Source organism: Rhinoderma darwinii, chromosome 8 (genome assembly GCF_050947455.1).
Source record: "Rhinoderma darwinii isolate aRhiDar2 chromosome 8, aRhiDar2.hap1, whole genome shotgun sequence".
NCBI classification, from domain to species: Eukaryota; Metazoa; Chordata; class Amphibia; order Anura; family Rhinodermatidae; genus Rhinoderma; species Rhinoderma darwinii.
This window is the reverse complement of record NC_134694.1, coordinates 110,667,460-110,739,548: the sequence shown is the minus strand read 5'-3', so window position 1 is coordinate 110,739,548 and position 72,089 is coordinate 110,667,460. Positions and strand designations below refer to the sequence as shown.

General features: G+C 41.0%; 7 protein-coding genes across 7 annotated transcripts in view; 2 read left to right on the top strand and 5 right to left on the bottom strand.

Moving 5' to 3' along the window:
* The window catches only part of LOC142660040 (olfactory receptor 6C74-like), a 3,946-nt gene extending 654 nt beyond the window's left edge, over nt 1-3,292 (top strand). The window contains exons 2-3 of the mRNA XM_075836691.1: nt 902-994; nt 2,314-3,292. Of these exons, the coding sequence (XP_075692806.1) occupies nt 969-994; nt 2,314-3,292 (1,005 nt within the window). The 5' untranslated portion in view covers nt 902-968. The remainder of the gene's footprint in view (nt 1-901; nt 995-2,313) is intronic.
* Nucleotides 3,293-16,046: 12,754 nt separating this feature from the next.
* LOC142660039 (olfactory receptor 5B12-like) lies at nt 16,047-16,985 on the top strand. The gene has a single exon (XM_075836690.1). It carries the CDS (start codon nt 16,047-16,049, stop codon nt 16,983-16,985), a length of 939 nt encoding a protein of 312 aa, XP_075692805.1.
* An 8,021-nt stretch (nt 16,986-25,006) lies between these two features.
* LOC142660038 (olfactory receptor 1M1-like) lies at nt 25,007-26,411 on the bottom strand. The gene is made up of 2 exons (XM_075836689.1): nt 25,796-26,411; nt 25,007-25,350 (listed from the first exon to the last, which is right to left on the bottom strand). Exons 1-2 carry the CDS (start codon nt 26,409-26,411, stop codon nt 25,007-25,009), a joined length of 960 nt encoding a protein of 319 aa, XP_075692804.1.
* A 5,795-nt stretch (nt 26,412-32,206) lies between these two features.
* LOC142660037 (olfactory receptor 1M1-like) lies at nt 32,207-33,175 on the bottom strand. Its single transcript, XM_075836688.1, has one exon. The coding sequence runs from the start codon at nt 33,173-33,175 to the stop codon at nt 32,207-32,209; it is 969 nt and encodes a 322-aa protein (XP_075692803.1).
* Nucleotides 33,176-49,482: 16,307 nt separating this feature from the next.
* Nucleotides 49,483-50,490, bottom strand: LOC142660036 (olfactory receptor 5B12-like). The gene has a single exon (XM_075836686.1). The coding sequence runs from the start codon at nt 50,488-50,490 to the stop codon at nt 49,483-49,485; it is 1,008 nt and encodes a 335-aa protein (XP_075692801.1).
* Nucleotides 50,491-63,274: 12,784 nt separating this feature from the next.
* LOC142660035 (olfactory receptor 8D1-like) lies at nt 63,275-64,225 on the bottom strand. Its single transcript, XM_075836685.1, has one exon. The coding sequence runs from the start codon at nt 64,223-64,225 to the stop codon at nt 63,275-63,277; it is 951 nt and encodes a 316-aa protein (XP_075692800.1).
* Nucleotides 64,226-70,515: 6,290 nt separating this feature from the next.
* Nucleotides 70,516-71,457, bottom strand: LOC142660034 (olfactory receptor 8D1-like). Its single transcript, XM_075836684.1, has one exon. It carries the CDS (start codon nt 71,455-71,457, stop codon nt 70,516-70,518), a length of 942 nt encoding a protein of 313 aa, XP_075692799.1.
* Nucleotides 71,458-72,089: the final 632 nt, after the last annotated feature.

Here is a 72,089-nt window from a genome sequence, read left to right as displayed (position 1 = left end):
ATCTACTATGTACGACGTAATGTAATATTACAATGCAATTTTCTTGTCTCAGACACATTAACTCTAGAAGTAGTTTAGCAAAGAGAGGGTTGGATCCAGCGTGATTTAAGGTTAAAATGGAACTTGGTTCCAAGTTTAATTAGTCTAGTTAAAACAGGATCAAAAATAGGAGAGTGAGGTCCTGGAGTATAAGGAGAGGTATTGTAGGTATGTGGAGCCTACGCGTTTCAGACGCTTCCACACATCGTGTGCCGACACGAGGATCCGTGCAGGATCTTTCATGCAAGTCTTCATCTAAGGTGAGCTGGGGGTTTCCCTCTAACTATTATCCTCTAGAAGTAGTTTAATAGGAAGGCAATTAATCTGTAAGTATGTTTTTGGAGTGTGGGAGGAAATCTACGCAAACACATGGAGAAAATACAAACACCAAGGGAAAGGTTGCTCTCAGTCTAAATCAAACCAAATACCCCAGTGCTGTCAGGCAAAAGTGATAACCACTGAACCACCATGCTGCCCCCAAATATTAAGTCAATTTACAAATTTAAACAAACCCAGACAGGACACAGGAGAGGATGATGGTCCTACTTACTCATCTAGTACCTGGAAGAGACAAGTAGATGCTAGATACTTAAAGTAGTGTAGAGGTGGTTTATGGAAAATATATCTTCACATATGTATCTGTTAGAAGTGAAATATAAGATATTGACTGAAGATCTTCCATAGCTGTGGCTTGGTTGCGGTCCCTCAGAAGAACACCACTGTCAAACCAATGTACTCCCTCAAATATGCATCGAGTTGTGTTTGGTTTCTGGCATATTGTACTTCTATATATTTAGGGGTAAATGTAACTTCTTATTTCACCATAAGGTAGTGAGATCATCTCAAATCTGTCTTTTTCTAGACTTGCGTGTAAGGTTAAGAAAGACAAGAAAAAGGATTAAAGCAAGGTGGACTGGACCTTCTAATTGATGGACCTTCTAATTATGGAACTGCTGTGAGTACCGTGTTTTTGAAGACATTGAAACAAATCCCTGAGGCCTAGAACTACTAACGCAATAACCTATTAAGTTGGTAATTTGTACTACTGTATATAGAATTTTGCTCCTGTATCTTTTTGTAGACATATGGTAAGGTTATGTGTCAATTAAATAGTAACACTACTCAATTTCATTATGTAACACATGTGTAGATCGTCACTTACGTTAGACCCTAAAAGGCTACAGGATAAAAGACAAATGAAAATTGTATTGTGGACTGAAATTTTGGACATTATGGAGTATTTTTATGTTGATCATTCAGTGATCCTTTCCATATCAATCGATCACTGAATAAAGCTGAACTGGTCTATCACGTCTTATGAAACAATGCTTGGCCTGCTAGTGACTTGTCTTGATTTAATTGTATTACCGATTGTGTTCAGTCGTAATAGAGCAAAGGGAGTTTTACACTGGGCAATTATCGGACAAACGCTCATTCGTCTGCTGATCGTATCATTCTAAAAATGTAAAATATTATCGTTGTCGGCAGCACATCTCCCTGTGTAAACAGGGAGACGCACTGCTGACATGATAATAATGTGTGAAGACGAGCCATCAGAGTAACGACCACTCCTCCCCATTCATAGCTCCTTGTGACAGGAGCAAACGAGTGCCGATCAATGAGCTGTCTCGTAGATCGGTGCTCGCTGCACCGGCCAAAATCAGCCGTTGTAATAGGGCCTTAAGGCTGGACATGCACATTAGAAGTATGTTGGCCGAACCTGCCGATTTCGGCGGAACCCACAAACCATTTGATGTGTATGGCAGCGTCCTGACTCTCGTCTGATGGCAAATGTCGGAGGAGAGACAGGTCAGGCATGTTGAATTTCGAGTCGAGCGTGCATGTGTATGGAGGTGTCGAGAGGAATAGCTGTCAACCTAAATCACGTTCGGCCGTACAGCTATCTAAAATGTATGGGCAGTTTAAGTCCTCATGCACGTGGTCGTATCACATAGTCTGTCATGGGGCCATATTTTACCTTTGTGTAACTCCAATTTTACATAGAGTTTTTTTCTATCGGATTTATTAAGAAACAGTGAGAAAGAAAAGGTCCGTGATCTGTGGTCTCTTGGACATATGACAAGTATTTCATAGCTTGGATATTAACGTTATTTATACAAAAAGTTCTTCTAAGATCCTAAAACCCATTGATTATTTTACCAAAGTATGACTTATGGTATATGAACTCATTGACCTGTAAATAGATCTATATGAGAAGTCATTCTAACCTAATCTTTCTGTATGAACAACCTATTTGTATGGTCTCTTTTGCAGGTTTTTGAATATGACCATACACGTGAACTCAAGTCATACGACCATCAACTATTTCATTGTAAAAGGTATATCAGACGTACCTGAGATGCAGGTTCCAATCTTCTTACTGGTATTTGTTATGTATCTCACCACTCTTGTTGGTAACTTGACCATACTTCTATTAATCTGCCTGGACCATCATCTCCAGACTCCCATGTACTTCTTTCTGGGTAACTTGTCAATAGTGGATATATCCTGCTGTACTATCACTCTACATAAGATTCTTATAAGCTTCCTAACAGGAGATAAAACCATTTCCGTCACTGAGTGTATGATACAGACGTATATGTTTGGATCTTTAGCAGGTCATGAGTTATTTATATTGACAGTCATGAGTTATGACCGCTATGTAGCAGTGTGCAACCCTTTGAACTACCACATGGTCATGAACCGCAGGACGTGTGGTCTATTGGCTTCTCTTTGCTGGTTATTGGGTTTTGTACAAACAATTCCACTTGTCGGGATACTCTCCAGTTATTTGTGTTACACTTCCATTGAAATCGATCATTTCTTCTGTGACATCGTCCCTATGATGAAAATGGCATGTAGTGACACCTCTGTTTTGGAAAGGTTGTTCTTCTTCCAAGGTCTCTTCCTCCTTACTATTGCTCCATTTGTTCTCACCTTCATGCCTTATGTTTTCATCATTGTGGCCATAGTCAAGATTCACACCAGCTCTGGCCGACGTAAAGCCTTCTACACGTGTTCCTCACATCTGACAGTGGTCGTGTTGCTGTACGCTACGCTAGCAAGTCAATATCTTGCACCAAACTCAAAAGGTAGCTTGAGCTCCAAGAAACTTTTTGCTTTGTTTAACACAGCTGTTGTCCCTATGCTCAATCCACTGATCTACAGCTTAAAGAACAAAGAGGTCAAAGACGCTATGAGAAGGAAGCTTAGTAGCTGCAATGTCATCATCAGCTCCAAATGCTCTGAATAGACATAGAGTAAAATTGCAAAATTCTGGCTACACACGCCACCACTAGGGGGAGCTTAGACGCTTACTGCATGTGACTAATACATTGAACTCAATAATAACGCAGTATATAGTTAGCTCCTGAGCTCCACCCAATGGTAACTGCAAGTAGCCACATTTTTTCATTAACTCTATGCCTATGCAGGGGATTTGGTGCACTATGTCAGAAAAATAGAGCGACAATCACTCTAAAATATATTGGGAAATTAATCAGCACCAAATGTTGGACCTAAAAGCAGCATGATGTTACAAGCAGGAAATTCACTTTAAGTACAAAGTTTGTAGGACAGTAGCTAATATACTTAGAATTTTTTTGTGGCCCTTTTTGGCAATAATACTATTGGAGAACGTTACAGTCAGTCTATTTCCAAAGTAAAATGGCAGTACTACGGAATTTACTTTTTTTTAATCTACATTTTTTTCTTTAAGATTTACTTTAAAGGGGCTTTAAGCTGTGGTATATGTGCCTTGGTTTATTTCGCCATGTTATACTGTGTCTTAAATGCCATATGTGATATGTATAAATTGCTTTTTTTCCCCAGAAGCTGAAGAAGACGTGTTCTTCATGTACATGGAGATATTGTCTCTTTTGCATTGTTGATAATTAATAATAGATAGTGTGGTTAAGTCACCAGCTTACTAATAAATATGTGATGTTCTATGATACAAATATGCCATGTGAAAATCAAAAATTAATATTCTCGGTAAAAATTATTTGCATTGTTGAATTGCTGTACAGTAAGTAGTTGTAAGAGCGATTTCACAGTACAACATAAATGTTGCAGTTCAATAGATTTCTTTATTAACAAGTAGCACGACCAAGTAGAGCAGTCTATAAACCATGGTCGGGAATATCGACTCTGCTGGTGGTCCCATCAAGCCGTGTGTGCCAAAGTGACTGTCGGCTCCACAGCCCGTCCTACCGTGCCACTACAGGTCTTTGAGAGGCTACTCTGTACCACAGTCTACCCCGCCAATACACCTATCGTGGGGTTGCACCAGGCACTAAGTGAAGGAATCCCTCTGCACCTCCATGGGCCACAACCCCACTATCGTTCACGGATCCTGACTTCCCTTGGCCGCAAATGTGCACAGCCACAGTAAGTCCCTGTTACAGACCCACTACTGCACTAGACAGGGTCTACTGGAGTGAAACTTTATGACTGCCAAACGTGTACACAGCTCTCTCTGAGACCCGTAAACTTCAGGCACAATATTAGCAACCAGCTGCTCTGGCCTCATCCCATACTTAGTGCCTCTGTCACTCTGTCGTCGAACCAACAAGCATCGGCTGGTATGATCACCTGACTCCCGACTTCTCCACACTTCTCTCTCGCCAATGGAACCCTATTCCCTAGCGAACACACAACAATGTCTACTGGTTTAGCCTTCATACAGTGGTGTCCATTGATAAATTTGCAGTTCAACAAGAAAATACAAGAATTCTAAATGGTTTGTAGTATTTCATGTCCATGTGTCTGGTCCTTTGAAGGGGGAGATTCCTATTTGTTGCCGTTCTCCCCTTTGGTTTATGTATGAGGGGCCTAAACTGAGTGCTCCCTATTAGAGGAGTTTTCCATTCCTTAAAAATTGTGTTCAGATGGTATAACTGCAGTAAGATTAGTCACTTACCAATATTCTGTCTGTAGCTGAAATGCCTCTGTTAGCCAGTATCACATGCGGTCAAATGACCATGCTCCTGGTGCAAATCACCTTCTTGTGTGACCTCTCGTACACTGAACACATGGTTATCTCCCCTCTCCCCCATCCCTGTAGTACGGGACCTCACACATCACCTCTTATCTCCTTTGCTCCTTGCTCTCCCTCTGTCTCTGTAGGGATTGTGTTTCACATGCTGGGCAGCAGATAGTGCAGAGTCTAGCAGTAGAACAACAGAGCTGTGTCTCAGTAGCAGACAGTGAATAATTACAGCACTATCTTACACCTTGGGGGGCATGCAGGCAGCTGTAAATAGAGGTCTTTGAGTGGAGAGAGGAATCATGGGAACTATAATCCTATACATGGTAATCCTACCCACAGAATGCCATGCCAGCATCAAAGCAACAAGCAAAATAATTACTTCTGACCTATGGAGGCATCATCTGGTGAGCAATCAGAAACATATAGGTACTTTTCTATGTTGATTTTAAACTTGGACATCACCTTTTATTCAGAATTCCCTAATAGGGTGTTTGAAAATAAACAGAGAAATCATTTAAGATTGCTCAGATGCTTTTTCTAATTTTGGGAAGCCCTTTAAATAGAATAAATATACTAATAATATATGAATATTGTTTTATAGGTTTTAGCATAACTGTACAAATAAACAGAAATCAAACAATCATCACATATTTTATCATAAAGGGAATATCAGATGTTCCTGAGCTCCAGGCTCCTATTTTCACTATTGTCTTACTCATTTATATCATTGTTCTTGTCGGGAATATGAGTCTTCTTCTCCTGGTCTGCCTGGACTCCCATCTCCACACTCCTATGTATTTCTTCCCTACTAACTTGTCCATAGTGGACATGACTTCTTCCACTGTCACCCTACACAAGATCCTTCTAACGTTCATTACTGGAGATAACAGGGTTCTCTACCTGGCCTGTATGGTACAATTATACATGTTTGGATCCTTATCAGGCAATGGACTTTTTATATTGATGGCCATGAGCTATGACCGATATGTAGCTATTTGTAGGCCCCTGAATTATTACATTATTATGAACCTCAAAATATGTCTTCTGCTGGCCTCATTTGTTGTATATTTGGTTTGATACAAGTCGCTCCTTATGTTTGGATAATATCCAAGATCTCTTGTTATTCCCCCACTTCTGCTGTGACGTTGTCCCCTTTCATGGACATTTCTAATTTTTGTTTCTTATGGTTTTATAATTACAATCATAATGAAGATACGTTTCAGTATTGGTAGAAGCCTTCTACACATGTTCTACACATGTTCCTCACACCTCACAGTTATCACATTACTCTTCACAACTCTGAGCTTACAATATGCCATACATAGTAAGGGGTTGGGTTCCCAAAAACTTTTTTATTTGTTTAACACAGCAATGGTCTCCATCCTCAGTCCACTAATTCATAGCCTAAAGAACAAATACGTGAAAACTGTTTTTATCAGGAGGGTCGGAAAGTGTAAAGTGGGGACCTTCTTTAAACTTGGAGAGAAGAAAAATGTTACTTGACATATGAAAACCACTATTGATTTCCAATTTACTATTTAGTAACTTTTTGAACATGAGTCTAATAAAAAATTGGTGGTGAAAAGTTCAGAAAAAGTGGAAATGAAGAACTTAATGTTTAAGGCATTTATCTAGTTACATTGAACATGGTCTTGAGGTCAAATTTAGAGTAGACCGAAGTGAATCTCTTTGAGGTTGTAGGACCTACACATAATAATTGTTGCTTTCCCAATAACCTACCTATTGATTTAGATTTCCCTAAGATACAACATAATACAGTTTTCTATTCCACCTCAGATCCAAAATATAAATCACTAGAAGATTTAACGCAACAAACAACATGAGACATCTATAAAAATGTTGTATGCACAAACTTCAAAAACACCAATAGCAACATAAAAAACTCAAGTCAACATGCCTGATGCTTTGTTCCTCTGAAAGAAAAAAGGCGTCTATGACCGCTATGTCACCCTTTCCCCATTGTAATATACATACATGCTCAGCTGACAAGGGCAGACAGATGACATGACTTAAAAATGCAGAGTACAATATAGGATAGGTTAGTATTGGTACAAGAAAAGCCTTTGACACATGTTCCTCAAAACTCACAGTTAGGCCTTATTCACACAAACGTATTTCACATCTGTGTGCTGTACGTTTATGCAAGTCAAAGGGGCTATTCCCACATCCGTGTTTTTTCACAGAGCATGTGTGAAACTCACCGCATGTCCTATTCTGGTCCTTTTTGCGAATCAGACTCGCCCATTGGCGTCCATGGGTGCATGAAAAAAACAGACAGCACATGAATGGCATCCATGTGCTGTCCGTTTTTCAAGCATCTGTTGCTAAAGAAATGCAGAGAAAAAAAGAATGGTAAGACTCAGAAGTGCTTGCAGAGGAAAAACACAGACGAGAAAAACGGATGACACACGGAAACCACACTGGCGCAAAATGAGCAGTCATATGTATGAAAAACATTATTTATTTATTTTTTTCAATAACTTTTTATTGAAGTTTTTCAGAAAGGTAATAATGCAATTACAATATGTGTAAGAGCGACAGTGTACACAATATACAAATAATTGTTAGGCCTCATTCACACGGCAGGGTTTCCCGGCCGAGTGCCGGCCGTTCATAAATCGGCCGGCACCCGGCTGCATTAGGAATAATAGACCCCTAATGGGGCTATTCACACGACCGATTTTCTGACGGCCGGAAAATCCGGCCGTCAAAAAATAGGACATGCTCTATCTTTGCCCGGGCACCCGGCCGCCCGGCTCCAATACAAGTCTATGGGGCCGGGTATTACACGGCCATCACCGGAATGTGTTCCGAGTGATGGCCGGGTTTCCCGGCGCTTGCGCTCTATCTCCTCCGCCTCACAGCGCAGAGTGCATGTGAGGAGGAGGAGTTGATGCCATTCTGACGAATGGCATCGCTGTACACTGTGTTGCAGGGCCGGGGTGTACAGCAGGTGGAAGGGAGCGCTGCGCTGGCTCCCTTCCCCTGCTTGTTAAAAGCACCCTGGCTCGGCGACACCTTCGATGGCGCCGCTAGTAGTAGTAGCAGCAGCTGCTGCTGCTGCGGCTGCTACTACTGTAGCGACGCCACTATAGCAGAGCGGGGAGGTATCTCCCCGCTCTGCTATGTGCTAGCCGCACTTTAGCTCCTTGAAGGAGCGGAATCCCCGTGTTTTCGGGGATTCCGCTCCTGGACAGAGCGCTTGATGTCTCTGTCCATATCTGGGCAGTGACATCAGGGGAAACTCCTGAAGCGGAATCCCCGAACACATGGGGATTCCCCTTCAGGAGCTGCCGCTGATGTCACTGTCCGGATCTGCCCGGCCCGGCACGGATGCATAACTTTATGCAAACCGGCCGGGCAAAATGGCCGATTTTACCGGCCGACACTCGGGCTCGGGAACGACCCGGTCGTGTGAATCCCGCCTTAGGATTCACAATTAGAAGACTTGTGTGTACAAAGCGTAATCTCTACAATAAAACAGTATTTTTTTTGTGGATGCAAATCGTACACACTCGTTGTAAATAAGGCCTTATCACATTGCTATACACAACATTGATCTTTCAATATGCAGCGTCTAGTTTTGGTTTAGGGTCTTTTTTTAAATGTAATATAGCAATAGTCCCTGTGATAAATTCATTTAAGTTCGTCTTTAATCACCATGTTTATATCGGTCCAACATGCTGTACTTATTTATTTATTAATATATTTGTATAGTGGTTGAAGCTCCGTTTTTAAATGATTTGACTCTGGCTCCCTTCAGCCACCATTAGGGGGAGCTTAGGAGCTTACTGCATACTGTTTTATTATTGAGTTCAATGTATACACAGTATGCAGTATAGCTCCTTAGCTGCCTCTAGTGGCGTCTGCAGACAGCCATAACTGTTTACTTTCTTTAATTCCATGTCTGTGTAGGGGATATGTAAAGAAAGCTTTTAAAAGGAGGATTGGGAAGTGTTAAGTGGAGGCTGTCAATTTGTAGGTGCATTCAGGGTTAAAAGGAACTGTAAGGGCAGGTTCACACCTGTATTGGTCTTTCCGTTGTTCTGCTCCATCAGAGGAGCAGAAAAACAAAAAAAAAAACGGTAGTGCCGATTCCATTGCATGACAGACACCACCAGCACCCAACAGGGCTTGTTGACTTTAATGGGTTTCGTCTGCTTTCCATCAGGGTTTCCTTGGTTTTACTAGAAACAATGTATGCTGCGCTATTGTTTCCAGTTTTTTTGGCCGTATCTTTGACGGAGGACCCTTAGTGTTGACGTAGCCATGGCCAAAATTTATTAGACTGAAGTTTTAGACTAGTGTATCAACCAACACTCACTCAGGAAACGTATTCAGATCCAAATCCATTAGTTATATCGATATATCGGAGTGAAGTAAGAGACACATACACTGCTTGTATGCTCAAAAATACTCCCCTATGGTTTATTGCCAAAAACAATTACAATAATATCTTTCAAAAGGGGAATAGGCTTGAGGTTATCCAATTACAGACAAGAATCGCTTTTTAAATGTAATACCATAATTTTCATGAGATGCTTATGTCAGGCTTAACACCTGCACCATTTCCCAGGCAAGAATACAATGTTATCTTTCTTTGTTTCACTTGCAATGAAAGAGCCTTCTTAATTACAAGGCCATTATATATTGTACTCAGATAAGAACCAGAGAGTTTCATACAATGTCAGCATAAATCTACTTTTCTTAAAGGAACAATGACTTCTTAAACATAAAATGGATTCTTTAAAATATAAAATGGATCTCATCCAAGATGGAGTCACATGGCCATACTTACAAAAATGGAATCAAACACATTTTAACCACTTTCACACTGAGGAAGCCTCCAACGCAGATGTCAACAGGCCCTTACTTGTTATATAGAAACACCTTTTCATGCCCTCTTAACGACTTATTTATTTTTGGAGAAATGTTGTAGCACGTGAACTAGCAGATAAGAGAAACTGAGACATGAGTCACACAAACAACATGAAGACCGTGTGGTGAAGGGTTTATAAATGTGTTACATGAACGATCTAAAGAAAGAAATTAGAATTAGAGAAGCAGAAGTGAATATATTTGAGGTTGCATTACGAACTGGTAGTAGGTTGTGGGGGGAGGGGGTAAAGGTGACAGTATAAAGGAAACTTCTGGGTTTGGGATCTCAGCCATCTTTTCGAGAAAATCAAAAAGATGTGCTTACTGGATCCAAACCGAGTTCAAATATTCATGGTTGGCATGGATCCCTTGTTGGCTACTGTTTCCAGTAAAATCATGGACACTCTGACAGAATACTGATGGAACTCATTAAAGTCAAAGGGTTCCGTCGGCCGCTTCCCATTACAGTCAATTAAATGTATATGCACACTAATTTCATACATGTATTTAACCTCTTAATGAAAAGGCCTTAAAGAGGCTCTGTCACCAGATTTTGCAACCCCTATCTGCTATTGCAGCAGATCGGAGCTGCAATGTAGATTACAGTAACGTTTTTATTTTTAAAAAACGAGCATTTTTGGCCAAGTTATGACCATTTTTGTATTTATGCAAATGAGGCTTGCAAACGTCCAACTGGGCGTGTTTACAGTAAAAGTCCAACTGGGCGTGTATTATGTGTGTTACATCGGGGCGTTTTTACTTCTTTTACTAGCTGGGCGTTATGACGAGAAGTATCATTCACTTCTCTTCAGAACGCCCAGCTTCTGGCAGTGCAGACACAGCGTGTTCTCGAGAGATCACGCTGTGACATCACTCACTTCCTGCCCGAGGTCCTGCATCGTGTCGGCCACACCGGCACCAGAGGCTACAGTTGATTCTGCAGCAGCATCAGCGTTTGCAGGTAAGTAGCTACATCGATTTACCTGGAAACGCCAATGCTGCTGCAGAATCAACTGTAGCCTCTGGTGCCGATGTGTCCTCGCTCGTCCGACACGATGCAGGACCTGTGAGTGACATCACAGCGTGATCTCTCGAGAACACGGCTGTGTCTGGACTGCCAGAAGCTGGGCGTTCTGAAGAGAAGTGGATGATACTTCTCGTCAGAACGCCCAGCTAGTAAAAGAAGTAAACACGCCCCGATGTAACACACATAATACACGCCCAGTTGGACTTTTACTGTAAACACGCCCAGTTGGACTTTTGCAAGCCTCATTTGCATAAATACAAAAATGGTCATAACTTGGCCAAAAATGCTCGTTTTTTAAAAATAAAAACGTTACTGTAATCTACATTGCAGCGCCGATCTGCTGCAATAGCAGATAGGGGTTGCAAAATCTGGTGACAGAGCCTCTTTAATGACCGGCTAAATTTTGTTGTTTTTGTCTCCCTGCCTTCCAGCAGCCGTAACTTTTTTATTTTTTCATTGATGTGGCTGTATGAGGTCTTGTTTTATGCGGGAGAAATTTTGTTTTTGTTTCTGCACAGTTTGGGGGGGGGGTGGGGGGTAGAAAAAATCTCCTGCGTAAGTTATATAATTTATTTTTGCGGCGTGACTATAAGAAAAAGCGATTTTCAGCATTGTTTTTTTGTTTATTTTTCACACTAAATAACCTGTTAAATTAATTCTTCAGGTTATTACGGTCATGTAGATATCTAATATGTGTAGGTTTTTTTTATGTACTGTATGTACTAAATAATGACTTTATTTGGACCTTTTTGTTTATTTATTTTTTCATTATATATTTTTTTTAAACCCATGAAGGGATAACTTTGTTCACCACTTTATTTTTTTACTTATAATGTAATACTCTAGTATACTAATACATTATGCTGGGTTACTATGACATAGTGTGCCCTAACAGCAGGCATACAGAACAGACAGTCCTGGGGTCCTTTCTAGGTCCCCAGGGCTGACTGCAGAGGGTTTCCCAGTCTCTGATTTCATCACCAGGTTTGATCATGCTGCGGTGATCTAAGGGTTAAACAGCTGTGGTCGGAGCTTTTTCCGACCCCTGCAGTATTCAGCAGGCTGCTCTGAGTTCAGGAGAGCTCATCAGCCTTTTCTACAGCGACGCCAAAAGACGTCGCTGTAGACTAGGGACCTGCACTGCCTGCCGTCAAAAGACAGTGGGTGGTCGGGAAGGGGTTAAAGCAAACACACTACATACGTGCACAGACACACAAATACTGTATACACGCATTCACTAAATACGTACTAACTACATATAAAATATATGCCAAAAAATAGCACAATGTCTCCTGGTTGATGATCTCTGAACCCCCACTACTATTATGCTGCTGACACTAGAATTGGCGCTGCCCACATACCTAGTCCAACAGTACTTGAACCTCACTGTATAAGCTGGTTGGAGTACTGGCACCATCCACCAATTAAGCGCTTTCCGTAATTTCCATATTTAAGCTGCTCCCTATGCACTTGAAGTATACAATAGCCCTCATTTTGTGCAACTTATGACATCATAGACAGAGTTCCTATTCCTCAATGCAAAATCTCTAACAGGGTCCCCACCTACCACTGCCATTTATAATACTGGTGTCTTATATTAGGCCCTGTCAGGCCAAATGCACACGATGCGTATTATGTGCGAATTTTCTGCACTTATTTTTCTGCGGCACCTATTTCCGCATCAAAATGTAAAAAAATGTGCATAAAAAATTATAAAAAATGCACTGCTAGGGATTGTCCACACGTAACGGAATTGCCGCGTTAACTTTTCACTACATTCCTGTCTTTTCTGCACTTGAGCACTTGTTAGACAGTTTTGGGTGCTTCTTTGGTTCCCTCCTGCACCTCACATTCAGTCTGAAACCACTCTTTGTGGTACTTATTTGCCTATGTGAGTAACTTTGGAAAAGTTAAATCTGGGCAGAACTTTGCTCTTCTCAAAAACTGTTTTAAGGGAATGCACTTCAGTCCCAACATAAAAATTGGTCACACAGAAGTCTATCAACAGGCCCAAGTCTGCAATAACTCCTGCAGTGCCAGTACAAATTGAAGCAATGTTTCCCCTTCTTGTTGACACCCCCTCATTGAGGGGGGAGATGAGGTGTCTCCATACAAACAGTCTAAATATTCCACAACCTCAGACAAACTTTTTCGGATTGTTTCAGGAGGTAGCAGCACTGCTGTCCTAGCCTCTCCTTCCAGAAGTAATATTGCCGGATCCACTTCATTAGCCTTTGGGACCCCATGTAAGCGAGCTGCACATTTTAGTATCTCTGCCCGCTCTGTCACTGGCATATTAGTGCCATTGTATTTAGGCACACTGCCTGTACCTGCCATCATAGGGAATAACATTGCAGATAAGCATGGGTTTGCCACCATATTTGTATGTAATTGTCTATATCCTGCCGACTACGCCAAAATGTGCTCACATTGTGAATCGCCGACACAGCAGTAGGGACGATTCACAGTATTACAACCTTCTGCCATTGAAGTGAATACGGGAACGATGCAATACCGGTGAATCGCCGCTAAATGCATGTCAACGACTCACAGTGAGCAATAAGAAATGAAGCGGAAGCAGCACTTGTACGAGTGCTGCGGCCCCTTCAAAACAGCTGATCGGCGGGTGTCCCGAAAGTCGGACCCCGACTCATCAGCTATCGATGGCCTATCATGAAGATAGTCCATCAATTTTAGTGGCTGGAAAACCCCTTTAACTTTAAGGTGCCAACTGGCACAGGTTTGGTTCCACTGTTTTGGATTCCCCTTTATCAACCAGAGCGGAGAGCCACTGCAAAGATCAGCTCTCCCTCTAGAGAACCCATCTTGTCCATGTATTTTTCGGACAGCACATTGATTTCAGTGGGCATTGGAGTAATGAGGCTCACTGGCACCCTTTCCCCAGCCAGAGATGGATGGATAGGATTGGCCCATCCTCCGGTGGGCCAAGCTCTTATATCATAATGCACCTGTAATTCAACAGGTCCCCAAAGTTTTAGCAGGAGACAACCACGTGTAGAGCCAATCACTTGCCACTAGGGTCTATTTCTTATGGGATGATTCACAAATAACCTATTAGATCTAATTAATGAGATGTCTGTATACAATGATCATAACAAAGTAAATCATTAGAGATGAGTGAATTTCCCAAAATTTGTTTTAGATTCAATTCTGTCAAATTGGCCGGCTGATTCGATTCAGTCCAAATAAATTAGTCTCAAATTGTAAGTGCCCCGATTGCCCTGAAAACTTATGTCTGATATTTTGAGGTCTTCTAGGCCTGTATCCAAACCCTTTCAAGCTCTTCAGCACTAAGCCAGCATTAGTAATGTCAATGAGACAGCAACATACATGGGAAGATGGAGGGATAATCGCAATGCAATTTGGGAAGATTGCTTCAGTCCATTATGGGGAAGCCCTCCTGAGGTCAAGTGAACCTTTCTCTAATCTGTAAAATAACAGCCAACGCTCACCGACAGTCACCATTTTGCCACGATTTGTGCTCCATAAATCCTAAAAGTTTTGAAATTCCCAGAATCTGAAACTTTTGGAAAATTATGACCACATTAATTTCTTGAAGAATCGATTCGCTCATCTTTATTTATGATGCAATTAACAGTAGACGTGCACATGTTCAGTATGGGTGGAGGATGGGCCTCCAGAATCATCTCCTCTGATGGGCTCAAGGAATCCTACAAAGTTAGCTCATCCTCAGGACTTGTAATATGGTAAGGCTCGTTTATACTAAAAAAAACTCTTAAACTACTTACTAACCCCTCTTATATGGGATAATGAGAGGGCGATCCACTTTTATTTCAGCTATTACCAGCAAAAGATAATCTGGGAGGCAAGCAAACTGGGTAAAGAATAAAAAGTACAATACAGTAATATACAAATTACAATACAGTACAATAATCCACCATGCTTTGGACCTTTTAGGTGACAAATAATCTAGATTTACCATCTTTTTATTTAGTCACTTTTAAAGTGATCCTACACCTAAATCCAGGTTTGTGACATTGAATTAATACTTATAATAAACTTATACTGGAAACCCTGATTTACGCAGAATTTAAAAAAAACAAAAAACTTTCTAAGTTACTATCACATGTATTTGTTGTCTTCATGTAGCCTTAATGAGGATATTATTAGTAAGTCTATTAGGCCTAGTGAGGTTTGGAAATCTCTGAGGATATTTTCTGGGCTTGTCAGGCACGGATATAAAGTAACATGTTGTAGAATACAAGATATGAAGGATCCTACAGTATGATGCATGTACATAGCAAGGTCTGTATGTATACTTTCTATATGTACATGAATATATAATAGTATGAGGCACAGAATGCTTGTGTGGGATGGGAAACCAAAGAGGTGATACTTAAAACATGTCCTAGGATTTTTCTCATTCACTAAAGTAAGGGACAATTCCTTTAAATGTTATCCCATTTCATTGTTCATCATGTTGTCTAAATTACACAACCCATGACTACAGGGTCAGACTACACACACAGTTTTTGACTGTAGTCTGTAACCAAGGAGACACAATATTCTGCATAGCAGCTGTAAACATAAAACAGTACTGTATGCACAGGACTATTTGGAAAGTTGCCTCATTTCCTAGTTTAGCTACATTGGAGCCATGAACGAACATGCCATAGAGGCAACCCATGTAGCTACTATGAGGACTTTGGGGAGAGGGGGTCCAGCCCAGGTTTGTTCTATCCCCTTTTTAATGGATGGGAGAATCTGTGCTGAACCCTTCTCCAGATGAACTGCATTGTTAGCAAACAAGGGGGTGAAGAGTAGACACATGGTCATGGAAAGTGTGTGGAGGAGGAAACAAACACCAGACTCTTCTATCCCGTCTGCCAAAACCCGGCACCATAAAGTGGGTGGGGGATAAATAATGAATAAAATGTCTATTGTCGTTTGTCTGCAGCACATTTCATTTCCATTTGCTACTGGGTCTAGCATCACTAGCATTGAATTTCTCTGTTTTCCAAGTCTTCGCAGCATATCTGAGTTCTCCAAGGTTTCTATAACTAAAAAAGTTATATAATAAACCATCATGTTGCCCTATAAATTTTCATTATGAATCCAATAAACATTGTTAATGTCACTTATTTTATCATTGTGGGAGTTTCCGATGTTCCAGAACTACAGCTTCCAATCTTCCTTCTGGCTCTTCTCATCTATCTCATCACCCTTGGTGGCAACATGATCATTCTTCTACTGGTCTGTCAGGATTGTCGCCTTCACACACCCATGTACTTCTTCTTGGCCAATTTGTCCATCTTAGACATGTCTTCTTCTACAATCACCTTATATATGTCCTTTACCGGCTTCATGTCTGGAAGCAAAATAGTATTGTATGGTGGCTGTATACTACAGATGTACATCTGGGCATCATTAATAGGACTTGAGCTCCTTATATTGTCGGCCATGAGTTATGATAGATATGTTGCCATATGCAAGCCATTGAAATATAACATGATCATGAATTATAAGGTATGCGGTATCTTGGCTTTAGTCTGCTGGGTCTCAGCATTTCTTCAAAGTCTACCTCACACCATCATCATAATCAAGTTTTCCTGCTATGAGTCAATTAAAATCAACCACTTCTTCTGTGATATTTTGCCTTTGAAATATATCACCTGTAGCGACACATCACTTTTGGATTATTTGATTCTTTCGAGTGTACTTTTTCATTTATTCTTCTCTTTTCCTTTGACTTTTACGCCTTACATTTTCATTATTGCCACCATAATGAGAATACCTTCTACTATAGGTAGACGTAAAGCCTTCCACTCGTGCTCCTCACACCTAACAGTGGTCATCCTTCTCTACATGGTTCTTCTCTGTCAGTACCTGAAGCCTGGAAAGAAGAATAACTTGGACTCTAATAAACTTTTTTCATTGTTTAACACCGCTGCTGTGCCTATGCTTAACCCATTAATTTACAGTTTGAAAAATAGAGATGTAAAGCGGGCTCTTAGACGGGAACTAAAAAAAATTAAAAGTGTATGTTGATGGGGGTAGTCCATCTTTATGGTTAACAAAACAAGCATTTTACATAGAAATCCTAGATCCTGAAGCCCTGCAGAAAGGTGTCTTGAATATATCAGGGGGCAAAATATTCATTTAAAAGGGTTGTCCCTTTAGGCCATCATAGAGGAGAGCAAAAATTTGCAGACTCACCATTTTCGACTTGAAGGGTTTCACATTCCTTAGATTGGGTGCTGTGTAATACTACATTTATCTGTATGTGCACCCACAGTAAGAGAAGCTGGACCCACAGTCACCGCTACTTGAAACTCCTGAGCTCCAGTGCAAATCTGTAATAGGGCCACCATTGTACATGCCCTTTATGTATCTGCTGTTTCCCTACAAAACAGATCAGCCGTCTCGCCCCTGCTCTTGGTGATCAGCTTCATACGAACAAGACAAGGGGTTGTCTAGTTGCCTGAGAGGGCAGTTTAATTATTAATATGTAGTTATTTAATGTTTCTGTAACATTTTCACTCTTTATTCATCTTCCTTTATATAACTCTGGGTAAATTTTGTAAAAATTTGCTGATTGTAATTTTTTTTTAACTATGTATTTTTTATGAGATTATGGGGGGCAATCATCTTGCCTAAGCTGCTGCTCTGAACTGTGAACATCAGTTAAGAGATTTGCTTTACAGAAGTCATATGGACAAATGAAAGCTCAGTCAGAAAGCGTCCTATTGACATCTATGGGAGAGTGTTGTGGGCATGCTCTGTGACATGTGCAGAGGTCACTGTGCAGGAAGGGGTGGAGGTCAGCTGTTACCATTATTCACAGATGTGTCCTTCCTTACCTTTCCTCTTGACTCAACATATCTCGAGATGAATAGCGCGAGATCACCAGCTTTGAAAAGAAACAACATGATTTAGCGATACTCCGTCAGGAATTGTTTCTGCTATATGTGGCTACCCAGTGCTTGTGATATGAATTACAGCCTGTCAAAGGATTTTCTAGCAAGTCAGAACAATAAGTGTCAGCTTAATGTGAGAGCTCAGTGACTAGTGTGAAGCTGACCCTTTACATATATAATTGGGGGCACATGGAGGTACGGTACATATCCATAGTAGGCACGTTGCACCGTATTACAGTACAAAATGGATCAGTAATATGGCCAGGGTCGGACTAACCCACCAGAGTACCAGAGGATCCTTCGGTGGGCGCAGGCTCTTACCCAATTATGGGTCCCAAAAGCTCCAGCGGAAGACAACCCCATGTGGAGCTGACTTGGGAGCCAAGCACTCGCCACTATGGTCTATTTCTTATGGGTGATTCACAAATAACCTATTAGATCTTATTGACAATATGTCCTGTGTGTACAGTGATAACAACATGGATGTGCACATCATCTTTAGAGATGGTGGGTGGGCCCTCAGAATCATTCCCTTTTGTCGGCCCAAGGGACCCCAGTCCAAAACTGAATCTGGTTGTGTACATAAGACCGTAGGCCAGCGTCATGGAGCTCTAAATGTTTGCCAAGTTTTTCCTAGGCTCTGTTCACATCCCGTGAACAGCGGCGATCTGAGAAATATTTTAATCTCTGTTGTTAACCCCTTAAATGCCATGATCAAAGATGATGTTCGGTATATTTTGTAAAAAAAAATAAAAAAACTCCAGCTGAACTGCTTTTCTTCAGCATCCTTGCAAAATAAACATTTTGACAAATTAAATTATAATTTAAATGTACCAGAAAATGGCACCTACATAAAGTACAAAATCAGTCAGCAAAAAACAAAGTCTCATACAGCTACGTCAAACAAAAATAAAAAAGTTATGAGCGCCAGAATGAAAGAGAAAAAAAACAAACAAAAAATTGTTCTTTCCTCAAGGCCAAAATTGGCCGTGTCCTTAAAGGGTTAAGGAATAAGTCACCAATTCAGAGGGAGGATAATATGTTTATATTGTATGCTGAATTCCAACCAAAACCTAATTGGAAAAATGGATCTCATGGGAGCATAGCCTTAGCTTTATAATACAATGTGCAATGCTATGAAATATAATAAAATGTTGATCGTCATTGTCAATCATGTGTAAGCTGTGATCATCTCACTGGTATATGTGAGCCATGCCAACAAACAATCAGCATCTATTACTGAGGAAATCTATCCCATCTGCCCCATTCATATACAGTGAAGGAAATAAGTATTTGATCCCTTGCTGATTTTGTAACTTTGCCCACTGTCAAAGACATGAACAGTCTAGAATTTTTAGGCTAGGTTAATTTTACCAGTGAGAGATAGATTATATAAAAAAAAAAAAACAGAAAATCACATTGTCAAAATTATATATATTTATTTGCATTGTGCACAGAGAAATAAGTATTTGATCCCTTTGGCAAACAAGACTTAATACTTGGTGGCAAAACCCTTGTTGGCAAGCACACCAGTCAGACGTGTTTTGTAGTTGATGATGAGGTTTGCACACATGTTAGATGGAATTTTGGCCCACCCCATGTTGTAGGGGTTAGAGTCAGACTGATTAATTGAGTCTGTGGACAGGAGTCTTTTATACAGGTGACCAGGTAAGACAGCTGTCTTTAATGCAGGCACCAAGTTGATTTGGAGCGTGTAACTGGTCTGGAGGAGGCTGAACTCTTAATGGTTGGTAGGGGATCAAATACTTATTTCTCTGTGCACAATGCAAATAAATATATATCATTTTGACTATGTGATTTTCTTTTTTCTTAATATAATCTATCTCTCACTGGTAAAATTAACCTAGCCTAAAAATTCTAGACTGTTCATGACTTTGACAGTGGGCAAACGTACAAAATCAGCAAGGGATCAAATACTTATTTCCTTCACTGTATATATATATATATATATATATATATATATATATATATATATATATATATATGTGTGTGTTAGAAGTCAGATAATTCATCAGGTGAATCTATCAGTTGGTCATTTTCAGTCTTTTCTTAGGCTCCATTGACAGCTGACGTTGTAAGTAATATAAAATATCATGTAGTGCAGGTCATCTGCACAATGGTCATACCAAAAGCTAGTCATAGTGACGTTACGGCTATGGAAGTGTAATGCCAATGCTTATATTCCCTGCAGTAGCTGTACGAGCAAACTTAAGCATGACAAGTTGCCAGTCAAAGGAACTTCTATGTTCTTCAGGATTACATTCGGTTTTTCGATGCTGGGAGCCATGCTTGTTGAAGCAACATCTAACTTGGACTTATCAGGTGGTGATGCCCTCTGGGACCAATGCTGCCCGCTGCCTTTAGTTTGTCTTTTGCCTTACTTTACATAGTGGTGCTCCCAAAAATGAAGGCAGGTCCATAATTTTGTATAGCAACATAATAAATTACCACCAATGGATTATCGGGAGGGCAAATAGGCAACTGCCCGTCACTACCTGTGGTCCTGTGTGGACCTCTATCAGCCCCCAATTTAAAAAAAACTTCAAACAACTGAAAGTTAACAGTGAAAAAAGTGTAATAATATTTTATTTCATTTTAATAATTTTTATTTTATTCAAATTACTAGCCAAGGCCCACAGGCAGCACCAAGAGTTTATCCTCGGTTTGGTCTGGCCACTCTCTGCTACCCACACTTGTACCAACCTTGCACTGTGATTGAGTATAGAAGGTCAGTGATATCATAACTCAATGTGTATGGCAAGAGGTAAAATACACATTTATCATATTCTTTCTTCCAAAACAAAGTGAAAAGTCCCCACCCAATACTTTGCTTAGGGGTCTCGGGCAACTTTGACTTTGTTCTGAAAATTTAATTTGCCAAAGCCACCATCAGAATTGCATCTGAACAGCTGACATATTCTTTTAACAAGTTAAAGCTCTCAGAGCCTGAAACATAGTCCAACCACCTGAGCCCCTATTCAGCAATTTTAGCTTGGGCCCTTAGTAAAGTTACTTGTTGTACTGGGTAGGAATCAAAGCTGAAACACATTTATTGTTGTAATGTAATTTGTACATTATATTTTATGTTTGTGTACATTTTGTAAGGTTGTCCTCTAGTAGTCAGTAGTCATCACTGATAATTTTCATCATTTTATATAGCAAAACTGGAAGTGCAGAAGCTCCTGGGCCCCAATACAAAATCTGTAACCAGTCCCCCCACCTACCATGTGCCATTTATAATTACTGTGTCTTATTGACAGCGGAGCCTTTGAGCACCGCCTGTAGCTAGGGCCCTGGTGGAATGAGACCCTGCTCCATTACGACATGAAAGGCATATGATTATGTGGTCTCCACTCTTTATCCTGTGTCCTCCTTTTCTTGGTCTCGCAGTGATCTACATTAATTTTCCCACTCTCGTTTATGATCACCCACAGTTTTCCCACTCTGGTTTCTGATCACCCACAGTTATCACGAACCTCCCTTCACTTCTGAGTGGAGATGGGCCCCCTTATTTGCTGAGCCCCAAAGCAACTGCTTTACCTGCTACCCTGGTTGTTATGCCTGTGATTCTATATATGTTGACACATGAAAATGGGTGCAGCACCTATACATATTCGATGAACGTTAGATGATTATGTCACGATGGGTGCGTGGACCCACTGGGCCGCACTGCCGAGCGGGATAGCAGCTGGCCAGCAGGATAGTCAAAGTCTATAGTTCTGATAAGGGTACCTGTGGTAACTTCAGACAGTATCGATGATAGGCTTGGATGGGACCTTGTCAGCAGGCAGACACCAGGCGTGGTGTAAGACGGAAGGCATAATTTACAGCACAACACGACTCCAACTCTTAACGGCACAGGAACAAGGTAGAATTGGATACGGGATACAGGCAGCAGGAATGGGAACACTGGGAACTGGAAAACACTAAGGGACCATTTGCAAAGACTAACATAGGTAACACAACATCTCTCAGGCAATGAAGGAAGGGGGGCAGGGCCCTTCTTATAGTCCAGGATGATCATGGGATAATTTGGTATATAATTATATCCATCTTGAGACCTTGTAGATTATGTAGCCCAGGAAGGGTAGAGAACTCTTCTCAAACATGCACTTCTCCAGCTTGGCATACAGGCGATTCTCCCTCAATCGTAGCAGAACTTGATGGACATGTCTCTGATGAGTCAACGGGTCTGGGAAAAAAATTAAGATATCATCGAGATAGACCACAACACAAACATAGTTGAGATCCCGGAAGATGTAATTGACGAATTCTTGGAAGACCGCGGGAGCATTACACATGCCGTACACATGCCGAAGTGCATCACCAGATATTCATAGTGCCCGTTCATTTGCAAGTGCCAGACCATTTTCAAAGACTAACATAGGTAACACAACAAAGTTCAGGCAATGAAGTAAGGGGCAGGGCCCTTCTTATAGTCCAGGGTGAACATGTGCTAATTTAGTATATAATTCAGGTGCGCGGGCTGGCCCTTTAAGGCCAGGCACGAGCGTGCGCGCGCACCCTACGGGACACAGCAGAGTGAAGCGGAAGTGAGCGCTGGCGTCTCCTGAGGAGGAGTTGCGGGCCAGCGCTCACTGATCCATGGTTGCGGCCGTCAGGGGTGAGTAATCCCGACTGTCTGCGGCCATGTGTGTTACAGATTACTGGTATAGGGTCATTGTCATGTTGTAAGGTCCACTTTTGCCTAAGCATCAATCTGGTCTTATATTATCCTTAAGGACCCTGTGGTACAATGAACAATTCATAGTGGATTCTATAATGGTGAGCATCCCAGACCTAGATTCAGCAAAACAGCCCCAAACCATATCATTTTCACCCCACTCTTCAAAGCTGGTATGAGGTTCTTCTTGGGGAAATGCTGTCTTTGTGAACTGGTTTAGCATACATAGTCAGAGAATAAAATGCTGCATGTGAAACTTTACTGTCTGAAGCAGGGAGACATCCGACATTACAACTGATGCATCGAGAGCCAAAACTTTTTTCATATAAAAGTATGAGATCAGTTCTTGCATCAGTTTCCATCCGGTGTTTCTGCACCACGCTAGCGGGAAAATAAAACAGATCGACAGATGTATGTGAAGGGGACCTTAGAGGTTTCTTTCAGCATCTTGAATTCTGCTGTCAAGGCTGAACTTGCAGGGGCATAAGTTCACATATATAAAAAAATAAAAAAATGTTACATTGGGTGACCTTGTAGAGAGTGCCTCCCCGTAAATTCCACCACACAGCCCCCCTGCGCCATACACAGCCCCCAGTATATAGCACCATACAGCCCCCCTGTAGATAGCACCATACAGCCCCCTCCCTGTATAAAGCGCCATACAGCCCCCCTGTTGATAGCGCCATACAGCCCCCTGTAGATAGCATCATACAGCCCCCTCCCTGTATATAGCATCATACAGCCCCCTTGTAGATAGCGCCATACAGCCCCCTCCCTGTATATAACACCATACAGCCCCCTCCCTGTATATAGCACCATAGAGCCCCCCTGTAGATAGCGCCATACAGCCCCCTCCCTGTATATAGTGCCATACCGTCTCCCTGTATATAGCACCATACAGCCCCCCTGTATATAGCACCATACAGCCCCCTGTATATAGTATCATACAGCCCCCTGTATATAGCACCATACAGCCCCCCTGTATATAGCACCATACATCCCCCTATATATAGCACCATACAGCCCCCTGTATATAGCACTATACAGCCCCCCCTGTAGATAATGCCATACAGCCCCAACCCCCCCAAAAAACGCCCTGTATCCTATGTTTGTCCCACAAAAGACATGTATCGATACATGTGTGATCGCTGGGAAACCCAGCGATAAGGAGAACGGGGGACCGAAAGTCCCCCGACATTTTCCATGAGAAACCTCAGACTACCGTGGTCTGCATCCGGCAGCTCAATAAAAATTACAGGAGCGCTGGTCACGCATGCGCACAAGCACGACCGGCGTTCCATTAATTTCTACGGAGCTTCCAACACAGGCCCCGGAAGTCTGAGGTTTCTCATGGAGAACTTCGTTGGACTTTTGCTCCCCCGTTCTCCTTATAGCTGGGGCTCCCAGGGATCACACATGTATCGACTATCCTGTGGATAGGGGATACCTGTGTTTTGTAGGAACAACCCCTTTAATGGCAGAGCGGGGAGATACCTCCCTGCTCTGCCGTAGTGTTCAGTGGCATCGCGCTGTAGCAGCCATAGCGGCTGCTAGCGGAGCCTCCAGCCATTGGGGGGTGGCCCATGGGCCCGTGCCGGCAAGCGGCACAGGCCCCCCTCATGCCACGGGCCCCATAGCAGCCGCTATGGCTGCTACAGTGGTAGTTATGCCACTGTGTGCCACTCTCATTTTTTCATCTATCCTATGATACTATTGATCAATCCCTTCCATTATTCACCAAATATCTGAAGACATTTTCCACCCATTGTTCTCTCTCTTTTTGTTGTTGCCCCATACAAATTTGAAATGTTCCTATTCTTGGACTTTATTTTCTTTTCTTTAATAAAGCTAAAGGCAATTAAAAGTTATCTTTCACTTTGCAAGCTAGATATATACACACACACACATATATATATATATATATATATATATATATATATATATATATATATATAGACTCTACAGGAGCTTCTAGGTGGATTATACATGTTGACATACAGTTTCCTCCCTTTCACACCATGCATAGAGTAATTGTTTAATGACAAGCTAAAGAATGCTGCATACGTAGAAGCAAAGAGGAAGCACAACCAATGTTGAGCAATGTCGTCACTACCCTGATATACTAATACCAGTTGTTTGGCGTTTCACGACTAGGATAGTGGTTGTCACGAGAAACAATGGAGATAATTATAGCTGAGGATGCCGTCAATCCTTTTCCAAAAATAAAATAAGAAATGAATAGACACACACATTATATGTTTTGAGATAGACAACATGTAAATTGTACATTTCATGCAAACTTTATTGAAACTTGGTCAAGGAAAAAGGGGGGAAAAAACCTTCCATGGGGCTCTGACGAGACCTGAGCAACCACTTGTACATAACAACATATAATAGAAAATGAGGTATCCTTTTTCTTATCTTCAGAACGTCCAGCTTGATGACCATCATGTCTGTTTGGAATTAAAACAAAATGAGAAAATGTCCCCGTTACCCTTTCCTAGACTTCTTCTGAAAGCTGTTTTCACGTCTTTGTTCTTCAGGCTATAAATAAATGGATTAAGCACAGGGACCATTGCTGTATTAAACAAAGAAAAAAGTTTTTTTGAACCCACAATATTAGTAGGTACTGCATACTGGGAGATGAGCGTTGTGTAGAGCAACATGATAACTGTGAGGTGAGAGGAACACGTGTAGAAGGCTTTTCTTCTACCAATACTGGAAGGAATCTTCATTATCGTTGTAATTATATACATGTAAGAAATGAAGGTCAGAAAAAATGGGGTAATGCTATAGATTATCATTAAGTAAAAAAAGTTTGAGGGAAAAAGGAATAAGGAGGAAACCTCCAGCTCACCAATCGAAACACTCCAGTGTTTGTAATCGCCCGGATCGACCGCGACGGCACACGGCAGCAATCGAAGAAAAAACCAGAGGAGATCCAGCGATAAAGATATAAGTAGGAAAAACTAGGTTTCCATTTTATTGGAATGCAAAAACATTACTGGAAAAACACCAGGAGGAAAAGACAAGGTGGTGATATGCGGCAATAGCCTCGACTTAGCCATGATTAAGGGCACAGCCAGTGCCTGAAACGCGTAGGCTATCTATTGCCGCATATCACCACCTTGTCTTTTCCTCCTGGTGTTTTTCCAGTAATGTTTTTGCATTCCAATAAAATGGAAACCTAGTTTTTCCTACTTATATCTTTATCGCTGGATCTCCTCTGGTTTTTTCATAGATTATCATTCCTTGTATAAGGGCCAAACTTTCCAGTACAGCAGTGTAGCTGCAGGCAATGTCTATGAAGGGGGCAAGGTCGCAGAAGAAGTGGTCAATTTCATTAGAGGAATAACAAGAGATCTTGGATATTACCCAAACATAAGGAACGACTTGTATAAAACCAAATATCCAACAAAACGAAGCCAGCAGAAGACATATCTTGAAGTTCATAATAATGTGATAATTGAGGGGCCTACAAATAGCCACATATCGATCATAGCTCATGGCAGTCAATATAAAAAGTCCATGGCCTGATAAGGATCCAAACATGTATAATTGTACCATACAGGTCAGGTAGAGCACCCTGTTCTCTCCAGTAATGAACGTTAGAAGGATCTTGTGTAGGGTAACAGTGGAAGACGTCATGTCCACTATGGACAAGTTAGCAAGGAAGAAATACATAGGAGTGTGGAGATGGGAGTCCAGGCAGACCAGGAGAAGAAGACTCATATTCCCGACAAGAACAATAAGATAAATGAGTAAGACAAGAATGAAAATAAGACCCTGAAGCTCAGGAACATCGGATATTCCCTTTATGATGAAATATGTTATTGTTTGATTTGGCTTCATGTTTTTCATTGGCTCCTCATACCTTAACCAAAAAGATCATTCATCTATTCATTGTTGGTTTACTGTTGGATTTATTTAAAATATGTTATAAAGAAACACTCCGAAGGTACCTAAAGTGAGCAGTAAAATAATAGACTATGAGAAGTAATATGGACATCAGATTGTCTACTCTACAATGTGCATGCTTTACTATTCTTGGATATTAGAATTAGGCTAAGAATGGAAGGGTGGTCGGAATGTAAAATTGCCAATAGTAACAATTGTCCTAAGGTCTCCACCATTTATGAGCCTCCACAATATCATCTCAACCACATGCAGCCCACTACAAATGTCATCCCTGGTGGTTGTCACAAACTTCCATCCAGAGGCTTAAACTAATATTACGTATCACTGTATGGTGGTATTATTAAGGCACTCTATACTACCCATTATTTGGCCAGTAATATGGCAGTATAATTCCTAATTTTCTTCCTTGGATATGGAAAAGGGTGACTTCACATGTTTTACTTAGGGACTTTGCTTTTCCCCTTTAAAAAAGGAAACATAGAAGACGAATCAGGGCAGAGAATGTGTAACCAGGACACTTGAACAAAGCCAATGGAATAAGTTGAACAAATGAAAACTATTACTTCTTCCTGTTAGAGACATATTAAAATACACTTCTAGTCCACTTCAATGATTGTATGGATCAAACTAGTACAAAAAGGAAACTTTTGGAATATATATAGGCACTTCATTGGTTTTGGAGCTACAGCCATGGTGTACCCATTCTTTTGTTGTTTCCAAATCCGTGTCAACTATAGAACTATTGGTGGCAGGGACTGAAATGTAGTGTCCCTCATCTTTCATTTACCTTAATCCCAAACCCCCTTCCCAATTTTATCACTGATAAACTCAATGGGTGAATGTCCCCGAGTGTTGGGAGGGAGCCTGAAAAGTTATGGCCTCAATGTATTTTATTCCAAGATACATATATTAATTTCCTCACTTGCTAGGATCATGCCAATTTTTATGCGATAGGGAATCTTTAAATATTTTTTATTCAAATCCCCTAGCGTGTATATGCAGCTCCTATTTGCAGCAATGTGTCTTCATGGATACACACTACAAAAAAAAACTATATGTAGTCTGATCTGTAGTCATCTTACTCCATTCCCTCTCTTTTTTATGACATTTCACTTTGAATTTCCAAATTATCGAGCCATATTTCCCTCATATAAGATAATGGGGGATCAAAAACATTTTTACAGATCCTTATTTCAACCTCCACTGTATATGATGGATTTATGGCCCTGTTTTACTCATCTCTACCTAGAAGTAACTTATGATTCTAGGATCTGGCTACACACAGGTTTTTTTTGTTGTTACTGTAATCATGGGGTCACAAAGTTCAGCATTAGAGCTGTATACACAAAATAGTAGGATACCTTTAATCAAGGTCATTTGCAAAATCGCCTCATTGTTTATTTTAGGTGCATTGGAGCAATAAAAACATTCATTCCGAAAGTATTCATACCCTGTAATTTGTTTCTAAAGGAAAGAATTGTTCAGAGGTAAAAATCATTAAAAACTGAAGGATATACTAATAACCTCTGCAATTTGTAAGAAAAAAGGAGCTCAGAAAGGACAAGTGAGGACCAGAGAAAAGCAGTATCTATAGGGGTGCAGAGGTACCTGTCAGACACTGGCCTTGCGCCTGAGGGTGTCCAATAGCCCCTGTGCCACATAAGAGGACAAACAAGTATAAAAGGTACGCAAAAGTCGATGGGCCGTGTCACAGATTCTGCATCGAAGCTCCGGAACTTCAAGTTATATCATTGAAGAAAAATGTGTACATATATACATAGATGAATTCACACCCAAACATAATTATACATAATGTTTGTTACATATAGCCACATATATACTTATAATAAAATATGAACAGTGAAAGAGTCACTCACCATGCAATGGCCATGTAATTCGTTTAATTAGTTGTGATAGAATTGTAAGAATTGTGAGCACTGAGGCTTTACATAGTGAATCTTAGGACTATAATTAATCCCATTGCTCTTCCAAGGTCTCTTGTGACCCATTACCCTTGTTTCTATTTTTGGTAATTGATACTAATATTTATATTTATTGTATTAGTGATACTGGAACCTGGGCACTGTTTCGACTAAGCTGGCATCTGTAGCAGCATCAGATAAATATTGTTATTTAGCACCCAAATAATTAGGGCCTGTTCACATCAGCATTGCTTTCCGTTGAGAGGTTCCGTCTGAGCCCCTCAACGGAAAGGCAAACGGAAACCTTAGCTTCCGCTTGCATCACCATTGATCTCAATGTTGACGGAAACTTTGCTAATGGTTTCCATTTGTCACCATTGTGAAAGGGTTTCGTTGTTTTGCCGGAATTAATAGCGCAGTTGAACCCAGCCCTAGCCATACGGCAGCCAGATACACAGTTTCACACAGCATCCAGATAACTACTGTAGTTTTATACAGTGCCCAGATAAATCAGGGCAGTGCAAAGAATTTCTAGGCCCCCTGACAAGGCAAAATTTGCCTCTCCCGGTGTCTGTGGGGGTGAAGGGACTGATGGTAATATCACTTGTGGACTAGGGTAGTTAATGCTTACAACCCTGGTGGTCTATGGTAGTGAAAGGAAACATGTAATAGTTTAAGGCAGAAAAGGTTTTATGTTCAACATTCCTGTTGGTCTAGGGCAGTGAAGGGGCCATTATCGATATTCCTAGTGGTCTTGGGACAGTCCTGTATATTTTTGACATGTTTCCAGAACTATTTCTATGGAAACCATATCTTGGTATCACATTTAAAGACTGTGATTGCGGATTTCCACAAAAATTGCAGATCTGTGAAAACCACCTATTTTTTTGGAAAGTTTTTCCATTTTTGGTTCTTTAGGGGAACTGTAGCAAGCCCATCAGTTGGGAACAACTGCATGAATTGAATGATTCCATATCAATATTATTGACAATGGAATCACAATAAGCAAATTTAGGTTTGAGGTAGAGATCTGATTGTCCTGGGACAGTGGATAAGTATTGAGACCTTTTTTTAGTTACCTTCATCATCTAAATTATTTTGTTCTCTTCATCCTCTCAAGATATTTTTCTTTACTTAGAAGGCATCTTACAAACATAGAAGCCCTGCAATACCCTACTAGCATGCCTACAAAGGCTGCTTGTGGAGATGAAAAAACATTGAAATTTGCCAGTTTACCAATTCATTGATCCGTGGATTTAAGACAACGGAGACAAAGATATGGATTTGTATTTTAGTGTCAAATGTCCAATATGGTAGAAATATAGTTCCCTAAGATCAAAATAAGAAAATCGCTAGTTGACTACCTGTGTAAAGGCAAAAACTCATGAATTGGCTAATCTCTACTTACTGGTATACAACTCAACTGCTCCACAGCTCCAGTAGAGGGCAGATCCCACGCAAACCAACTCCAACATCTCCTCACCATAGATCCCCTACTGACAAACCACACTGTAAGGTCCACTTTTGCCTAAGCATCAATCTGGTCTTATATTATCCTTAAGGACCCTGTGGTACAATGAACAATTCATAGTGGATTCTATAATGGTGAGCATCCCAGACCTAGATTCAGCAAAACAGCCCCAAACCATATCATTTTCACCCCACTCTTCAAAGCTGGTATGAGGTTCTTCTTGGGGAAATGCTGTCTTTGTGAACTGGTTTAGCATACATAGTCAGAGAATAAAATGCTGCATGTGAAACTTTACTGTCTGAAGCAGGGAGACATCCGACATTACAACTGATGCATCGAGAGCCAAAACTTTTTTCATATAAAAGTATGAGATCAGTTCTTGCATCAGTTTCCATCCGGTGTTTCTGCACCACGCTAGCGGGAAAATAAAACAGATCGACAGATGTATGTGAAGGGGACCTTAGAGGTTTCTTTCAGCATCTTGAATTCTGCTGTCAAGGCTGAACTTGCAGGGGCATAAGTTCACATATATAAAAAAATAAAAAAATGTTACATTGGGTGACCTTGTAGAGAGTGCCTCCCCGTAAATTCCACCACACAGCCCCCCTGCAGATAGCGCCATACACAGCCCCCAGTATATAGCACCATACAGCCCCCCTGTAGATAGCACCATACAGCCCCCTCCCTGTATAAAGCGCCATACAGCCCCCTGTTGATAGCGCCATACAGCCCCCTGTAGATAGCATCATACAGCCCCCTCCCTGTATATAGCGTCATACAGCCCCCTTGTAGATAGCGCCATACAGCCCCCTCCCTGTATATAGTACCATACCGTCTCCCTGTATATAGCACCATACAGCCCCCCTGTATATAGCACCATACATCCCCCTATATATAGCACCATACAGCCCCCTGTATATAGCACTATACAGCCCCCCCTGTAGATAATGCCATACAGCCCCAACCCCCCCAAAAAACGCCCTGTATCCTATGTTTGTCCCACAAAAGACATGTATCGATACATGTGTGATCGCTGGGAAACCCAGCGATAAGGAGAACGGGGGACCGAAAGTCCCCCGACATTTTCCATGAGAAACCTCAGACTACCGTGGTCTGCATCCGGCAGCTCAATAAAAATTACAGGAGCGCTGGTCACGCATGCGCACAAGCACGACCGGCGTTCCATTAATTTCTACGGAGCTTCCAACACAGGCCCCGGAAGTCTGAGGTTTCTCATGGAGAACTTCGTTGGACTTTTGCTCCCCCGTTCTCCTTATAGCTGGGGCTCCCAGGGATCACACATGTATCGACTATCCTGTGGATAGGGGATACCTGTGTTTTGTAGGAACAACCCCTTTAATGGCAGAGCGGGGAGATACCTCCCTGCTCTGCCGTAGTGTTCAGTGGCATCGCGCTGTAGCAGCCATAGCGGCTGCTAGCGGAGCCTCCAGCCATTGGGGGGTGGCCCATGGGCCCGTGCCGGCAAGCGGCACAGGCCCCCCTCATGCCACGGGCCCCATAGCAGCCGCTATGGCTGCTACAGTGGTAGTTATGCCACTGTGTGCCACTCTCATTTTTTCATCTATCCTATGATACTATTGATCAATCCCTTCCATTATTCACCAAATATCTGAAGACATTTTCCACCCATTGTTCTCTCTCTTTTTGTTGTTGCCCCATACAAATTTGAAATGTTCCTATTCTTGGACTTTATTTTCTTTTTTTTAATAAAGCTAAAGGCAATTAAAAGTTATCTTTCACTTTGCAAGCTAGATATATACACACACACACATATATATATATATATATATATATATATATATATATATATATATATATATATAGACTCTACAGGAGCTTCTAGGTGGATTATACATGTTGACATACAGTTTCCTCCCTTTCACACCATGCATAGAGTAATTGTTTAATGACAAGCTAAAGAATGCTGCATACGTAGAAGCAAAGAGGAAGCACAACCAATGTTGAGCAATGTCGTCACTACCCTGATATACTAATACCAGTTGTTTGGCGTTTCACGACTAGGATAGTGGTTGTCACGAGAAACAATGGAGATAATTATAGCTGAGGATGCCGTCAATCCTTTTCCAAAAATAAAATAAGAAATGAATAGACACACACATTATATGTTTTGAGATAGACAACATGTAAATTGTACATTTCATGCAAACTTTATTGAAACTTGGTCAAGGAAAAAGGGGGGAAAAAACCTTCCACGGGGCTCTGACGAGACCTGAGCAACCACTTGTACATAACAACATATAATAGAAAATGAGGTATCCTTTTTCTTATCTTCAGAACGTCCAGCTTGATGACCATCATGTCTGTTTGGAATTAAAACAAAATGAGAAAATGTCCCCGTTACCCTTTCCTAGACTTCTTCTGAAAGCTGTTTTCACGTCTTTGTTCTTCAGGCTATAAATAAATGGATTAAGCACAGGGACCATTGCTGTATTAAACAAAGAAAAAAGTTTTTTTGAACCCACAATATTAGTAGGTACTGCATACTGGGAGATGAGCGTTGTGTAGAGCAACATGATAACTGTGAGGTGAGAGGAACACGTGTAGAAGGCTTTTCTTCTACCAATACTGGAAGGAATCTTCATTATCGTTGTAATTATATACATGTAAGAAATGAAGGTCAGAAAAAATGGGGTAATGCTATAGATTATCATTCCTTGTATAAAGGCCAAACTTTCCAGTACAGCAGTGTAGCTGCAGGCAATGTCTATGAAGGGGGCAAGGTCGCAGAAGAAGTGGTCAATTTCATTAGAGGAATAACAAGAGATCTTGGATATTACCCAAACATAAGGAACGACTTGTATAAAACCAAATATCCAACAAAACGAAGCCAGCAGAAGACATATCTTGAAGTTCATAATAATGTGATAATTGAGGGGCCTACAAATAGCCACATATCGATCATAGCTCATGGCAGTCAATATAAAAAGTCCATGGCCTGATAAGGATCCAAACATGTATAATTGTACCATACAGGTCAGGTAGAGCACCCTGTTCTCTCCAGTAATGAACGTTAGAAGGATCTTGTGTAGGGTAACAGTGGAAGACGTCATGTCCACTATGGACAAGTTAGCAAGGAAGAAATACATAGGAGTGTGGAGATGGGAGTCCAGGCAGACCAGGAGAAGAAGACTCATATTCCCGACAAGAACAATAAGATAAATGAGTAAGACAAGAATGAAAATAAGACCCTGAAGCTCAGGAACATCGGATATTCCCTTTATGATGAAATATGTTATTGTTTGATTTGGCTTCATGTTTTTCATTGGCTCCTCATACCTTAACCAAAAAGACCATTCATCTATTCATTGTTGGTTTACTGTTGGATTTATTTAAAATATGTTATAAAGAAACACTCCGAAGGTACCTAAAGTGAGCAGTAAAATAATAGACTATGAGAAGTAATATGGACATCAGATTGTCTACTCTACAATGTGCATGCTTTACTATTCTTGGATATTAGAATTAGGCTAAGAATGGAAGGGTGGTCGGAATGTAAAATTGGCAATAGTAACAATTGTCCTAAGGTCTCCACCATTTATGAGCCTCCACAATATCATCTCAACCACATGCAGCCAACTACAAATGTCATCCCTGGTGGTTGTCACAAACTTCCATCCAGAGGCTTAAACTAATATTACGTATCACCGTATGGTGGTATTATTAAGGCACTCTATACTACCCATTATTTGCCCAGTAATATGGCAGTATAATTCCTAATTTTCTTCCTTGGATATGGAAAAGGGTGACTTCACATGTTTTACTTAGGGACTTTGCTTTGCCCCTTTAAAGAAGGAAACATAGAAGATGAATCAGGGCAGAGAATGTGTAACCAGGACACTTGAACAAAGCCAATGGAATAAGTTGAACAAATGAAAACTATTACTTCTTCCTGTTAGAGACATATTAAAATACACTTCTAGTCCACTTCAATGATTGTATGGATCAAACTAGTACAAAAAGGAAACTTTTGGAATATATATAGGCACTTCATTGGTTTTGGAGCTACAGCCATGGTGTACCCATTCTTTTGTTGTTTCCAAATCCGTGTCAACTATAGAACTATTGGTGGCAGGGACTGAAATGTAGTGTCCCTCATCTTTCATTTACCTTAATCCCAAACCCCCTTCCCAATTTTATCACTGATAAACTCAATGGGTGAATGTCCCCGAGTGTTGGGAGGGAGCCTGAAAAGTTATGGCCTCAATGTATTTTATTCCAAGATACATATATTAATTTCCTCACTTGCTAGGATCATGCCAATTTTTATGCGATAGGGAATCTTTAAATATTTTTTATTCAAATCCCCTAGCGTGTATATGCAGCTCCTATTTGCAGCAATGTGTCTTCATGGATACACACTACAAAAAAAAACTATATGTAGTCTGATCTGTAGTCATCTTACTCCATTGCCTCTCTTTTTTATGACATTTCACTTTGAATTTCCAAATTATCGAGCCATATTTCCCTCATATAAGATAATGGGGGATCAAAAACATTTTTACAGATCCTTATTTCAACCTCCACTGTATATGATGGATTTATGGCCCTGTTTTACTCATCTCTACCTAGAAGTAACTTATGATTCTAGGATCTGGCTACACACAGGTTTTTTTTGTTGTTACTGTAATCATGGGGTCACAAAGTTCAGCATTAGAGCTGTATACACAAAATAGTAGGATACCTTTAATCAAGGTCATTTGCAAAATCGCCTCATTGTTTATTTTAGGTGCATTGGAGCAATAAAAACATTCATTCCGAAAGTATTCATACCCTGTAATTTGTTTCTAAAGGAAAGAATTGTTCAGAGGTAAAAATCATTAAAAACTGAAGGATATACTAATAACCTCTGCAATTTGTAAGAAAAAAGGAGCTCAGAAAGGACAAGTGAGGACCAGAGAAAGCAGTATCTATAGGGGTGCAGAGGTACCTGTCAGACACTGGCCTTGCGCCTGAGGGTGTCCAATAGCCCCTGTGCCACATAAGAGGACAAACAAGTATAAAAGGTACGCAAAAGTCGATGGGCCGTGTCACAGATTCTGCATCGAAGCTCCGGAACTTCAAGTTATATCATTGAAGAAAAATGTGTACATATATACATAGATGTATTCACACCCAAACATAATTATACATAATGTTTGTTACATATAGCCACATATATACTTATAATAAAATATGAACAGTGAAAGAGTCACTCACCATGCAATGGCCATGTAATTCGTTTAATTAGTTGTGATAGAATTGTAAGAATTGTGAGCACTGAGGCTTTACATAGTGAATCTTAGGACTATAATTAATCCCATTGCTCTTCCAAGGTCTCTTGTGACCCATTACCCTTGTTTCTATTTTTGGTAATTGATACTAATATTTATATTTATTGTATTAGTGATACTGGAACGTGGGCACTGTTTCGACTAAGCTGCGATCTGTAGCAGCATCTAATAAATATCATCAGCGTTGCTTTCCGTTGAGAGGTTCCGTCTGAGCTTTCCGTTGGGGGAACCCTTCAACGGAAAGGCAAATGGAAACCTTAGCTTCCGCTTGCATCACCATTGATCTCAATGTTGACGGAAACTTTGCTATTGGTTTCCATTTGTCACCATTGTGAAAGCGTTTCGTTGTTTTGCCGGAATTAATAGCGCAGTTGAACCCCGCCTTAGCCATATGGCAGCCAGATACACAGTTTGACACAGCATCCAGATAACTACTTTAGTTTAATATATAGTGCCCAGATAAATCAGGGCAGTGCAAAGAATTTCTAGGCCCACTGACAAGGCAAAATTTGCCTCTCCCGGTGTCTGTGGGGGTGAAGGGACTGATGGTAATATCACTTGTGGACTAGGGTAGTTAATGCTTACAACCCTGGTGGTCTATGGTAGTGAAAGGAAACCTGTAATAGTTTAAGGCAGAAAAAGTTTTATGTTCAACATTCCTGGTGGTCTAGGGCAGTGAAGGGGTCATTATCGATATTCCTAGTGGTCTTGGGATAGTCCTGTATATTTTTGACATGTTTCCAGAAATATTTCTATGGAAACCATATCTTGGTATCACATTTAAAGACTGTGATTGCGGATTTCCACAAAAATTGCAGATCTGTGAAAACCACCTATTTTTTTTTAAAGTTTTTCCATTTTTGGTTCTTTAGGGGAACTGTAGCAAGCCCATCAGTTGGGAACAACTGCATGAAATGAATGATTCCATATCAATATTATTGACAATGGAATCACAATAAGCAAATTTAGGTTTGAGGTAGAGATCTGATTGTCCTGGGACAGTGGATAAGTATCGAGACCTTTTTTTAGTTACCTTCATCATCTAAATTATTTTGTTCTCTTCATCCTCTCAAGATATTTTTCTTTACTTAGAAGGCATCTTACAAACATAGAAGCCCTGCAATACCCTACTAGCATGCCTACAAAGGCTGCTTGTGGAGATGAAAAAACATTGAAATTTGCCAGTTTACCAATTCATTGATCCGTGGATTTAAGACAACGGAGACAAAGATATGGATTTGTATTTTAGTGTCAAATGTCCAATATGGTAGAAATATAGTTCCCTAAGATCAAAATAAGAAAATCGCTAGTTGACTACCTGTGTAAAGGCAAAAACTCATGAATTGGCTAATCTCTACTTACTGGTATACAACTCAACTGCTCCACAGCTCCAGTAGAGGGCAGATCCCACGCAAACCAACTCCAACATCTCCTCACCATAGATCCCCTACTGACAAACCACACTATTCTTTCCGATTACACACCTTTTCCCACCCTCTCTTCTTTCAAGACATACTGAATTATAATGGTGTTCACAGTTATGTTTGATTGATTCCATACTATCATGTTGATTTAGATTACATCAAGCTTGCATTTATTTTGGTTAGATGCTTGGAAATCTGAATTAATGGGGGAATATATTTTTTCAAATTTTGACTTTGCTTTTATAATGGATTGACAAGTCCCATAGAAGTCAAGGTCTACAGGAGTCAACAGTGTTGAATTTGACTGGATAACTAATGTCACACAATCTATATATTTTTTTCAACAATTTTCTTTCTTAAAACAATCTTTATTTATACAATATATATATTATAGCCAGTTAGATTTTTTTCTTCATTTCAAAGACGCTGCACATGATTATACAGCAGAATGTGTCCATTTTACACTTCCCGATCCTCCTACTAAAAGCTGTTTTGACGTCTTTATTCTTTAAGCTGTATATAAGTGGGTTGAGCATGGGGACAATAGCTGTGTTAAACAAAGAACACATCTTTTTGAAGCCTAAGCTATTACTTGGTATGGAATATTGAAAGATCAACATTGTGTAGAGTAATGTTATGACTGTGAGGTGTGAGGAACAAGTATAGAAGGCTTTTCTTCTACCAATCCTGGAACGTATCTTCATTATGGTGCTAATTATGAATATATAAGAAATTATAATGAGAAGAAATGGAATAACGGTATATACAATCAGTCCTTGTATGTCTGCCAGTCTTTCCAATATTGTAATGTCACTGCAGGCAATCTCCATGAAGGGGACAAGGTCACAGCAGAAGTGGTCAATTTCATTTGTGGAAAAACAAGAGATCTTGGACACTATCCAAACAAAAGGGATGACTTGTATAAAACCAAATATCCAACAAAATGAGGCCAAGAGAACACATATCTTAAAGTTCATAATAATTGTATAATTCAGAGGCCTACAAATAGCTACATATCGATCGTAGCTCATGGCAGTCAGTATAAAAAGTCCATGGCCTGATAAGGATGCAAATATATAGAATTGTACCATACAGGCCAGGTAGAGCACCCTGTTATCTCCAGTGATGAACGTTAGAAGGATCTTGTGTAGGGTGACAGTGGATGAAATATGTGATGATTGATTGATTCTGCTTCATATTTGCAGCCATTTATAATACCTGGAGTAGAACAGATTAATAATTTACTATAGTTTACAAATTACATGAGATAAAACCGTGATATGTAAACACTACTGTCTAATTTACACGTCAAGAGCATACAGGCACAAAATGCCTAGTACCTTAGGTTCCTCGTATTAATAAAGTCACACTCAAATCATGCCCCTTATGCAAATAAACTTGAAATAAATTTATAGCATTAAACGATCATCATAAAAGTCAAAACTTATCTGAAATATTTGGAAAGTCTAGTCGGCACTCTGTGTATGCCTTACCTCAAGGCACTTGGCCAAGTGCAGCAAAACCAAGTATTCTTCTATCAGAGACGCATACTCCTTCTGCACAACCTATAATCCAACTCTGACCCTGAGGAATAGCTTCTCTTTCCTTTAGGGCTACCACTAGGCATGATACTCTTGTGCCCTGTGCAATATCCTTCCTTGGCAGCTACAATCTGGGGCATACACAGATATAATAGAAGCATATTGCAAAACTCTGAATGGGCCCCCCCCAGTCCCAAAAAGAGAAAAAGGATTAGATGAAAAAGGTTCTATAGCAAGTTAACCTGGATATACTATATATTTTTAAGTCTAAACTGTGATGATCCAAATCCTCTGTTTCTCAAAATATTAGGTTATGGAAAAATTCCAGTGAGGGAAGGTATACAAGAAAATGATTAGGTTGCTAAATGATCCTCAGAAGTACACTCAGTCCAATCATTAAAGGAATACTTAACATACAAAATACACAAAAGAAGAAATAAAAAAATATCACAGCAATTCCTCTTTTAATCTGCTCTTTTTCTTTATCCTATTTTGTATCATATTGCAATTCATACTGAGAAATATATAAACATTTCTTCTTTGTGTGTCCCAGGAGATCAGACATTTACCCCCTCCTTCTCAAAATTCTGTGTCCAACTGTAAGACAAGTGGCTGCAGCAGGAGCCTTCCCTCTGCCCTGTCTGTAGTACGACACACAGATCTTTAGCACCCACCAATTTTGCTAAGACCCACTCCATCAGTCGTTCAACAGCTAAAAATGGAACTGATCAGTGGAAAATTAACCCCTGTGTTCTTTGCAGGATTTCTACAGGACTGTTTCTGGAACATGTAGAAAATTTTGCAGACTGATTAACAATGCAAGCAAGGTTATCTGATTACTTGTATCATTCATTTCTGGGTTTAGTTTTCCTTTAAAAAAAATGATAAAAAATTGGCACAGCCATAAATCTAAGCCTAGAAAAGATTGAATATTCTCAAATTCAACATGCCCTTTTCTCTTTTACCCCTAACTATTTATCTATTTATCAGTATTGCACAGCAGGGTAGACTAAAGCTAGCACAGACAATATTTATGAGATGTGCCAGCAATCTAAGGTCCATAGGGACTGCCTAATAGTCAACAAGGATGTGATGCTGGATTTCCCTTTGTTCGATCTTATACTTTTCCCTAATATAAGCAGCATTAGAAGTCCCCTATTGAAACAATATTCTAGTTTGGCTGAGTTGGAAGTGCTTGTTTATGAGGAATTCGGAGGTGATAGGTCTTGGCCAAACATCACATGCACACTAACTGTCTGCTCAGCAGTGCTAGATGTATTACTAATTCTGTGGTTTACTAATGGTAGACTAACCAGAGAAGAGACAATTTAACATATGGTAACTATTGCTTAAAGGGGTATTCCCAGAGTAGACTATCACCTATCCACAGCATAGGTGATAAGTGTCTGAAAGAACCCCTTTCCGACAAGGTCACTTTGAGAAGTTTGAATGGAGCGGTGTACGAGCATGCGCTATGCCGCTCTATTGAAAGTCTATGGGATTGACGAAGACAGCCGAGTACAGCGCTCACCAATTTCCATCTATCCCATAGATATTGAATGAAGGAGCAGGGTACATGCTCGTTCTTCGCCTAATTCAAGCTCCTCCTCATTGCAGTAAGTGCATTGAGGAGGAACAGGGAGATTAAGACCCCGGTCTAGTGACCGGTGGGTTTCCCAGCGATCATACACTTATCATCTATCCTCGGAATACCCCTTTAAACTCCCTCTACCGAGAAGCAAATAATTTAGCTTCAGAATATTGTAACCACTCCTTCCTTAACCCTACCATTGTATCCAAACACCTCTCTTAGCACTTAAAGAGCATTTGCTGTTACTGTCTTCCGGCAAACCCTTAACTAGGTCTCAAACAGGATTAGACTGGCCCACCATAATACCAAAGGATTCTCCAATGGTCCAGGCTGTGACACAATAATTAGCCCCCAATAAAACAGTGACCTAAAGGTCAAAGTAAATGACAACCTCATTTAGAGTTGACTTTGTAGTCAACCACTTGCCACTAGGGTTTATTTTTTAATAATGATTTACAAATAACCTATTAGGCACCATGCACATGACCGTAAAAATTATCCATAATTGCGGACCATAATACGGTCCGGATTTACAGACCCATTCAGTTCTATTGGCCGCGGACACCTTTCCATATCGCTACGGATGGGTGTCCGTGCCGTAGAAATGTTGCGAAAATTATGGAACATGTCTTGTTGGTATGCATTTCACAGGCCGTGCTCCCATACTTTGTATGGGAGCACTGCCCAAAAATGCGGCCGGCCGGCGGTGGCGTGCCGTGCCCGCAATCGCGGGCCGTGATTACGAGCATGGCCGTGTGTATGGGGCCTTAGACCTATTGATTATATGTCCTGTGTGTACAATGATAACAACAAAGATTTCGATTAAATTAAAAGTGTACGTACACATGTTTTGCATAGCTGGAGGGTTAACCCTCAGAATCATATTCTCTGCTGGGCCCAAGGAAACACAATCTGTTTCTAGTTATGAAGAACTTTAAGGTTCCATGGAACCAGGATTAGAAATGCTGCAATAGAGCAGTTTCTTAACTCCATTCCTCAAGTACCACCAAGAGGTCATGATTTAATTATATCCCAAAAAGGGAACACCTGTGAAAATTCCTGATTCACAGACAATAATTACATGACCTACAGTATGCAATATTAAAGAAACCCTGACCATGTAAGGCCTTGTTCACAGAGTGCAGATTTGAGGGTCTTAAAGTGTTTTCTCTTCTGCATGCAAAATCTGCGTCAAATCTGCTCCTTCTGAACAAAGCCTTAGGAGTACTTGAATTGTGGAACTTAGCATCAGCAAATTCTTAAAACAACTTTACCCACTGTTTCTTATTTCCTTTGTGATTTTTTCCCTTTTTAATGCAGTTACTAGTTAAACATTTACACCCCTTGAAAATGTTACCATCTGTAATTTTTTAGCTTTCAAAAACATTCCCAAGTGGAAGATCAACTTGTTATCAAAGTCTTAAAATATTCAATAAAATGTAGTAACCTGATCCTCTGGAAATTCCTTTGTTGTGATATGTATGAAAAATTGACCCGAAAACTGAAATAAATGGTCCAGAATTTGGATATTCAATTGACAAAATCATCGGAAGTGCTTGGTGAATGTCTCTGGTGGTTACGACTGAGAAGTGTAATTAAAGGGCCATCATTTTACTTGTCCACAGATGTATTGGTTGAAAGATTGTAGTTTCCTTTCTAATTATTTCCACTGTTTAATGTTTTAGTGATTGCGTCCCAATCAACGAATCATATATAGGAGACAACACTGAACGAGTTAATACCATGCAATTACCATATGACTCTGTCCATTCAGCGTGATATCAGAGTAAGACATGGGATCTCCCCTGCTTTATACTTCTTCCTTTTCCAACTAATTGATCCCTTTGCTCTTCCTGGCTCCATCGTGGCTCATTATTCTTGTTACATTTTTTGTAAATTGTTTCTTTCTTGTGTATGTATTATATGAGTTTTGTGTTTGTTACATGGACCTAATAAGGGAAAGGCAATTAATGGTATCCATTGTTATCCTATTGTTCTTGGCTTAGTAAAACTAAATCAACACTGATGATCAGGTGATTGCTTGAACAATAATGCAATGTGCCATATAGTTATATATCAATCTGATAAGTTTATGTTTTTCTGCTGACTTCCAGGAACATTCCAGGTTATACTGATGCTTTACGTTACGCCTAGTAAAATTCCTGAGGGGGCGGTGCGTGACACAGAGATTCAAAGAACACCAAAGAGAGAATCGGTGTCATGCCCCACCCCTCAGGGCCTGCACTAGGCATAACACAGTGTATTCGTTTTATTTCAGCAGTGCTCATTTAACTTGTTTGAAATGAATACGTAAATAATGCCCACACATTGCTGCCATTCAATTGCAGTGCAAATAATACCGCCATACAATGCCTAAATAATTCAGTAATATAATGTCTACAAACAGCCCACACAATACAGCCCATACAGATCAGTGCAGAACAGGAGACAGAGAAGATTATTCACCCTTGATCTAAATCCCAAAACGTTCTTTCTATTGTTGGGCACAACACTGTGTTGTTGAAATCTGTGGTAACACATGTCTAGATCCAAAGAGTTCTCTGAGACAAAAGGTTATAGTTGACTATGAGTCTGGAAAGAGATTTTAAAAAGATCACTATAAAATTGGACATCAATCGAAAATGATCTACAAGTGGAGAACATTTCAAACTACTCCTAACTTGCCCAGGCCAGTCTGTCCCAGCAAGTTCAGCCCAAGAGCAGAACGTAAGATGCTAAAAGAAGTCTCTAAGAAACCCAGAATCTCTTTACCGGACTTGTAGGTATCTCTCACTAGATCTTTTGGAACAATGTAGTCTGGAAAACTTGTTCGGCAAAAAAAAAAAAAAAAGTCAACATTTCACCAGAAGAACCTGATACCAGGTGGTGGATATGTTCTGGTTTAGGGCTGTTTTGCTGAATCTAGGCCTGGGCAGCTCACCATCCTAGAATACACTATGAATTCTTCATTGTACCAGAGGGTCCTTGAGAATAATGTAAGACCATCTGTAAGAAAATTAAAGCTCAGCCGAAAGTGGACTTTACAACATGACAATGACCCTAAGTAGAAATTAAATCCACCAAGGACTGGCTGAAAAAAGAAATGGAGGGTTCTTGAATGACCAATCCACAGCCTCTTCCTCAGAGACTGGTAGAAAGTTATAAAAAAAATGGTTGTTGGGGAAAGTTTGTGCCAAAGGTGGCAATGCCAGGTATTAGGGGTGTATTTAATTTTGTCATATACAATGGCATATCTGAATTTTTGTAATGGTTAATTAATTATTGTAAAGTTAATTTGTTATTGTTGTTTTATTATTATATAATTACATCACCTTTTTTATATACTATTTTACTAAAGATCAGATATTGATATGTGCACACGCTAAACCCAGCACCAACATGGGAAGTGTCAATTACAGCCAGAACAGTAATCTGTAGGGATCAGGATTAGATCAGGATTTGGATGCGGTGGAACCACATGAAGAGACAATTTCGATGACGCCCAGCAGTCCAATATATGAAGTGCATCAAGATCAAGTACATGATGACACATCCAAATAGTGCTATGCCCAACTGCTTAAATTGATGCCGCGCCACAGTCCCGTGTTTTTTGTGGGGACCTTGATAATACAATCTTATGAATTGGTCTGTAATAATGATAGATGTCTGTCTTCCAATTATCAATAAGAATGATCAACAGAGAGATTCTGAAGTGAACAATAGTGCAAATGCCCACCCTTTCTGCTGGTAGCCTATATTATGCCTTGCCACCACATTGCCAATATAATCCCATCAATATACTGTACATGTACTGACAGTAGCTGTAATTCTTTTCTATAAATTGTAGCATTGCATTTTTACCTCGGTTCTGACGTGTTCCATTACATATGTAGCATAATCCTGTATGTAATAACGGCTTTACCTTACCCAGGGGTGGGGAACGTCCAGCCCGCAGGCCGTATAAGGCCCCCAAAATAATTTGGTCTGACCCTCCAGCACACACCGTCATCGCTACTTGGCTCTGTCCACGATCCTTCTGCTCTTAAATGCGAGAGTGAAGTCACTCACATTTAGGAGCAGGAGGAGGGAGGGTGGAGTCAAGTAGTGTCATTCACTACTAGTGAATGAGGTGGCGGCGGTCAGTGCTTGCCGGCTCGGGAGTGGACCAGTCAGTGACGTGACGTCAGGTCATTGGACCGGTCCACTCCCGGGCTGGCACGGCACACACCGACCTCACTCACACCGTCGTTGTCTCATTCACTAGTAGTGAATGACACTACTTGGCTCTGTCCGCCCTCCTCCTGCTCCTAAAATGTAAAAATTTAGCTGAGGCCTCATGTAGAGTTAAGACCTAAATGCATTTGCCACAAGCTGCTGCCTACTCAGATCATCTAACATCACATGCCTTACTAAAGAGAAGCAGTTCCAGCCATCATATTAGGGTAGAGTTAATTAAATGTTTGACCAAATATAGCACGGTAATTTTTAAGTTGATAATTTTTTATGGCCCGCGAACGATGTTAAAAATATTCAAATGGCCCTTGGCAGAAAAAAGGTTTCCTACCCTTGTTTTAACCCATCTCACTTGTCACATTCATTCAACAAAGTCATTGTTTTGGCATAGTTGTTCCATGGGACATTACATTTCTTAAGGGCTTGTTTGCTGAGCTATTGTTATTTACCCACAGTGTTAGTCCCGCACAAAACATTCGCACTCAAGAAACTGAACTAACTTGTATGTAATCTCTATTCCCCAATACAGATCCGTTCTGAAAACAAAAAGTGTCTTTTTTGAGAAATCTCAGTTTGACTAAATGTTACAACTTATGTTGGGTTTTATCTGTTAGGAAACGTCCGTCCCTTTATGATTACCATGATTACTAGTCTAGCATCTGGGCAGCTCTGGTTTTAGTTGTATAGCCTATCTCACTTCTCTGTCTTTCTTCCAATCAGATTGAAGGGTAGAGTTTTTAAGTCTGGTTTGGTGCTGTCTTGTTTGCTTGTGATTTCATTGTTTCCATGTGTTTGATCAAGCTACTGGCTATACCCTGTACCTTTGATTATTTGCACTTTTTGGAACTGGAACTGGTCTCTGGATTACCCTTTGCTTACTGATTTGGACTTTCTGCTCCTGGCGGGTTTTTACCTCTGCAATCCCTGATATCCACTAGCATTGTGATTTGTATTTCTGTTTACACTCTGGCTGTTTTGTTATCTGTTCTGGTATCTCCTGCATTGCACCTCTTATTCAACACCGAACTCTATTAAAGCAACCTGGGTTCTATGCAGCAAAATCCAACCTGCCTTGCGGTCGGCTCTGGCGAAAACCATATAGTAGCCTTAGACTCTGTTGATCAGAGTTGTGACGGATTTGGGGTTGCAGATTTATTTGCACGCTCATTCCTCGCAGCCACCTTTGGGGAATCGCTCACCTAGCAATTCTATCAACTTTAACTCTGGGAATTGCTTAACTAGTGATTCCATAACATTACCATAATCAAAAGTACCTTTACAATATTTATATCCTTGGTTTTTAGTAGCCCTTTTATTCTTTCCACAAGTCCATTAGACTGAGGATGATAGGCACTGGTTAGTTTCTGCTGAATGCCGAAGGAGAACACACATGAGCAATTACCTAATTTCAGAATGTGATTTTTTTTTTTGTCTGATGTAAAGGTCTCCCATACTCCACATCTTGAAAATATCTCTCTAACCAACTCCATGGTCAATTTACGCAGAAATAATACAACTCATGCACACTTTATATATTTTGTGTTACAAGATAGAGGCTAAATTTTTCCTATATACATCACATTTTTCCTTTTTATACCCCTCTTTAAGATGATTTGTCTCCCCTAGCTTATTGACGTTAATACAGTTCACTCCACATCTAGGTTCAGTGAAAACACATATACTCTAGGACCTCAAGTAATGTAGTTTAAACTGCCTCAGCATCATAGGGGGCCCATTCTAATGGAGACAAAGTCCTCTACCCATTTCCAGAACATTGAGGGGCCATTCAAAGGAAAGGGGCAGTTGAGCCGGAGCTGCAGACGGTTGTCTTTATTCTGCATCTTTAATATAATTATCATAATTTTTGTTTCTTGCCAACACGTTTCTACCGCCTGTGTGTGCTGCACTAAAGCCACTGGAGAAAGTAGTGCGATAGCCCCTAAAAAACTGTTTAACTTTTACATAGGCCAATGATCGAGCAAACGCTCGGTCATTGGATTCCCGTACTGTTTATGCAGCATTAAATATTATCGTTGTCTGCCTGTGTAAATGATCGAAGTAACGATTGCTCGTCCCCATACATTACTGATCATTACTGCTTGTGAAAGGCTCAAACAAGCGCCAATCAACGAGTGTTTCATTGATCGGCGCTCGTTTTTACGGCCCATTTTGGCCGGTGTAAAAGGACGCTAAGGCTCTGCTCAAACTACCCTTCAGAGCCTCCATCGGCAGTCTCGGCAGCGCTATCCTTCGCTTTTCTAAACCACAATGGTACACGATAGAACCCATTATAAGTCAATTGGATCCATTGGGCACTGGTGGTATCTGTCGTGCGATGGATTCAGCAGAGATTTGGGACACATTGGTAACGTGTAATTCAGCACTTTGAATTAGGAGCCATCACTGTTTATAAAGACTCTTTCAGCCCGAAAAGCAGAATATGAGTAAATAGAGACATGTTGGTCTAGGAAGAGATATAATGCTGAAATTACAGCTGATGGTTCAGCAGCTTTTGCCGAATGGTAGCAGGGGAAGCTCCACTGGGACTGAATGTGGAGTCCATTACCCCCTGATGCCACTGAGTGCCAGATTCCTATGGACTGATCAATAAAAGAAGAAACCTCATTTATTCGGGGAGCTATGATTCTTCCCTGTTATTTCATCAAATATACAGAGCCATCACTAGTGTCGCTGCAGAAATAACTTCAATTTGTACCTCAGGCTTATATTGGATGACAGCCTGATTTGCTACAAGGATGTCAGCACCTATAAGATTTACTGGACAGGAATCTGATACCAGAAACTTTCCAACAAGCTCTTGTGAATGCTGTAATCTTATTTTCATTTCGTCAAATATATTCCTAATATGTTTTTGTGTATGTGTGTGCATATACAATGTATATACCATCATTAAAAAGAATGGATACTGTTAGAAATAATAAATAGAGTTTTGCAAAATATTTGTTTCCTTAATTAATATCTATGAATATTATATAAACGAATTCATTAACACAAATGATGAAACATATTGTGCACTAGATGTTTCATCATATGCCAATGGAAACTTTTTAATATCAAATAATCATAAACTAAAATTTAACACTGTCATATCACTTCTGATGTGGTGATTTCAAATAAACCACTTCCCTTAAAAATAGTTCCGCACACCCGCAAGTCACTCACAATACCAGCTATTCCCAGACACTTTCAGATTTAGAATCTAATTTCACACATGCATATCTTTTGTGTGTACCTTTGTTAAAACAAGTATATAACTTGAATGACTGTATATAAACTCCTATTCTTTTTATTTTTCATTTAACCAACTATAATCCTCATTTTGTAATGTGCATAATATTAAATTTAAATATGTATTTGAAGTTTTTCATTATTTTTCCTCCACCCTAAACCTTGGGTGGCATGCCCTATATCTTAGCTGGCCAACACTTTACATTTGGCACACTAAGATCCAGATTTCCCCCTGCACTCTGCTAAATTTTTAGTCTGTCAATGGGGGTTCACTATGTACTCTGCTAAATCCTTAGCTCACTTAACCCTTCAGCCTTCATTAGTCTGTCAATGGGGTGTTACCCTATGCACTCTACTAAATTCGGGCCTTCTAAAACCCTTCTATCTACATTTAGTCTGTCAATTGGGTAACCACGTCTCTGACCCTGTCTCCTAAACAGCAGCAAAATAACAACTATTATAAACAAGATCACAATTATTGCAAGTCCCTCGGTGTAGTGTACGTTAACCTACTTTATGTTGTATTTAAAGGGATGGGTATGATTCATTTATGTCTAACAGTCCTAGGGGCCCTTGGATATTCTATAAACTTTCTAGTTACAGAGATGTTACTTAATAATCAGCAACTCATTCAGGTTGGACGTCCAAGGATTAGCCCACATACATACTCTTACTTCCGGCCAGGTGCGCCTCCTATGGGTCACAGTCTGGATGCGCAGAAGTCCTAACAATCACTTGGGTACACGTCACTTCTGCAAGGATCAATTTGCAATCTGATCCTAATACAGTCTGAACCCAGGGGCTGGAAGGAACACTTCGGACAGGCCATTTAGTGTTATCTCTGTATTTGGTTACGTTTCTATATGTCTTGGGGTCAGAAAACAAACACTCCCTTATCTCAGCATCTCACAGATTAATTCACAGATTCATTTCCACTCACACACCTATTCCTAAAACACGTACAAAAACTCATAGACAAGTGGTGTTCATAGTTCCCAATTAGTCAAAAGAGACAATACTTGGATGGCAGCTAAAACAAGAGGGAAGTGCACAGTAAGAATAACATTTCATAGGCTTCTTTCACACCTGCGCCAGGGCTTTCCATCAGAACGGGACCCTGACTGACACAAACGGAAACCAGAGGTTTCCTTTTCCATCACCATTGATTTCAATAGTGATGGATCCGGTGTCAATGGTTTCCGCTTGTCTTCGTTGTGCAAGAGTTCCGTCGTTTTGACGGAATCAAAAACGTAGTCGAACGTTGGAACGGAAGCCTGGCCAGATGTGAATGAAGTCTTACTCACCGGTATTGTCTGCAGTTCCTCGTTGTTTTCTTAGCTGTCATCCACCTTTGATTGTCTACTTCGATCTGTGTTGGGATCCGGGACAAGAGCCCCCAGGAAATGTCGCTGCAGAATTTACTTTGTCCATTATCAACATTGGCTATTATCTGCAATTGTCTACGAGTTCCAAATTAATTAATACTCTCTCATTGTATGTCTGAGAGAGGCCGGCCGGAGAGAGACCATGACATGCAGCGTCAGTGTTCAAAACAATCTCTGCCCTGGGGGCAGATGCATCTTTATTTATAAAGAAATGAAAGTAGGTGTTAACCTCATACTTGCACATATACTTTCCACACATGGTAAAATACAGAATGGTCCAAGCCCATCTTAGTATGTATCTTTGGCCAAAAGAGAATACAAACGTCATCAAGTTTTGTCATGTCAGCCTTTGTAACAGCTGAATACAAGGTGATTGGGTCATATGCTATAAGTTTTAAAATAGAATACCCATTCTCCTCTGTAAGCTGCAGTTACAACTGTCCATAGTAATAAATATTAAGCAATTTTAGGTTCACATTTTATAAAGATATTAAAAAAACCTTTGACACTAGCTTCCCCTGACAGAGCTGGTAAAGACTTTTTCAAATGCTGCTGATCCATATGAGAATAATGGACGTACATGGCTATATGCCCAACTTGTGCGCTTGAGTATAACAGAGGCATTTGTATGGGCAATGCCCCTTTCTCAAAAGTTTCTGTTTCTTTTTAAGCATTGTCTAATGTAGTCTCACTCTGCTTTCTTCCTATGTCTTGCAGTGTATATCTAACTCATCAATTGTCATCACGGTCCCCTATCCCCTCTGCTCGTCTCTCACAGCGATCCATTGTCTAACTTTACATACTTGAATTTGACTGGATAACTAAGAAGTCACATAATTTATATTTTTTCTCAACAATTTTCAACATTAAGGTGTGTTCACATACAGCAAGTAAAATTTTTTTCCTTCATTTCGATGACGTTGCACGTGATTATACAGCAGAATTTGTCTGTTTTAAACTTCCCGATCCTCCTTCTAAAAGCTGTTTTGACGTCTTTATTCTTTAAACTGTATATAAGTGGGTTGAGCATGGGGACAATAGCTGTGTTAAACAAAGAACAGATCTTTTTGGAGCCTAAACTATTACTTGGTACTAAATATTGAAAGGTCAGCGTTGTGTAGAGTAATGTTATGACTGTGAGGTGTGAGGAACAAGTATAGAAGGCTTTTCTTCTACCAATCCTGGAACGTATCTTCAGTATGGTGGTAATTATGAAGATATAAGAAATTAAAGTGAAAATAAATGGAATAATGATATATACAATCAGTCCTTGTATATCAGCCAGTCTTTTCAATATTGTGATGTCACTGCAGGCAATCTCCATGAAGGGGACAAGGTCACAGATAAAGTGGTCAATTTCATTTGTGGAAAAACAAGAGATCTTGGACACAATCCAAACAAAAGGGATGAATTGTATAAAACCAAATATGCAACAAAATGAGGCCAAGAGAACACATATCTTAAAGTTCATAATAATTGTATAATTCAGGGGCCTACAAATAGCTACATATCGATCATAGCTCATGGCTGTCAATATAAAAAGTCCATGGCCTGATAAGGATCCAAACATGTATAATTGTACCATACAGGCCAGGTAGAGCACCCTGTTATCTCCAGTGATGAACGTTAGAAGAATCTTGTGTAGGGTGACAGTGGAAGACGTCATGTCCACTATGGACAAGTTGGCAAGGAAGAAATACATAGGAGTGTGGAGATGGGAGTCCAGGCAAACCAGGAGAAGAAGACTCATATTCCCGACAAAAACAATGATATAAATGAGTAATACAAGAGTGAAAATAGGAGCCTGGAGCTCAGGAACATCTGATATTCCTTTTATGATAAAATATGTGATGATTGATTGATTCTGCTTCATATTTACAGCCATTTATAATACCTGTAGTAGAATATATTAATAATTTACTATAGTTAAAAAATTACATAAGATAAAACCGTGCTATGTATACATGACAGTAGGAAAAAGGCACAACATGCCTAGTACCTTAGGCTCCTCGAATTAATAAAGTCACACTCAAATCACACCCCTTATGCAAATAAACTTGAAATTAATTTATAACATTGAAGAAGCACCATACTGTACCTGAAATATTTGGAAAGTCCAGTCAGCACTCCGCGTATACCTTACCGAAAGGCACTCCGCGTGTATCTTACCTAAAGTGCATTAAATCCAAGCATTCTTCTATCAGCTACATATACTCCTTCTGATCGACCTATCCAACCCTGACCCTAAAAAATATGTTCTCTGTCATTTAGGGCTACTCCTAGGCATGAGACTCTTGTGCCTTGTGCGAAATCCATCCTTGTCTGCTACAATCTTAGGCAACACAGAAATAACAGGACCACAGTGCAAAACTCAGAATTGGATCCAGCACCCCCCCCCCCAAAAAAGTGGAAAATATGTTGTATAGCATGTAAAAATGTAAAACTACATATATTGTATATTTTTAAGTCCAAATTGTGCTGATCCAAATCCTCGATTTCTCTTCATACCATGATAGGGTCAAACGAAAAAAAATAAAATTATTCTGGTTGCCTGCAGCCATTACTATGTTATGAAAAAGTTCAAGTGAGGAAATAAATACAAGAAAATGTTCAGGTTGCTGAATGTCCCTTAAAATTACAGTCAAGCCAATCATTACAGGAACACTAAACATACAAAATGCACAGAAAATCTGAAAAAATATCCAGGCAATTCCTCCTTTCCTTTGATCATATTTTGTGTCATATTGCAAATAATACTGAGAAATATATATATAATTCTTCTCTGTATGTACCAGGAGATTAGCCATTTACCCCCTTCTCACAATCCCGTGTCCGACTGTAGGATAACTGGCTGCAGAAGGAGCCTCACCATCTGCCCTGTCTGCATTAGGACACACAGATTGTTAACCTCTGCCAAATTTGCTACGTTCCACTTCATCGGTCATTCATCAGCTGAAAATGCAATAGATCAGTAGAAAATAAACCCCTGTATTCTTTTTAGGATTTCTAAAAGACTGTTTATTTTTGGAACATGTAGAAAATCCTGCAGACTGATAAACAATGTGAGCAAGTGTATCTCCTGTTTACTTGTCTCATTAATTTCTAAGTTTAGAGTTCCTTTAAAAAATGGGAAAAAATTGGCACAACCGTAAATCCATGCCTAGAGACAGTGCACAGTCTTTATTCAAGAAGGACACTATATGTGGAAGGCAAATATATAAAGGTCTCGTGGTCTGATTAAAATAAAATTTAGATTTCTTACCATAAAAGTTGTTGTATACTGCTTGTACAACACCAAAAATACACTATGCTCATCAGAAAGCAATTTCATATCAATATTCAGTGAAACTAAGATATTAGTGTAGCATTTAAAGAGAACCTTTCACCTCCCCATACATGTGCAGCTGAGTTCAGCATGTAATGGGGAGGGCTGCACAAACCCTAGGGCACTTTACATTTTTGTTCTACCTCCCACCGCTATTTAGATATCAGTACCGTTATATTTAGCACCCGATATTTAAATAACTCCCTGAACAGTCAACGGGGCGTGTACTGTCAAGGGGGCGTGTTACTATGGCTGTGACACTGTCCAATCAGATATGGATAGTGCCACAGCATGAGAGAGTGTGCGATTGCAGTCTCTTCATCCGAACAGGCAAGGGGGCGTGTCAGTGTTACGGACATACCTGTGGAAAGTAGCGCGCGCTCTCATCTCTTCAGCTCTTGTGAGAGATCAGTCTTGTATTGTCTGCCGAACTGGCAAGGGGGCGTGTCACTGCTACGGACAGTGTAAGCGCTCCCTAGCTCTTACACTGTCCGTAGCAGAGACACGCCCCCTTGTTAGTTCGTCAGACAAAGTACAAGACTGCTCTCTCACAAGAGAATCCTGTGCAGGCAATGGCGGCCTGAAGTCTGGAACCCATGCACATCACCACACTCTGGATTTCCTCCTTTGTGATACTTTGCCCAGTCTTTACTGCCACGGTCTTCAGTTGTTGCTTGTTTGTGGGTCTTTCTGCCTTAAGTTTTGTCTTAAGCAAGTGAAATGCTCAATCGGGTTAGGATCTGGAGATTGACTTGGCCATTGCAGAATATTCCACTTCTTTGCCTTATAAACTCCTAGATTGCTTTCGCAGTATGTTTTGGGTCATTGTCCATCTGTACTATGAAGCAACGTCCAATCAGCCTTGCTGCATTTGGTTGAATCTGAGCAGAAAGTAAATCCCTGAACACTTCAGAATTAATCCGGCTGCTTCTGTCTTCAGTCACATCATCAATAAACACTAGTGACCCAGTGCCAGGCAGCCATGCATGCCCATGCCATCACACTGCGTCCACCATGTCATCACACTGCCCCCACCATGCCATCACACTGCCCCCACCATGCCATCACACTGCCTCCACATGCCATCACACTGCCTCCACCATGTCATCACACTGCCTCCACCATGCCATCCCACTGCCCCCACCATGCCATCACACTGCTTCCACCATGCCATCACACTGCCCTTACCATGCCATCACACTGCCCCCACCATGCCATCACACTGCCTCCACCATGCCATCACACTGTCCCCACCATGCCATCACACTGCCCCCACCATGTTTTACAGAGGATGTGGTGGCTTTGGATCATGAGCCGTTCCAAGCCTTCTCCATACTTTCTTCCTCCCATCATTCTGGTACAGGTTGATCTTAGTTTCATGCTGTTCCAGAACTGGGCGGCTTCTTTACATGTTGTTTGGCAAAGTCTAATCTGGCCTTTCTAATGGTTTGTACCTTGTGGTGAACCCTCTGTATTTGCTCTCATGAAGTCTTTTCTTTATGGTGGACTTAGATACTTCACTTGGGTAGATGTTGTGAAGGAGTTTTTCACCATGGAAAGGATTCTGCGGTCATCCACCACTGTTGTCTTCCGTGGACGTCCAGGCCTTTTGGAGTTCACGAGATCACCAGTGTGCTCTTTTTTTTCAAGAATGTACTAAACTGTTGATTTGGGCGCTCCTAACATTTGTGCTCTCTCTCGGATGAATTTCTTCATTTTCTTCAGCCTAATGATGGTCTGTTTCACTTGCATTAAGAGCTCCTTTGACCTCATGTTGTGGGTTCACAGCAACAGCTTCCAAATGCAAATGCCACACCTGGAATCAACTCCAGACCTTTTACCTGCTTAATTGATGATGGATTAACGAGGGAATAGCCCATTAAATAGTTTTAGATATAATTGCCCAATTACCTTTGGTCCCTTGATAAAGAGGCAGCTACAATTTAAAGAGCTGTAGCTCTGAAACCCTTCCTCAAATTAGGATGTGAATACCCTCAAATTAAAGCTGGGGTCTGCAATTTAAGCCCATATTGATTATATAGCTGTATATTCAATATGTTATGGTGAAAAGCTAAAATGCCAAAACTTGTGTCACTCTCCTAATAATTCTGGACCTAACTGTAAATGTGTTAAATGCAAACAGTAAAAAAATAGGGTGAACATATACAAACAGTATGGCCCTAGGCGCAAAATAGATACTATCGAACCTAATGAATGATAATCATTATGAAGAAAGATAATACATGACGCTAGCAAACAGTGGAATATGATCAGACGGCCCCACGTGAATCACTGCTTCTCAGTGCAGCTTCATCAGGAATGAACCATCCACATAAGACAGTAGTTTGCTGTATGCCTGTCTGACCATTTGGCCAATAGCTATCTCCCTCGACCCCCCATACATGCTAGCTGTTTTAAGCATTCATTTTGGTTGAGTAGGGGAGAGGAAGACAAGCCGATGTTAAAACAAAGGATCGAATAATGTGAAGTTCAACATGCCAGATTCTCTTTTGCCCCAACTTCTGCCATTAGGGAACAGTCGGGATGCCCACATGCATATTACATTGTCGAGATCTGCCAATATTTATTTAAGACCAGCATTTATCTATTTAATAGCATTGCACAGCAGGGTAGATTAAAGTTGGCACAGACAATATTTATGAGATGTGCCAGCAATCTAATGTCCATAGGGACTGCCTAATAGTTAACAAGGATCTGATGCTGGATTTCCCTTTGTTTAATCTTATACTTTAGCAGCATTAGAAATCCCCTATTGAAATAATATAGTAGTTTGGCTGAGTTGCACGTGCTTGTTTATGAGGAATTCGGGGGTTGATAGGTCTTGGAATGGAGCATACATGATGCTGCTCTATTCAAAGTCTATGGAATTGATGGGGACAGCCGAATACAGCACTCGCCAGTTACGCCTGCCCCATTAACATTGAATGAAGCAGCAGGGTACATGCCCATTCTCTGCTTCATTTGAGCTCCTCCTCACTGCACTTCCAGGGAGATTAGGACCCCACTCTAGTGACCGGTGAAGGTAACAGCAATCAAGCACTTATCACCTATCCAAGGAAATCCCCTCTAAACTCCCATTACCGAGAATAGCAGAATTTATGTCCAGAATATTGTAACCACTCCTTCCTAAACCCTACCATTGTATCCAGATACATCTCTTAGCACCAATGCACTTACCGTATTCTTACTATGAAAGGGAAAGAATTTACTGTTTCTGTCTTCCGGTAAACACTTAACTAGGTTCCAAGCAGAATCGGAATGGCCCACCATAATACCAGAGGATCCTCTAATGGTGCAGGCTGTGACACATATGCTTGCAATAAAACAGGGACCTAAAGGTCCCTAGCAGAAGACAACCCAATTTAAGTTGAACTTGTAGCCAATCACTTGCTGCTAGGGCTTTTTTCGTATGGGATGATTCACAAATAAGCTATTAGACCTTATTGATATGTACTGTGTGTGCGCAATCATAACAACAGAGATTACGCGTAAATGAAAAATGTACATACACATGGTCTGTATGGATGGAAGGTGGACCCTAAGAATCTTATTCTCTGCTGAACCTAAGGAACCCTAATCTGTTTCTTGTTCCATAGCACTCCAACAGGTGATGATTTGAGGATATCCCAAAGAGAGAACACTTGTGGCAAGTCCTGATTCGCTGACTATAATTACATGACCTATTGAATACTAAGGAAATCCTACAAACATGACCGGTAAGGCCTTGTTCACACAATGCAGAATGCAAGCAGATTTTGCATGTATTTTTTAAACCAGGAACGGAACCTAAACAGCAGAAATATATAAAGAAAGGCCTTAAAGTGTCTCCTCTTCTGGATCCAGTTGTGGTTTTGGCTTAAAAAATACTTTCAAAATCTCCATCAAATCTGCTTCGTGTGAACAAGACCTTAGAGCTATCTGAGGACCGGAGTTAAGAAACGTAGCATCAGCAAGAAATTAAAATTTTTAGGCACATTCTTAAACAAATTCATCCATCTACAATAGTTCCCTTTTTCTTATTTTCTTTGTGAATTTTTCCCCTTTTAATGCAGTTATTAGTGGAAACATTTACACCCCCTGAAAATGTTACCACCTGTAATTTTTTGGTCTACAAAAACATTCCCAAGTAGAAGATCAACTTGTTATCAATGCCTTAAATTATTCAATAAAATGTAGTAACCTGATCCTCTGGAAATTCCTTTGTTTTGATATGTATAAAAAAATAGACCCAAAACTTAAATAAATGGTTCAGAATTGGATATTCAAATTATAAAATCATCGGAAGTTCTTGGTGAATGTCTCTGGTGGTTAGGACTACGAAGAGTAACTAAAGGGCCAACATTTCACATATCCACAGATGTATTGGTTGAAAAATTGTAGTTTCCTTTCTAATTATTTCCACTGTTTAATGTTTTAGTGATTGCGTCCCAACCAAAAAATTATATATAGGAGACAACACTGAACGAGTTAATTCCATGCAATTACCTTTTGACTCTGTCCATTCAGCGTGATAGAGTAAGACATGGAATCTCCTCTGCTTTATACTTCTTCATTTTCCCACTAATTGATCCCTTTGCTCTTCCCGGCTCCATCGTGGCTCATTATTCTTGTTATATTTGTTGTAAATTGTTTCTTTCTTGTGTATGTATTATATGAGTTTTGTGTTTGTTACATGGACCTAATAAGGGATAGGCAATTAATGGTATCCACATGTAGGGGCTTTGTTATCCTATTGTTTTTGGCTTATTAAAAGAAATAAACACAAATGATCAGGAGATTAAATGAAAAATAATGCTTTGGGCCTTATAGTTATATATCATGGTTCTGCCATCTATCAATCTGGTCATTTTATGTATTTCTGCTGGAAATGTTGACCTCCAGGAAAACTCCAGTTTATACTGATGCCCTGTGTTACACTTAGTACAATTATTGAGGGGGCCGGCACTAGGCACAACCGGTTTTCCAGCATTGCTCCTTTAAATTGTTTGAAATTAATATACTGCCATATATTTCCCACACAATAGTCCCATTCAATTGCAGTGCAAATAATAGCACCAGTCAATGCCTAAATATTTAAATAATACAGTGCCTACATCAGTGGTTCCCAACCGGGGTGTCACTGTCCATATATGGACAGTGACATCAGGGGCACCTCCTGAAATGGAATCCCCATCCACAGAATTGCCGGCGCAGTGGCCGGATTTTCAGCTCCAGGAGAAGCCCCTGACGTCACTATCCATAAATGGACAGAGAAGTCAGGGGCTTCTGGAGTGGAATCCCCGGTCACAGCGTCGACAACAGTGTGGACGGGGATTCCACTTCAGGAATTTCCCCTGATGTCACTGTCCATATATGGACAGAGACATGAAGCGTTCCGTACAGGAGTGAAATTCCCGGCCACAGGGGGATTCTGCTCCTTCAGGAAGCTACAGTGGCGCTATGTATAGGAAGGGGGAATGGGGGTGGCATCTACAGAGGTGGGGGTGCTATCTACAAGGGGCCTGTGTGGCACTACCTACAAGGGGGCTGTGTGGCACTTCCTACCAGGGGGCTGTGTGGCACTATCTACAAGGGGGCTAAGTGGTACTACCTACAAGGGGATTTGTGGCACTACCGACATGGGACTTTGTGGCACTACCCACAAGGGGGCTGTGTGGCACTACGTACAAGGGGCTGTGTGGCACTACCTATAATGGGGCTGTGTGACACTACCTACAAGGGGGTGTGTGGCACTACCTACAGGGGGCTGTCTGGCACTACCTACAGGGGGCTGTGTGGCACTATCTGCAAAATTGAAGTTCAGCCGAAAGTGGACTTTACAACATGACAATGACCCTAAGCATACCAGTAAATCTACCAAGTAATAGCTATATATAAAAAAAAAAAAGAAACGGGGGTTTCTGGAATGACCAAGTCAGCCCCTTGTACGTAGAGCCACACAGCCCCTTGTAGGTAGCGCCACACAGCCCCTTGTAGGTAGCACCATACAACTCCCTTGTAGGTAGCACCACACAGCCCCCTTGTAGATAGCGCCACACAGCCACCTTGTAGATAGCACCACACAGCTCCCTTGTAGAAAGTGCCACACAGCCCCCTTGTAGAAAGTGCCGCACTGCCCCCAGTAGAGAGCGCCACACAGCCCCCTGGTAGGGAGTGCCCCACAGCCCCCTGGTAGGGAGTGCCACACAGCCCCCTGGTAGGGAGTGCCACACAGCCCCCTGGTAGGGCGTGCCAAACAACCCCCCTGATAGGCAGTGCGACACAGCCCGCTGATAGGTAGTGCCACACAGGCCACAGCCCCCTTGTTGGTAGTGCCATACAGCCCACAGCCCCTTTGTAGGTAGTGCCACACAGTCCATAGCCCCTTTGTAGATAGCACCCCCCTTCCTGTAGATAGCGCCACTGTAGCTCCCTGAAGGAGCGGAATCCCTGTGTGGTCGGGGATTCCGCTCCTGGAGCGCTCCGCTTGATTTCTCTTTCCATATATGGACAGTGACATCAGGGGAAACTCCTGAAGTGGAATCCACGTCCACAGTGTTGCCGACGCTGTGACCGGGGATTCCACTCCAGGAGAAGCTCCTGTCGTCTGTGTCCATTTATGGACAGTGACGTCATTGGCTTCTCCTAGAGTGGAATCCCCGGTTACAGCGTCTGCAATGCTGTGGATGAGGATTCTGCTCCTTCAGGGAGCTACAATGGCGCTAGTAGATAGCATAGCAGGGAGATATTATAGTGCCATCGCTACCGCTGTAGCAGCCGCTGCTAGTGGTGCCACAGCCCTCATGCCCGGTGTCACCGCTAGCAGTCGCTATGGCTGCTACAGTGGTAGGGACGGCACTGAGTGAAGAAGCGCCCGGGCGGAAAGGCGACTGCTGAGTCGCCGGGCCTGAGCGCTTCTGAAACAAGCAGGGGTAGGGAGCCAGCGCAGCGCCACCTTCCAGCTGCTGGAGTGATGTGCCCTGTGCCAAGGCAATAGATCTCCATAGACTCTAGTAGAGAAAGCGTGTCATCGAGCCGGATTCACACTGCTGCTAAGCAACCATCCCAGTCTAATACAGAGATAGAAGCAGCAATAAAAATAACAGATGAGACTGACACACGTAATACCATAATGGAACACATGGGAAAGTTTAGTTATGGCCGGAGTGTTAAGTAAAGCCACACGCGCAGGTAGTGTGATAGACAACAAAAAATGTTTAAGACTCTGTTCACATTTTCACCAGAGGCTCCATTCAGAGCTCCGTCAGCAATCTCGGCAGCGCTATTCTTCCTATCAAAATCAAGGAAACCACGACGGAACATGTCAGACCCAATTATAAGTCAATGGTGTCCATCATGCGACGGATTCAGTAGAGAGTTGGGACACATTGGTGTTGTGTAATTAAGCACGTTGTGTTAGTAGCCATCACTGATAATAAAGACTCTTTCAGACAAAAAGCAGCATTACAATGAACAGTAAAACAAACATACGCAGAATCTGAGTAAATAGAGACATGTCAGTCTAGGAAGAGATATAATGCTGAGATTACTGCTGATAGTTCAGCAGTTTGTGCCGAATGGTTGCGGGGGAAGCTCCAGTGGGCCTGAATTTGGGATCCATTAGCTACTGATGCCACTGAGTGCCAGATTCCTGTGGACTGATCAATGAAAAAAGAAAAAACGTCATTAGTTTCGGGAGCTATGATCCTTCCTAGTTCTTTCTTCAACAGGGGCATTTGTCTGGGCAATGGCCATTTCTCAAAAGTTCCCGCTTCTTTTTAAGCATTGTCTCATGTAGTTGAAATCCGACTCGGTTTCCTTCCTACTGTATGTCCTGCAGTGTATATCTACTCGTCCATTGTCTTTCGGTTTCTTCACTTTCTGTCTCTTTCCCACGGTCCTCCATCCTTTCTGCTCATCTCTCACAGTGACCCTGATACTGGGAGGTATGGGATTGCAGTATATCGTGATGCTGACAGTCTCCCTTGAAGCCTTGCTGGAGGCAGAGCTTCAAAGGAGTACAAAGATGGCAGACTTGGGGGCTTTCATTAGGCCCCCAGGCTGCTATAACAACCGTTGTTAACAGCCGATCGTGACGCAGGGGCGGCTGCGCGATGGCTTGTTTTAGGGGGTGCCCCCCCTGATTCTAACACTTTAAATGCAGTAGTCGCGATTGACCGCAGCATTTAAGGTTTTAAACGGGCGGAATCAAAGTGATCTTTGATTCCGCCCGTTGCATTGAGGTGTCGGCTGTGTAACACAGCCGTCACCTGCTGTGTATGGAGCTCGCTCAGCCCGTGAGCTCGCTCTATACTTCCCATACATACCTAACCCTTATCACGTACAGTTACGTGATATTGCGTTAAGGGGTTATGAATCAGCAGCACGTCCTAAATTCCATGCAGATTTTTTTTCTGCTGCACGTGCGTGGGGTTTTGACATACCCACACATGAGTTAGGAATTATTCAGACTAACGTGTTACTCGTCCGTGTGAAGGAAGTTTTTTTTAATGACCGTCACACGGCTGCATGTATTTCTGTGGGGTTATTCACATGGTCGTTGCTTTAACAGACTGTGTGAAGGGCCTGTAAAAAAATAGGACATGTCCTATATTTGTGCATTTTCACGGATCCCTCAATAGACTCAAGTCTATGAGGGATCTGTGAAAACAGGTCCCACACGGGTGCAAATCGGCCGTCAAAAACGGTCGTTATTCACGGCTAATTTCACACACGTTGGTCTGAACAAGCCTTATATTGTAATTTGTAGTGAATTTTCAGTGCGCAATCCGCACCAAAATTAGGATACAAGTAAGTGGCCTTATTCAGACATCCATGTTCAGTCTGGGATATACGGACCGTGTATCCGCCATATTTCCCTGACCGACCACAGTTCAGGGAGCCGGGTATCTAGCATCACAGTTATCTATAATCATAGGAGTCCCTCCCTTCCCCTGGGAATACTGTCCCCGGTCCCATACTGAAAGCATCATTACAGTATGTGGCAGTATTCCCGCAGAGAGGCAGGGACTCCTAGCAGCATTGATAACTGTGATGCTAAGAGTCCGGCTCCATGAATTGTGGTCGGCCTGGGAAATACGGCCAATACACGCCATTTATGATTGCAAATCATTAATATTTGTTTCTGTGATACAATCTAATTTTTGCTTTACAAAGTTGTTCTCCACATAATATCAAGTTCATCTCATAAGGACAAGCAATAAAAATGTCGACAAGTAAATGATAATGATGTTTTTTATTACTATTATTGGTCCAAAATTCTGTTTTGATACATTTTTATAATATATTTTATAGTAGTCATAGCTCTATTTTTTTTTCTTATTTTTATTTAAACAAATTTATCCAGCTTTCGAGTTGAAGCCACTTTTTGAGGACGGATGTATACAGCAGCTTCCATTGAAGTCAACAATAAATTTGAATGCAGGAAACATACAAAGCTTATGAGCTCCCTCTCTGGGAAGTTGCAGGCAGCCAGAATTTTATTATTTAGGATTTATTTTTTAATCTCAAATATTTATATCCAACATGATCCAAAACAGATCTCAAACTGCCGGTGTAGGGATTTTAGTTAGTAAATAATTGATATTATAATTACAATCCATTAGGAGCATCAACATTTTACAGCTGAATTTTCCAAACATTGGAGATTTTTTAGGCCCCATGCACACGAACGTGCTTTTGAGGCCGCAATTCCCCCGAAAATCCACAAAATAATGGACGCGGCTATTTGAGGGCGGCTCAGTGGTGACACTCTGCGACCGGCCGAGCCAAAAATCACATCCATGCACATGGCTACGGTCGTGTTCATGAGACCTTACTCTCCTGGTCCCTTGAACACGACCGTAGATTTCACCCATCCGTAAATAGTGTCTATAAATACGGATCTGTACTTATTCATAGTCATCCGTAAATCATCCGTAAATCATCCACATATACGGAACGGTGTCCGTAAATATGGTCCGTATTGCATCCATATTTATGGATCCGCAAAAAAAGAAGAAAACCACAAATGCAATGCAACATCTGCAAACCTGGCGTCGCCTAGCAATTCTTCCGTAATTATGGACGGCTATGGGTGCACATCAGTAGCCGTCCATAATTATGGAACAAGACTTATGACTTATGACGAGACTTATGGACAAGAATAGGACATGTTCTATATTTTACTGATCATTTTTACGGAACAGACACCCATCCGTAAAAATACGGGAAGGTGTCCGTAGCCCATAGAAATGAATGGGTCCGTAATTACGGTCCGTAAATATGGTCCGTAATTACGGAAGAAAAATACGGTCTTGTGCATGGGGCCTAACAAAGCTGTCATTAAAGCAGGGATCCGAAGGAACATCTCAAGGTCAAAATTAATTAAAGGGGTTGTCCAGTCCCAAAAAATTCACTTCAATGGGAGAAGGCTGCAATACTGTGAACCGCCACTACAAGTATGTGAGCAGTAATGGCGATGAAGGGGAAGTAGCCCTCATACGAGAGATGTGGCACCTTCAAAACAGCTGATCGGCGGGGGTGCCGGGAGTCTGACCCCGACCGATCAGACATTTATGCTTTAGGATAGGACATCATTTTTTGGAGACTGTACAACCCTTTTAATGCATAACATAGACATGGAGAAAGTCATTGTAACTATGTATATACTGTACGTATTATGAATGGGCTCCTCCTAATAAAAAAATCACCGTTTTTTTCCCCCATCATTACCTTTTTCCTTAAAAAAAAATATTTGCTTTGAAAAAAAGAAAAAGAAAAACTAATCATATTTATAGTACTTTTTTGTGTTGCGACAAGAGTTGCGCTCGCGTGATTACCAGTGAGATTTTGGCTGTGATTGACAACTCCAATCTTCACGTTAAACCTCTAATTGCAACGCCATCAGTACTGATAGAGGTGGGAACAAATGGAAAAGACAATGTTGGTCCGTACCTCCTAACAATGTCAAGTAAATGGGCAGATGCAAATCCGCTGTGACTAAAAGGCAAAAGCAAAGAAACATAAAGATAAAGGGGAACTGAACACTTGCTGATTGCAGCTGATTGGTGGGGGTCTCTGCAGTGGGACACCCGGTGATGAGTTTATTTTCGTGGGACTCTTAACAAAAAGGCATTGCCCAAAAGCTATACATTTGTTGGTTTCTTCTGACGGGTCATTTACCATCAATATTCTCATCTATTATACTTGAGAAAAGGAGACCACCCTCGAAATGTCGAGATATTTATCCGATATAATTGTTACACTGAATATTTAAAGTTTTTTTGGGTAATAATCTGCATTGCGGTAAATAATGACAACTTTTATTTATATTTTGAAACATTTACAGAAGAGAACGTGGGATATTCCAGTACATACACTTACGTCTCATTGCTGATTTCACGTCTTTGTTTTTCAGACTATAAATGAGTGGATTGAGCATAGGCACAATAGCGGTGTTAAAAAGAGAAAAAAGTTTAGTGGATTCCAAATTGTTAGCCGATTGTGGTCTGAAATACTGACAGAAAAGAGTCACGTAGAGAAGGATGACCACTGTGAAATGAGAGGAACACGTGTAGAAGGCTTTCTGTCTTCCGGTGGTGGTCTGGATTCTCAGTATGGTGAAGACAATGAAGACGTATGGAGTAAAGGTGAGGATAAAGGGAATGATATTTAAGAAAATGAGTCCTATTGTGTAGATCATTATCTGTAAGACAGTCACGTCGCTGCAGGTGATTTTCATTAGTGGAACAATATCGCAGAAGAAGTGGTTGACCTCATTGGATGTGTAACATGAGAATCTTGTAACAAACACAACCGGTGGAAGAACTTCTAAGAAACTCACCAGCCAGCATGTGGTGGCCAAGAGACCACAAACTCCATCAGTCATGACTACGTGATACCGTAAAGGGTTACAAACTGCCACGTATCGATCATAGCTCATGGCTGCCAACAACGCCTGTCCTTCGCCGGTTAACCCTGCGTAAAAATACATCTGAATCATGCAGCCGACATATGAAACTTCTTTCTTTCCCGACATAAAATTAAGAAGGATTCTATGTAGAGAAACAGTTGAGCAGGACATGTCGACGACGGACAGATTGGTCAGGAAGAAGTACATGGGAGTGTGGAGATGGGAATCATGGCAGATTAACAAAAAGATGGTCATTTTACCACAAACAGTGGCGAGATAAATGAACAGAACGAGAATAAAGATTGGAACCTGAAGTTGGGGGGAATCAGAAACCCCCTTAATAATGAAGTAGTTCACCATGGAGTGATTTGTAGGGTTCATAATTCTCTCTTTAATACTAAGATCTGAAAAACACAACTTACTTACTTATTCTTTATTCAGTAACGAACACTTACTAGTGCTCCAATTGCTAATGGTTTTGATTACAAATGTCCAACCATTTTGTGTATACAGCTCCCATGCCGACCTATGTATTAAGATGGAAATGAACTACAAGTAAAACCTGTGTGTAGGGGGAGGTGTAAGCGAGTATCACATGACTGCCGACACAGACACTTAGCTCCGCAGAGGAGCTGCATACACAGAATAATAGGAAGATATTTTTAAGTATGTTACTTCATTTTTTATTTTTGAGGAATTAGCTTCTCATAATTGGACATAATTGCACACGTATGAGGAGAATATTTAGTATATACCAGACTTCCCCGCATTATGAAATACATTGAAAAATGTTTAGAAATCTGATCTATTCACATCCAGGATTACACATTTGCAGAAGTCCAACATGAAATAAAATGCATGACCCGGGTAAAGTCCTAGGCTACAAAGGGGTTGCATGTGATTATTCATGATCTTAGACTGGCATTGCAGCTCAGCCCTAGTCAAATGAATAAGTTGGCGCTGAAATACCAGAGGCAACCTTGGATAAAAGTGGCGCTGTTTCTAGAAGAAAATAGATATGTTTTTCTAAGTAGAATTTTTTGGGTATTAATGGTCCATCTGCTCGGACATATTACTCCAAGATGCACTCCAGGCCATCTGCTTACAGTGTCAGACTAGTGTTCCTTGGGCCCACCCAGACAAAATAGTTTTGAGGGCCCACCCTCCATCTCTGCAGAATATGTGCACGTCCACTTTTAATTTTATCATAATCTCTGTTGTTCTCATTGCACACACAGGACATATCATTAATAAGAACTAATACGTTTAGACCCTAGAGACAATGAATTGGCTCCAAGGTCACCCCCAAATGCCACTGCTTTCTGCTGGACTTTTAAGGAAATTATTATTGCGTCAGAGATAGGGCCAACCGGAAGATCCTCTCGTACCTTGATGGGCCAGTCTGACTGCTTATCTTAGAAAAATCTAAAAATGCTATTAATATGTAGAGATCAATGGATCCAATGATACCTGACCCTTACTGAATACGCTGACGGTGACTGTAGGTTCACCAAAGGTGAACCACAGCAATTTTATTGTTATTGTGACACTAAAAGTCATGTTTTTTTATTTTTAGATATCCCTGACATGTGTGTATACATAGAATTAATTACAGAACAATGCATTATGCAATTAAACTGTATATTATTTTCTACCTACCCTACAAGCAACTTGATCTCTTGGAAAAATGTATCTTACAGAATTCAAAAGTATTATTGTACAATACTTATTTTTTTACAAAATGGGAAAATATCTTACAAAAATTTATCTAACATAATTAAAAAATATCTAAAAGCAAAATTCCTTCCTATCACTTACCTCTTTATCCAAAGTTTCTAAGTGTATGATCTGATCGTCTAGTTATATATCTTACTACAAACATCTAGATGTCTCATAAGACAATTAATTGTAAAGGCAAACGTGGCCGAGACTTAAACCATGAGCAACTTTATAGCCAAGTTCAAGTACGTTCAAGGCTCGTTAGTGCTAATTATGCTTGAAATATTCTGGTGGGACCAGCTATAGGGAATACGAGTTTACAAGTAATTAAAGTGAACCGTACACAGTATACACACAATACAGTGCAATTAGTTGTAGGGGCATGTGTAGTAATGAGCATTGAGGATGGATCTCTGCTCAATGCTTTTTGAATATTAGTCTTAAAATATCTTCGAGTTTATCGAAGTCTCAGAGGTCCACAGGCCATAGAAGATCTTGCCCTGTATAATCATCATGATGCGGAAAGTTTGATAAAATCCAAAAGATAGGACATTATCTAAAGATAACTTTGTGTTCTCATAGAGTTGGCATATTCATAGCCATCATAGATGTCATCCATGACACTACGACCAAGACCAAGACCACTGCCACCAACCAATGGACCTAAAATCCAACATGTGTGCCTAGTATGCAACCATTTAGAGTGCAGCTTTCATTGCTAAAGATTGAACACAAAAATGAAACGTGGACTATGGTTGCAATGGGCAAAAATTTAGATTTGTGGATATCAGACATGTCTGTCTTTGCATATAGGCTTGCAATGGATATGTTTCCAGTGAGATAATCAGGGTGCAAAAGTGCAAAGTTTTAAATATTTATTGTAACGCTCTTTATAAAACTTTAAGTCCAAGAGCGAACCTCGGTGCCGGACCTCAGCTAGCGTGATTGGGACTCGGGTGATGTCTCGAAGATGGAAGAGTTGCACAGTATAGCGAGACGTCTAAGGGATGGTGAAGCAGAGGTACACAATGTAATGGGATGTCATAGAGATGGTGAAGCATAGTTGCATGGCATAGCGGAATATCTCAGTAATGGTGAAGCAGAGTTGAACAGCCACAAGCAGGGCCACACTGTCCATGAGGTGAGATGAGCATCTTGCCTCAGGATGCCTCTGAGGGGGTGGGGGCGCCACTGAAAACAGCCGCCGCCACCAACTCCTGCACTATAATTGTACCTGCATCTATAGGACTCAGATGCAATTACATGCATAAGCGCTGAATGACGGGACACGTTCCGTGCCCCGCTAGTCAGCGCCTTTCACTGAAATAAGCGTCGCAATGTTGTCATCACGCCGGTAGCGTCGTTGAATGACAGGGCAAGGCAGCCTGCCAAGCAGCGCCTTTCATCGATGCAACTCTGAAAGGCACTGATTGGCCGGGCAGAATGACTTGCCCTCCAACTCAGCGCCGCATCGTTCAGCCCCAGCAGACCTGTATTGCAAGGAGACGGCACGGGAACGGGTTTAGGTGAGTATGTAAAGTTTTTTTGTTTTTTTTTGCTAAAAGTGTGAAGGGCTATATGTGCAGCACTATCTACAGGGGGGTAGGGCTGTATTTGGGGGTCTATATGTGCAGCACTATCTATAGTGGGTTAGGGCTGTATGTGGGGCTATATGAGGAGCACTATCTACAGGGGGCTATATGTGCAGCACTATCTACAGGGGTAGGGCTGTATGTGGGGGCTATATGAGGAGCAATATCTACAGTGGGGCTATATGTGGAGCACTATCTACAGGGTGGTAGGGCTGTATGTGTAGGCTATATGAGGAGCACTATCTACAGGGGGGCTATATGAGGAGCACTGTCTACAGGGGGTGGGGGCTATATGTGGAGCACTATCTACAAGGGGTGGGGGCTATATGTGGAGCACTATCTACAGGGGGTGGGGGCTACATTTGGAGCACTACCTACAGGGGGTGGAGGCTATATGTGGAGCACTATCTACAGGGGTGGGTGCTATATGTGGAGCACTATCTACAGGGGGTTGGGGCTATATGTGTAGCACTATCTAGAGGAAGTGGGGGCTATATGTGGAGCACTATCTAGAGGGGTTGGGGCTATATGTGGAGCACTATCAACAGGGGTTGGGTGCTATATGTGGAGCACCATCTATATTGGGTGGGAGCTATATGTGGCGCACTATCTACAGGGGGTGGGGGCTATATGTGGAGCACTATCTACAGGAGGTGGGGGCTATATGTGGAGCACTTTCTACAGGGGTCTATCTACAGGGGGCAGTATCTACAGGGGGCTCTATGTGGGGCACTGTCTACAGGGGGCTCTATGTGGGGCACTATCTACAGGGGCTCTATGGAGGGCAGGGTCTACAGGGGGCTCTATGTGGGGCACTATCTACAGGGGGCTCTATGGGGGCACTATCTACAAGGGGCACTATCTACAAGGGGCACTGTGTGTGTATGGGACACAGTTTATGGGGCTATTATAATCAGGGATACAGTGTTATTATAATTAGAGGTGCAGTGTATAGTGCTATTATATTTAGGGGTGTTGTGTGTGGCACCATAACAACTGTATCTTGGTTTATAGGTGCAGAAATGTTTGAAAAGTGAGAAGCTGAAGACATCTGAGTGGAAAACAGCTGAAATAGACCATGGCCGGGAGAAGTAATCATAGAGATCTGGACCGGATGGTGAGTCACTTAATGTAAATGTTATTCTGCCTCTAATAAGTAATGTAGTCACTGCATGATTCTTTTTTTGTGAGGCTGCTAGTGATGTAGAACAGCCTGGGGGGTGCGCCATTTTAATCTTCGCCTCAGTCAAAAATGCTAGAATCGGCCCTGGTCACAAGCATAACAATCATGGTCCCCCTTGGGGTGTGACCAGGCCAGGAGGAGAAGGGAGGTCGCACCATATTCCCTCAGGCTACCACATCAGGCCGTGGCAAAAACTGCACCGCAATACATACAAGGTCCTGACGCCAGGCAGTGTCAGGACATTGTATGTGACATAGCACACAAAGAGGTGTGTTCTGGTGCTGCCCAGTATTAGGGTCATGTATGCGACGTGGCTTGATGTGGCACCCTGAGGGGATCCAGGATGGAGAAGAGGTCTGTAGATTTTTTTTTTTTCTCATGCCCGAATGGGGGGGGTTCTTGTTCCAATCGGGGGGTATGGGGCCCGACATAAGAACCCATCACAGCATAGCAAGAAGTTGTAGCTGCAGCAGGAAGAATGAGAGACTGTTATTGAGTTTGCGCAGGGGAACATGGGGTCAGGAGTCTTTGGAATCCTCTGTTCCTAACTCTAAAGCCCCACAAGGAGGTATGGACTTTGCCAGTGAGATTCCGAGGTCGCAGTCCCCTGGACAGTCCCCAATAGATGGTCAGGCTGCACCTGGAGCCGTGCTTCACAGGCAGTGCAGAGTCATGTCGTCCAGATGCCATGGTGACACCATGACTTTGGACGGGCCAACACACCCGCCGGACACATATACGTTTCTTCTTGGGGCTTTATCTTGGTGGAAGGTAAAGATGGAGATTCTATCATAAATGCCTACTAATGTCCAGGAATATTCTGCTGGACATGTAACCCTCTTCATGTGAGTAGATACTCACTGATTGACCTCATACCAGTAGCATGGAAAAATGGAGGAGTTGAGTGATACTGTGCTTAAATTCATAGGAGGACTTTAATGTAACTACTGTGGCAGAAACTCATATGAGGCACTGGGACTGACACTTATATGGGGGCACTGTGGCTGCCACTGTAATGCAGCCACTGTGGCTGTCACTCTTATGATGTCACTGTGACCTGTAGTATGCAGTAGGGTGAACATCATCGCATGCTCAACCTTTTTTAGTTTGTATTTCCTGGACTTCAATCAGTATTCCTTGAACTAGTAGAAGATTAAGCATAAGTCTAAAACTGAATTTTATTTTTATTTTTTATTATTAACAAAACAAATGGTTCAATATCTGGGTACATCAATACGAAAACACAAAACAGTGTGAAGATATAATTACAATACAATGCTACGACGGGATGGAGGGCTGAGGAAACACAAATCTTGTGGAATATTTATCAGCAGAACCTCAGTACACTCAACCTTCCATCATATAAGATCTCTTTGTCCCTCCAAAACGAAAGATCCAATCTACAGTACATGGGTCATTACCTTGAAATACTTATTGCATAAGAGGTTTATAAGGTTATAGGAGTATTCCCATGAGTGACATTTATGACATATCCACAGGATGTCATAAATGTCAGATAGATGCGGGTACCACCTCTGTTACCCGCACCTATCTCTAGAACGGGGTCCCCTAAACCCCGTTCTAGAATTTTCTGCTCACGCTGCCTCCCGGCCACTTCCTGATTACATGGTCGGGAGTTACGGAAACAGCGTAACTCACTGAGCTACACTGTTTACGTAACTACTCTTCAGTTCTACGGGAGTTATGGAGACAGCGTAGCTCAGCGAGTTACGCTGTTTCCGAAACTCCCGACCATGTAATCATGAAGTGGCTGGGAGGCAGCGTGAACACAAAAAGCTAGAACGGGGTTTAGGGGACCAAGTTTCAGAAATAGGTGCAGATCCCAGAGGTGGGACCCGCATCTATCTGACATTTATGACATATCCTGTGGCATATCTCCTTTAAAGTCTAGATATAAAGCCGTACGTCAATATACAACTCAAATTGACGGTGGTCCAATCTTATTTTTAGGGTTAAATCAGTGGTGTACATAGAAGAAAGAGGGAGACCATATCAAAGATCAAAATTTGCCCCTTTTAAGATGGCAGGTTTTGACACCCAGGGCAGAAGTCACAAAACCAATTTTACCAAACACACTCATCTCTAGTAATTACAGAAATTATATCGATATTGGCCTCTGATTATTATAATGTTGCACATTTTTGAAAATGTTGCATTCATGTGATTAATTTACACAATTTGAGCCTCCGCATCATAGCTGATGTCATATCTTTATTGTTTAAGCTGTAGATCAATGGATTTATTATTGGGATAAGGACAGTATTAAACAAAGAAAACAATTTACTGGATTCTGTAGATCTTTTTGATTTTGGTGTGAAGTATTGAAAGGAAATAGTCAAATAGAGAAGGATGACGACTGTGAGGTGAGAAGAACATGTGTAGAAGGCTTTGCGTCTTCCAGCGCTAGTGCGGATCTTAATAATGGCAATGATGATAAAAATGTAAGGCGTGAAGGTCAGAAAAAAAGTAAACAAACCAAAAAGAAAAACTACTGCCGTAAAAATGCCAATCTGGAAAATGGCAATGTCATCACAAGTAATTTCCATGATAGGGACGATGTCACAGAAAAAGTGATTGATCTCATGAGACCTGTAACAAGAAAAGCCAAAAACCAAAATGTTTGGTGGAAGGACTATAATGAAACCAGAAATCCAGGAGACTACAGCCAACCATACAAAAACCTTCTGGGTCATGACTGCGTGATATAGTAACGGATTACAGATGGCTAGATATCGATCATAACTCATCACTGCTAGTATTGCAAATTCATCAGAAGTTAAAGCTGCAAAAAAATGCATTTGTACCATACAAGCGAGGTAAGGAACCGTCTTATCCCCTAGTATGAAATTAGTTAGGATCTTGTGAAGTGATACGGTCGAACAAGACACATCCACCATGGACAAGTTGACCAGAAAGAAGTACATGGGAGTGTGGAGTTGACGGTCCAAACAGAAAAGTATGAGAATGGTCATGTTACCTCCAAGAATGATGACGTAAATAAGAAGAACTAGAAGGAATATGGGAAGCTGAAGTTCGGGAACACTTGAAATACCTCGAATAATGAAATAGGCCACCATGGTCTGATTTGGTGGATTCATGGTACGGGCTGAACTCTACAAACTTAAAGAAATAATTTATTACTACACTCAAAAACAAACATAGAAAGCATCGTCAGGCCACAACACTGTCCACTAGAAGCCATTGTATTTATATTTTCTTAAATAAAAAAAATATTAAAAAAATTGTACAATAAAGAAGATTTAGATATACAATTAGACAATAAGAAAATGTTACACATTTTCTTTTTTTTGCAATTACCTGTTGAAGTACTCACGCTTTAAGCGACATAGTTGGACATTAATTAATCTTCTGCTCTATAAAATATTAATTCTCAGAAGAAAGTGAATATTTCTGGATACCTGCAGCGTCTCGCAACCCACTACAACTATACACCACGAGATACTCACAAAGACCTATGAGCCGATGACATCATTGGACGTAACTCCATCATTGAGGTGTCCAAAATATTTGAAAATTGTTAAGATCTTCTGAAGGAATACATTCTTTTTCTTCACTTGGAGATTCACAATTCCAGACCATTATGACATTCTATAGGTTCATTTTGGTGGATCCATAGCATAAGACCTTCCAGGTCATCAAATTATTTTATTTCCTCAAATATGTAGCATATTTTTACTAATAATCTAAGCCTGGAAGCCAAGGGAAAATG

Excerpts from the sequence above, each read along its gene's own strand:
- LOC142660036 (XM_075836686.1), bottom strand. The coding sequence starts at position 50,490 with ATGGCTGTAAATATGAAGCAGAATCAATCAATCATCACATATTTTATC.
- LOC142660038 (XM_075836689.1), bottom strand. The coding sequence starts at position 26,411 with ATGAAGCCAAATCAAACAATAACATATTTCATCATAAAGGGAATATCC. Across the intron at positions 25,351-25,795 it reads ACAAGGAATGATAATCTATG|GCATTACCCCATTTTTTCTG; the intron begins AAAAAACCAGAG and ends TGATAATCTATA.
- LOC142660035 (XM_075836685.1), bottom strand. The coding sequence starts at position 64,225 with ATGAACCCTACAAATCACTCCATGGTGAACTACTTCATTATTAAGGGG.
- LOC142660034 (XM_075836684.1), bottom strand. The coding sequence starts at position 71,457 with ATGAATCCACCAAATCAGACCATGGTGGCCTATTTCATTATTCGAGGT.
- LOC142660039 (XM_075836690.1), top strand. The coding sequence starts at position 16,047 with ATGAATCCAATAAACATTGTTAATGTCACTTATTTTATCATTGTGGGA.
- LOC142660037 (XM_075836688.1), bottom strand. The coding sequence starts at position 33,175 with ATGAAAAACATGAAGCCAAATCAAACAATAACATATTTCATCATAAAG.